Raw genomic sequence first — 72,089 nt, 5'->3', positions numbered from 1 at the left:
ACAGAAACAGTGGCAGAAGAGCCCATTGCGGACGAATCTTTGTTTCTTATCAGCACTTTAGATCCGTGGTATGGAGATATAATTGTCTATCACCAAACCCAATCCTTTCGGCCTGAAGCTTCAAAGTCGGAACGCCGAAAAATTCGATTCCAGTCCCAACAGTACAAAATTATTGGAGATACTCTTTATCGTTGTGGGGCGGACTTGGTTTTTCGTCGTTGCTTAACTCATGAAGAGGCAGAAAGGGTTATGAATGACTGTCATTCTGGAGCGTGTGGTGGTCATATGTCTGGGTATGCCACAGCTCAGAAGGTGTTGCGTGCTGGCTACTTCTGGCCGTCCATGTTTAAAGATTGTATCATTGCGGTCCAAAAATGCTACAACTGTCAAGTGTTTGATCGCAAGATGCGCGCACCACCTGCTCCTCTCCACCCTATAATTGCCGTTGGTCCTTTTGCTAAGTGGGGTATCGATTTTATTACATGTAACCCTCACTCGGCTGGGGGGCATGCGTATATCATCCTTGCGGTTGATTATTTTACTAAGTGGGCCGAGGCGATGCCTACATTCGAGGCAGATGGCAAGACAACAACAATTTTCGTATTCAATCACATTATTGCTAGGTTTGGTGTCCCACAAGCGATAATCACTGACCATGGGCGCCATTTTCGAAACATTATGATGACAGAACTTACAAGCCAGCTTGGTTTACGCCATGATAGTTCTACTCCTTATTATCCTCAAGCAAATGGTTTGGTTGAATCCATCAACAAAGTTCTAGTTATCATGATCTGACGAATCATTGGTATTCATCGGTCGAATTGGCATAACATGTTATTTTCAGCACTTTGGGCGTACCGAACCTCAGTGAAAACATCAACAGGGTTCACTCCTTTCCAACTAGTTTATGGTTTGGAAGCAGTGTTGCCCATTGAATGCGAAATCCCATCACTTCAAATGGCTATCGAATTACTTCCAGCTACTTCCGAAGAGGAGAAGCGTCTATTATACTTAGCTAAATTAGATGAGACTCGACGTGACGCTGCATTGGCAATTGAGACTCACGCAAAAAGGATGAAATCTCAGTATGATCGCAACGTGACCCCTCGTAATTTTTCGGAAGGAGACCTAGTGCTATTATATGATCAAGCTAACGATAAATTAGGTGCTGGAAAATTCGTTCCTATGTGGCATGGGCCCTACATTGTCAAGCGAAAGCTAGCAAAAGGGGCCTATGAGCTGGTAGATTTTGATGGGGACTCTTTGGGTAAGCCCAGAAATGGACTTTACCTAAAGAGGTATTATGCTTAAATGGTGGGTATGGAGATTCAGTTAGGTTAGTTAGGTTAATTTTTCTTTCTAGCTGGTATGTTTGCTTAGTTTAGACAGTGTGCTTGGTTTAGACAAGTGTGCTTAGTTTAGAGAGTGTGTTTTTCGTCGTTATTCTGGCTTATCTTGGTTTTACTCTTGATATTGCAGATGTCGACGCCTCTCCAAACGTACATTGGATTTGCTGATGGTGCTTGTCATAGTACACGAAATATCTCTTCCGCAGCTTGGGTTATCTATTCGCCCTCTGACGAGTTAGTTTCTATGCATGGGGTGAGCCTCGGTCAAACAACAAACAACATTGCAGAATACAGTGCAGTCATTGAATTATTATCTGAATCTATTTCATTTGGGATTCGGAGTTTGATAGTGAGGTTAGATTCTGAACTCGTTGTATTACAGCTTAATAGAGTCTATGCCATTAGAAATCCAATGTTATTAAGATTGTTTTTGAGGGTGCGTCTCTTGGAACGTGAATTTGATTACATTGAATATCAACATATTCCAAGGTCTTTAAATACATTAGCAGATGCAATGGCGTCTCGAATGTTAAATAGACATTTGTAACGATCATAAATGTAAATTTATAAACATTTCATCACACATGTTTAACAAAATAAGCTGGTAATAATGATATATATAGATAGGAGTGTGTCAAAAAATATACATCGTCTTTGATCATAGGTTGAAAAACACCTTATGATCGGCAAAAATGATAAGTACAAAAACCAAAATGTCACATGTGTCTACAAATGACCATCCAATCACTGGTGGTGCTCTCTATACAACACCACTGCACGGGCTACTCTACACAAAAACCTCCTAAAAGGTCCTGGGACTACGACTACGTAGCGCTGAAGTCTGATAGGAATATCATCTATAGTAGTCTCTGGTATACCCGCCGTCAGACGCTCTAGATCCTGCTCCAACTCAGCTAGTGTCTCTGTAGCCGCGTCCTGTGGGGCCGGTGCCGGTTCAGTTGGATGTCTTCTCTCAAAAGCCCGGAGATTGGCTGGACGCCGTGGGCCTACATCTGCATTTTGAAAATTTTTGTTGTCAGTTTTGAGACGATATATAAAAAACAAAAAAAATAGATAATTTAAAAACTTGTGAAAAATGAAGTACCTCTGTCGTCCCATTGTTCTCCCTGTGGAAGAACCATGTCCGGATCATTGCGAAAATCCATTCCGGCATAAGGAAAATCCTGAATCACAAAGACCTAGCTCTCCAACCAGTGAAAGTAACCCGCAGGAAATCGGACAACTCCCGCTCCCTCATCAGGATGCCGGGCCATTACCGAAACCCACCGCATCAACTTAGGCTCCCGAGGAGGCCCAGCTGGAACAGTAAGATGCTGGGGGATCAGCATTGGAACTCTCTCTAGGGAAAATCTCACAACTAAAGGCCCATATCCAAAGGTCTTCAATTGTCCGTTCTTTGCCCTAGTCAGTTGGCCCTTCATATTGGCCAACACAAAATCGCACCAGTTGAAAATGGTGCCTCGAAAGCAATCTATAGCCATCCGCATTTGGGAACCAGTGGCTATGTGCAAAGCAGCAGCACCGCAAAGTCTGGTAACTGTAAAGGCAATTACCATAAGTTCAGGTCGGGATATGTATTTGATTTCTATCCCCTTCTCCTGGTTTTGATTGTTGCACCACTCTAGCCAGAGACTAGCAAGGGATTGGCCACCCGGCCTAGTCCCGAATAGAGACAGTTGCTCGCCCCTGTTAGGCAAGCCAGTGAAAAAATATATGTCGGAGGGCTCTATCTCGAGCTGGTGTTCTCCGATGTAGAAACATTGATCCTGAATGTTCCACCTTTCAACCAGCCACTCTAAGAATGGCACCTGGGCCCTCATGCCAGGTATGCCCCAGTACTTGTAGAGACCACATGCCTTTAAAGCATCAATGGAAGGTTGATGACCTATTACGGCCAAATCGACATCTTCGTGTTCTCTTTCGCGCCAATCTAGCATGGTGGGTAATCTACACACCAAAAAACATTGATTAGAATTCATTAAATCAAATTTTGATGGTTAGGTTTTGAGTTTGGGTTTTGAAAATCCGCTTTGCGTGGAGTACGCACCCCGCGTTCAGAAAACAGAGCGTGGGTACGCAGCTATTCTGAAGGTGGGCTGCGTACTCCGACCATTTTCCCATATACGAAAATGTCGGGGTACGTAGGTCACCCATGGGGCACCTGTGTACCCCGAAAAGCGGACCCTAAAACCCCAAACCCTCCAAAAAATCAAACTGAAACTTAAAATGGAATTCTAAATGGATGAAATTGAAGAGGAGGATGTTGTGAAATACCTGAAAGAGATGGCACTCGATTCCGACGGTCGGATTCTCCGCAAAGTCCACGGGAAGTTTCTTGTCAAAAGCCCTTTTCTCACCCTCAACAGTAAAATGGTAAAAATGACATGGTAAAAAGTCTTTTTATAGGTTTTTTGGATAAATGAATGCTAAGTTTGTTTATTTTTCACCATGAAAGGATATTTTTCAATGTATTTTTGCCCATCTTAAACAAGTATGAGTAATGTGTTGTTTTTGTGCAGAACAAAAGGACTTTAGGGTAAAATCATCATTTTTCACGAACCAAGACATCAGAGTCATCTTTTAAGCCCTTTTCTCAATCCTAAAACATGAAAAGATTGCCGAGCGTTTCTTTTACACTCGTTAAAATGGAATTAAAAGACGGTCCTTTTACAGCCCTTTTCTGACCGTAAAAACATGAAAAGATTGCCAGATTTTTGTCGTTTCAAATTCGATATTGGAAATAAAACGACATGCCTCTGATCGCTTTTTACTTTTCAGGTCAAAGGAATTAATCATGAAAGTACTCCTTGGTCGCAAGATCAAGCGATTCTCTCAAGTATTATTTTATACTTTTTCGGGCTTGAGAGACACAAATTTACGAAAAAGTTCACCTTGGAGTCTCCTTTAGTTTTTTCAGACTCTCTAAAATTGAAAAACGCCGAGTTTCTCCTATACTGGACTCGTTAAAATTTCACAGTAAAGGACCTGTTCGATTACAAACAGGAACAGACCACTCCTTCTTAGGGTCCGAATCTAAACTAAGTTGGACTCATCCGAAGGATGAGCTTATAATCAAGCATATGTTATCCTCCTCAAGCTTGTAAAAAATAAAGAGGTACTTGCCAGAAATGGTGGGGGAAAAGAGAGAAGAATGAACCTATTTGTTATCCTTTGTTACAGAAGAACCTTATCACCGCTCTTGAACACGACACTTTTCATTCACCTGGGTTGGGAAATCCTTTGCCTTAAAGCTGATAAAACCACTTTGAAAATCTTCAACTGTTTCTGGGTATTAACTTTGGGTCAATCGTCGCCAAGCCATCTGTCGTGTCGTTATGTGTTCAAGAGGTCTCTGCAAATAAACCATTCATATGCAAAATACTTGTCATCCATTTTGACCATCCCTGAGTCAGTCCTTACAGCAACATTTCTTCAACTTGAACAATGATTTCGTGTTGTGGGCTTGCCTGCAACGGGTCGCTTTCTATCGACATCAGCACATTATCTAGAAAGATGACTTAGAAATCGTCAGTACCTTGAAGTCTGCATGCATCAATGGCAGGTTTCTCGCCTTTGACGACAATTTACATCATTGACTTTCGATCAAAGGATTCCGTGACGTGTTCGACATCAACCCATTCATTCACATTTCATGGATTGTACTGGGTACTTTGAGAACCATTGACATCACTGATGGTCTCTCTCACACTTGTTAACAGTTTACATCATCGACTAGTAATCAAGTGGTTTATACCATGTTCGACATCAACTCATTTATTCGCATGGATAGAATCGTACCAATTCAGGAAGTAGAGATGAAGACCCTGGATCTAGTTTCCACCATCCAGGCTGCGAGGAGTTTTGTATTCATTATATAGTAGACTAACCATAAACAGATGGTTGCGTCCATACTGTGTCTACAAAATTCTATGATTGTGATGTACCGCAAAATCATTCTTGTATCAGAGCAGTAGTTAGATTGTTAGTTAAAGTTTTCAATCTGAGTATGGGAATGCCTACCTCAGCGATGATATCATATTATATATGTATTTTGTGTTGAATATTTGTAGGTTCAGACCGGGCCCTCTGCAAGATACTCCTTGAAATGATAAAGTACTTCACCCTTCCTAGATCATATAAAACCCTAATCTACTACAGGCTTCGCACTTTAGGGGGCAATCTGTTACACCAAAAAATGTCACCATGACTATTTGCAGTTAGTATGGCTCCATCCACTGTCATACTATCCTCCTTGGCAAGTCTCATGCCTCTGCTCTTCATGTCAAACTCCAAGAAAGAGAGAAAGTCATTAAAAATCTATATATCTCTGGGTACGCAGTTTCTCTTAGCCTTACCTGCGTGTACGCAACCCAAGTTCACAATACCTGCATACTTGTACGCTCTGTATGTAAAAGGGTGGGTGCGTACCCCTGTAAAGGTCAAAATGCATGAGTTTCATCTTAAAAAAGTTACTTGTGGTCATTTCTAGAGTCTTCTAGAAGCTTGTTTGACGTGTATGAAGCGCCTCCAGATGGTTCATGTATCCCTACCAAAGAGGAACTTATCCCATCAAGAGGGGAGCTATCCCATCCAAAGAGGGGCTTATCCCATTGATGGTGGACCTGAATAACTTCCTCTAGAACACTATAAATACAGGAATTGGGCCAAAGGGAGGGGAGGTTAAAAGCTGAACATTCCTAAGGGTAGATGCTGCTGGAATTAGGACTTCCTTGTAGAAGCTTGTGAGGAGAGATTACCATCTTTGCTTGTTTCATTTGGAAGTGGGTGAGCTGATCAGAGTAAAGGAGAACTCTTGTGGACCCTGGGAGGGACTTGCACGACACCAAGGCTCAGGTTGTAATGGTTCCTTTTGTTACCTTTTAATACAAATAAGTCCATTCTTCTCAACAATTTGTTATTTATGAGTTGTTTCATATACACCTTGGTCTATATGTTAAATATGTTTTATTGTATGTGATATTCAGGTGCTATTTAATCGTTTGATTGTTAGTGAATGCAGGTTTCGAAGAGAAGGAGGAGCTCATCCGGATCAACGAAGCTGGACTACTACAACAGCGTTGGGTTACAGGTAGGATCTAAACACTTGATTTTTCATATTGTAAATGCATATCTAGAAAAGGATTGCTCTTATTTGTCTTGTTTGTCACTAGAAAGTCTTAGGCTTCTAGGGAGGTCGGTTGTGTCCGCACTAACGACTCTTTCCGCATGACAATATGTGGAAGGCAGGCAGATCATGGATGGCATTATTCTCACTCACGAAATCATTCACTCCTTAAAGCAGTCCAAAAAGGCAGGTATGCTCCTAAAAATCGATCTTTCAAAAGATTTTGATAGTTTAAGCTGGAAGTATATTCAAAAAATGCTTCTTGCCTTTGGCTTCGCCCCCCCATGGGTTAGATGGGTAATGAGTCTTATCACCTCCACCTTCTTTTCAATTCTAGTCAATGGTATCCCATCCACCCCCTTTCACCCATCCAGAGGTATCCGACAAGGTGACCCACTCTCACCCTTTCTTTTTGTTATTATGGCGGAAGGTCTTGGGCGTTACATCAAAGATGCCCTTCATTCCCAGCAATTATAAGGCCTTTCCTTTCCCAACACCCCTGCTTTCACCCATCAACAATTCGTGGATGACAATATGTTATTTGGTCATCCCTCGGTTTAGGAAGCCCTTAAATTAAAGACCATTTTATCTAATTTTTTGGATGCCTTTGGCACTTGCATTAACAAAGCTAAATCCCAATTTTTTTTCTTTCACACCCTAACCTTAACTCAGTCCTCCATTGCTAGAATCTTAGGCTTCTCGATTGCGGCTCTCCCCTGCAAATACTTGGGTGCTCCAATGATAGCCTCTACCTTAAAACACTCATCCTGGAAGTTGCTCTTAGAAAAACTGGAAGCCCATATCTCTTCTTGGACATCGAGAACTCTCAACATGGCAAGCCATCTAGTCTTAATCAAAGAAGCGTTACAATCCATGCCGCTTTACCTCTTTTCAATACTGGCAGCACCCAAATGGGTTCTCAAAGCAATAAAAAATCTTCAACGAGCTTTTTTATGGGGAAATACAAAGAAAAAGAGAAAATGGGCTTTGGTCAAGTAGGACACAGTTTGCCTCCCGAAAAATTCTGGAGGCACTGGATTACGTGATCCTCAACACAACAACGCGGTCATGGGAGCACGCATCTAGTGGAAATGGATCTTGGACCCGCATACTCCTTGGGCGATCCTCTGGATAGCAAAATATGCCAATAATAGACCAGTAGATGATCTAATTCAGCTCAAAGATGTTGGCCCAGGTTCCCTAATCTGGAATGCAACTAAACAACATAAAGATCTAATTCAACAACACAGCTTCTGGGAAATCAGGAATGGAGATAATGCAAGGTTTTGGGAGGATTCATGGCAGCAAAGACCCAAATTGAAGGACCTAATCACTCCCCACTAGCTACAGGATTGGGTAGAACAACCGATGATCAAGGTAAATCAACTTTGGAAGCCCACTCACACCCAAGGTTACAGGCAATGGATAAGCTTGAATCACATTCTTAGGTAAGGCACGCAAATCATCAAAGATAGTCTGGAAACAGAACTCTCAAACAGGAAAATACGTTACTCAGATAAGAAATATATCATCAGATGGGGTTATGAAACACGAGGAACCTTCACGTCACAAGAAGCTTATCATATAATTCTAAGGAACCTTACAGTCAAGGACCAGCTCTGGAACAAAGTTTGGGATCCCCCAATTTGGCCAAAAATATCCACCTTCCTCTGGATGCTTTACCAAAAAAAATCCTTACTTGGGACAATCTTCGGAAATGAGGCTTTCACGGACCTTCCATGTGCCCAAACTGTAAACAGGAGGAAGAAACCACTTAGCATCTTCTAAATTCATGTCCGTTGGCAAACAGACTTTAGGACAAAGTCAGCTTCAGATGTCCAGAGATGGATGAAGTAAGGAGGATTCCACCAACACTATATGCACTTTGGCAACCTGTCCTTACAAAAGTAAACTATTAAATGCATTATGGAAACTCATACCGGGTTTTCTCATGTGGACTATCTGGAAAGAGAGAAATTGTCGCATCTTCAAGGACCATTCCTCTCCTATAGAATTTCTATGGAATAGCATATGTCAAAACCTTCGAGAAACCTTGCTACTCCAATCATGGCTTGACGATGATTTCCCGTCCACTCCTTGGGAACAAAATATATGGGTAAATTGGAACCTCCAGTGGCACCACAAGTAGGATCACCAAGGTAAAACTCCTCCTCTAGGAGCGACACCTAACAGATGGACTCCCCCTCCACCACACATGGTTCAACTCAACTTTGATAGAGCATCTAAAGGTAACCTGGGTAAAGCAGGATTTGGGGGAATCTTCAGAAATCACAAGGGCAATGTTCTCCAAACTTTTATGGGTTCAATTGGTTGGGATACAAATAATTCGAATGAATTAGAAGGGTTATGGTAAGGAATTCTCCTTGCTCAAAGCCATGGTCTCTTCCCACTTATAATTGAAGGGGACTCTCAGATTCTTATCAACATGGTAAATCAGATATTACAGGGAACCCCATCTCACAAAGTCGGTAGCAGTTGGAGATTGGCGGAATGGTTGGAGCAGATTGAACAATGGCTATTAACTCACAGAGCAGTTACCATTAAGCACATTCGTCAGAATGGTAACAAAGTAGCAGATTTCTTAGCTAACATTGGAATTGATAGTGGAAAGACTCTTCATGTAGGAACACTTAACACTATAGCTACCACTCCACAACTACAGGATTACAATGATCTAGTGCAAAAGGAAAGGGCAAATGAGGAAGAAACGCACCTGGATGCAGGTGTCGCTACTGCTAATTAATGTGATTAGATGGCTGGCCGACGGACAGGAAAGCCATATGGATCCCAACTTCGTCCCCGCGCTAACCTTAAGGGAAGTTATAACACATTGTAGAAGGCAATAAATGATCCTGTAAGCCGAGATACATCCATCTCCCTCATACCCATGGCTCCTGCAGATCGATAGGCAATTCTTTTGTTGCTTCAAGGTATTTACCCTCTACAAACTGCTGAACCTTGCATGCGCACCATGACTGGCAATCGATGTTGGATTCTTCCTTGCCTGGATCTTGGCAATGGCTTTCATTTCTCTCACTCCAGACACTGCATTTTAGACCAAGCCTAGACCTCTCCTGCTCACTCTTCGCGTCGAAATTATTCCAATTTCTCTACTGCCAACATAACTCATAATTCTGCTATGGCTCACATTAGGCATAGAATGCACAATAGGCATGGCGAAACCCATGGAGGCTTCATTTGCACACTGGTTTCGACCAGCTCCGCCACCAATTCTCCTGACTCCTCCACAGATACGCTCAATCCTCTCAGCCACTACCCAAATACCAGAAGTGGCAGGGGTTGTGCTAGAAATCAAGTCGTTGAAGGGAGAGACGTAGCAGTCCGCACTGCGGATTTCCCTCTTCCGCCTTACCCTGCTCCTCACAACACCCAGTTCTATTTCAGAAGCACCTTAAATTGCCCTATAATCATTGCAACTATAGCAATTCCCTTTGCAAAAGAATCTGAGCCGCAATCTCCTCCGTTTGGACTCAAGGGCAAGTAGAGCATGGAGGCTTCAGGCAGCCGAGGAATAAGCATTCCTGGCAACAGGCCACAAAATGAAGGTAGAGCGACTCCGCATGGCAAGGATATAGCTGGCGGTCCTTCAACTGAGAGCGGTAAGCATAGTGGCATGAAGGCTTCGTGCAACAAACCGAATGAAACTTCTGAAATGCAGATGGGCATAGGTGGCACTGAGGAGGCTCCACCAACTCAGGGATGTGGCGTGTCTGACGCAGATGATGACTGGTATCAATTTGCGTGTAGAATCGAGGAGGGACTAGCCCTAGAGGACCCTCCGAATTGACACATGGCAACCTGTTAATGCTATTTTCTGCCAGGTGGATATGTGGATATGTGTTGTTTCTAGTGATGTTTTTATGCGTGGCAAACTGTTAGTGCTGTTTTTTTATTCTATACATGCATCTTTCATTTTTTATTCAATCTCTTTGGAAAAACAATGTTTACCCAATAGTGGTTCTCTTTCTAGTGCAATGGGCTGGTTTCCCCTATGTTGGGGTAGTCTTTATGGTTCAATGGACTAGTTTCCCCTATGTTGGGGTAGTCCAAAACAAACAGATTTTTGGTGTTGATTGATGCTCAACAACTTTGAAATCAAGCCTCTCTATAACTTTTTTGTACCATATCAATAGAACAATATTACTTAGAAAAATAAATAAATAAATAAATAAATTATTAAAAAATTTAACCAATTTTCAATAATAATTTATTAATTCCATTAAATCAATATTATTAAAAAATAACCCCCTTTACTTATCCCAAGTGATTTAAATAATTAATTAAATAAGTTAATTTAATAACCAAAGAATAATATATAAATAAAATAAAATGGAATAACATTCTTGTCCCTAGTAATTTAAATGATTATGTAAACTAAAAAGGGAATTAAATAAATTAATTTAATAACCAAAGAAAAATTTTCTAAACCCCCCCTTTACTTATCCCTAGTGATTTAAATAAATAAATTAAAAAGGAATTAAATATATTAATAACCAAAGAATAACATATAAATAAAATAAAATGGAATTACATTCTAATATATAATATATAAAATTATTTATTAGGAAGAAAATTAGTTACTATAATTATAATATTATTTTTTATTACCTTTTGACTTTTTAACATTTTAATATTATCTAGCCGTTTTTTTTATATAGTCGTTGATGGTCAACCTAGTCAACCTAGCCGTTAGGAAGATCTGCTCTCCCTATTTAATTTGCAGCCATGATCTGACTCCTCAACTTGTCCTGACGATGCACCACACTAGTTGGTTCAAAACGCGTCGACAAAGGCTTTCTACATGTGATTTACACCAAAACTCTTCTTATAATTGTCATGGATCACAGAAGCCTCAATTCAACAATAGATCATTTTTGTTCTTGGTTATGTGCTATGTTGTTTTCTTGTGGTGTTCCAGGTTGATTGCTCATTAAAGAAAAAGAAATGGAAGCTGGAGCAATGCAACGGAACGTCATTAAGCACTAGTTTGAGGTAGGCCTCCAACGATGACTATTTAAGGGAACCAATTGTTGTTTTGCCTTTGCTGTGACTAGACCCACTCTAGGGCTAGGGGGGTTGCCTCTGTCCACAAAGGGAACAATTCCTACTTCACAAGTTGGCGACTCCGCTGGGGACGCCTTTGTATGTTTTTCTCTTGTTTGCTTTTGTTTGGTTTTGATTTAGTGTCTCTTGATTTTTGGGGTTAAACCACTAGTTTTTTGCGTTACCTGGGTCAATCTGGGAAGTCCCCTTATTGTCTAGAGAATAGACTGGTGTTTGTTTGGGAGTTTTCCTTCGTTTTCCACTGTTTTTAAGTTCATCACAAGAAAAATCTTGACAGTCGCGACGATGTCGCCCTGTCTCTATTTTGTAAACACGTGCGTCGTTGAATCCTGTCGTATAGTCGCAACGATTCCTGGAATCGGCACGTCGTGGAAAATATGTGTACTCTCCCAATGACATCGCTTTGTTGCTGTGACTATTGGCTGATCGTCACTAGTCGCTGGTTTTATACCTGCGACAATTCCTGTGTAAGTTGTTTTTTCAAGTTCACCTCCTGAATTCACTGGTCTTGTTTACCCCTGTTGTTTTTCTCTTGCCCATGAGCTTGTCTTAATTGCTTTTGGTTAAAGGTATTGTCTCTTTGGTTTCATTGAGTGAATCTTGTGTTTTTGGCCTTGTGACCTAGCTCTTTCAAGTTTTTGAATCATTTGTCCGGGTTGCTTGTCTATCCAAGGTTCATCCGCAACCGTCTTATTGATTTGCTTGAGGCTTTTTCATTGCTTGTTTCTTGCTGGTTGATTTTTAGTGTCAATTAATGAACCAATTTTCGATGTTGATTCGATTTTTTGCTACCAAGCATAAATTACCATTGTTTGGATCAATCAGTTCACACTTGCTAGTTTGTCTCCCTAAATTTAAAATGATCAAAATCAAAAGATTGCATTCATTTAGTATACGAAAGTGAAAGTACATTTGCATTTCAAATTGTCATGTTTGAGAAATTGGAAAGCAAACTTTAAATCTCTCATTAGTAGTATCGATGCACTGTAGGATTGGTGTGGTAATGCATTGTGTTTCTTAGCGCTTGCATTTGCTCGTCTTGGCTTTTTCTTAGTTTGGGAATGAACTCTCTACCTTTCTATAAGTAGGTGTTCATCGAAATAAAAAGAGCTTTACTCATTTTAGTTGCATCCTAGGTTTTTGATATACATACAGTAGGGCGTAGAAATTGAAACCTAATTCAAGATTAAATCTAAAATGAACTAAATGAACTTAACAACACATTAGAACTTAACGCACATTATTTAGAGGTCTAGGCTAGAGACGTGCTCCGACATCGTTAAACCTAGTTGCTATTGCTTTTGATTAAGGTTGGGTGATTCGTCTTTCTGCGACTCAATAGTTTCCTAGCATGGACTTGTGCTCCCCGTACCATCGAGTATATATCAGGAAACCCCTCTAGGTTATCATCCTATATCCATAGGAAGCTATGTCTTCTGCCTTGCAAACTGTAACACACCGAACACAACATTCAGGAAAGTCCTTGGTTTTCATTTGATCAACAAGGTGTATATGCAGTTTTACAGGTTGTTTGGTAAACCTTTTGCCTAGTTCTCCAAAGTAGTCACTTTCATTCCTTTTCAGACTCCTTAAAAGAAAAGTTCCATCTGAGCACTTGTCCTTTTAGGCTCATTAAATATTCGAAGGCGACTAGAGTCATCTTTTGTCCTTTTCTCGACTCTTTAAAAATGAAAAGGTCAATTTCTGTTCCTGTGTCATAAAATTTATTCGGCCACGTTCACATTTACCATGTTAAATCTTGATTGCGTTTCAGTTTGCATAGGTTTGTTCGCCTTACTCATTTATTTTTTCCCTAGAGCTTTTGAGTTAAATCATCCTAGCGGAATCACCAATCCCATCTCTCATACCAAGTGACCAACACTCTCCATCTTTTGTCGCTTTTGAGGTACTGATTTTTAGTGATACTCTTATGTTATTCCAAGTATCCAACTGCTTAACTCTCGCGCTTCAGAAGATGATTTTTACGATATTCATTGGAACCCCATTTGGGAGCCTCCGGAAGAAGATTTCCCCATTACTCCTTCTGGTGTTTCGGTCCTGATGTCTTCCTCTAACATGGATGAGATGAACCCTGTCTCTGGTGAAGAGACCTTTATGGCAAGTGGTGAAATCCCTATACCTACGGAAACTTCACCCTTCCACGTCACCACTCTTGGTATCACATTGCCTTTACGCTACAATGCTTTGGCTGATATCATGAGTTCTAGATCTCCCCTTATGAGTTCCATGTGGTCTTGTACCATCACTCTGACCTCAGAACCTTTTACACCCCAGATTCACAATGTGACTGTCACATCTCTCCCGACTATTCCAACTGCTCTGTTGTGTGTGGAACATGATTGTTCAGAGGTCTTTGTTTCAGCCAGATGTATACCCTAGGAAGTTTTGTACACCCATCCATGCGGGGGGGTGCAGGGGGGATTTGTCCCCCCCGCGGGGGTCCGGGGGGGCTGATCCCCCCTGACTAGGGGGTCCGGGGGCCAGTAGTCCCCCGGTGGGGGCTCGAGGGCAGTGCCCCCGAAGCCAAAAATAAATGTAAAATTGCCTTGTAAAAGTATAGTAATTTCTAGTCAATCTGAGTCGTTCATTAGGCAGATGATCTGATGGTAGAACTTATGTTTAGTTTAGGTTTTTTATTTTTGCCCTAGAAGGCAACCCCTCTCTTTGTATGAGGGCATTGTATTTGAGGCTGTGAAATCGATGTGTATTCGATGAGCAAGAAACGGAGAGGTGAGACTGTGAGAGAAAACAGAGGATATTACAACGGATCTGCTGTAGGATGTGTCTCTTCATTTTGTTGGATAATAGAAAGGAAGGACTGGCTATTCGAGGTGGACGTAGCCCAAACTAGGTGAACCACGTATATATGTGTCTCTCTTGTTTTATGCATTCTCTGTGTTTATATTTATGCAATATTTTATGTGTTCTATTGCTCCATAATATATAATTTTCTAACAGGCTCCCGTTGTTAGTGTCTTCACTGCATCTTCGGTCGTGACCACTATTACTAGACCCTCAGTGGATCCTCCTGATGGTGGTCCATCGACATCGACATCTAGAGTTGTTAATCCCACCCCTAGTGCCCCACCTTCTTCTAGTTCCATTCCAGTAGGGGGTCATATGATCATCATTTGCAAGCTCTTCAGAATCTGGATGCGCAGAATCCATTTCATTATTATGATTCTTGAGGGGCCCATATTTATCACCCTGGATACATCCCATCTCAACCTGCGGTTGAGGTTTCGGTTCCGTTATCTGGTGCTTGGGGCCCGACCAGTTATCACGGTGGCCAAGCATAGCCTTCAACCTTCTAAGGTCCACCCTATCAAGGTCAATGGTCTTATGGGCAGCCGTCTTACGGGCAACCTTATCCAAGGAAACTTGTCGGCCCACAAGGACAAACCTTACAGGGAAAACCTTCGGCCTTCAGCGGTTCCACTTTCACTTACTCCGGGCAACCTTCTAGTCAACCAGGACAACCTTACATCCAACAAGGCCAACCTGGTGCCCAGCAAGGTCACCCTTCTGGACAAGTAGGTCAGCCTCAAATATAGCAAGGCCAACCCACTGTCTAGCCTGGTCAACCTTCTAGACAAGTTGGTCCGCCTCAAATCCAGCAAGGCCAACCAATTGTTCAGCCTGCTCACCCATCTGGTCAGTCAGGTCAGCCTTTAGTTCTGCAAGGTCAGCCCATTACCCAGCAAGCTCAACCTTCTAGGAAAATGGGTCAACCTCAACCTCAACCAGGCCAACCTTCTAGCTAGATGGGTCAGCCTCAGTTTCCGCAAGGACGTCCTTCTGGACCCACTCAACCGAGAGCTCAAACGCTCGTTGCTTCTCAAGCTCCACTTGGTTTTCAAACCCCGTCTGGGCTCTAGACCTAATTCGGTCTCCAAACTCAAGTTGTTTTTCAAACCCAACCTGCTTATCAAATGCATCATGGACCCCAGGCATAGTTTGGAGCCCAACCACCATACAGTTTCCAGCAGCCCCAAGGGCAACCTCAAATTTCCCCATACCAAAATTATCAACAGCCACAGGTTAACCCTTATCAGAATTTTCAGCAACCATACGTTGCTCCTGTTGGTCAGGTTGGTAATCAGTGGACTGCTGGTGGTCAAAACCAAGGTCAACCATCTAGTTACAATTATAATCCCTATGGACAAAACCCTTACGAACAAAACCCTTATGGGCCAAATCCGTCCAGGAAAAATCAATGGGGGCAACCGGGAACTGGATGGAACTCTAATGTTGTTTCTTACCCATGGCCTCAGATGTCCTTCAACCCTCAATTACCTTTCTTGGTGACATTGGAACTGCCGAATGTGTCCAAACTGACAAATGATCCCATTCTTCATAATCCGTATTGGCCACCGGTTCCAACTAAGATTCCCAGTGATTGTCCCAAATTCGACAGTAAGTCTGGAGAAGATCCCCAAGCTCATGTCATGACCTATCACCTATGGTGTTCATCGAATTCATGGCTTGATGATTCAATACGGCTCCGTCTGTTCCAACAGACTCTCACTGGCGCTACTGCAAAATGGTATATTGAGTTAGCTCGCAGAACTTTTCAAGACTTTAACTCGCTTGCTATGGCATTTTTAACTCATTTTCAGTTGTCGATTCGATATGAAACCGGCACACATCTCCTGACATCCTTGAAATAGGACATGGCCATGCATATCTCTGATCATATCCATGAGTGGAGGTAGCGTCATTGTTTAATTAAGTTTTGGATCCCCGATCAGCTTCTAACTAACTGGTTTACAACCTCATTTGTCGGTTCGATAGCCTGGGACATTGCTATGGGGGCATGTGTAACTGAAGAGCAAGCTATCGCGCGTGCTCAGTATCTTGACTTGGTTTACTCCCAGTCCAGTACACTATATGATTATTTTCTTGATGCTCTGCGACCCAGAACTTCCAAAGCTTCGTCAATGCCATCAGTTGACGGTGTCATCGGTTCAGTTAATGCATCCTCAAAAAATCTTCAGTGAATCCTGCGAAACAAAAGTCTACTGCTCCAAATGAAAATTCTTCTTAGGCTTTGTTGAAAAGTGCACAATGAGAAATGCTTGTTGAGAATGCAACAAGATGATGGAGCTTAGTGAAAAGAGTCGCCTTCACTAAGAGGGCCCGCAGGCAAATTATGGCGCAAGTTCTATTTTTGGATCCTAGCAGGGATGATCACAGCAGGAGTGACCACAGCAAGGATGATCATAGCAGGAGTGACCACAGCAGGAGTGATCATAGTAGGAGTGATCACAGCAGGAGTGATCACAGTATGAGTGATCAAAGTCTATTTTTAGACTGGTTGTAAAAAATAGAAAAGTCAAATATTATTGTCTCATAATAATATTTAGACTATAAACTTTATCTTATCCTCTTGGAGCACTTCAGTTTGAGCTACAGATGTGGTACATGTAGCTGTAAGAAGGAAATACGCTTTCTTTGTGGGTTAGTTGAGCTATTGCATGCAGGACATCAGTTAGAACTCATGTGGTTGAGTTCTGTGGAGTTGGATGAGCAATTAATGGACTTGTGTTCAGTTTGACTTAGTTGAACTAGTTGTATTTAGTCTAACTGGCCAATAGACTAAGTGATGAGCTGTGTGAATTAGTTATTAATTAATTCACTAATTATTAACTCACAATGCAACTGAAGAATACATCAGTTAACTCAGTGCATGTACAGTTCAGTGGAGACAGGTGTTAGAGGTTGAGATTGCTATCAGTTGTGACTATAGTTGTGCATGAGATTTTGCACAATCAAAGGACTGAGTATGCCCATGAGAATTGCATATGCCCAATGATATAGCCTGTGCTCACGTGATTTCCAGTGTGAGTGATTCTACAAGGTAAATAGAACTTGGAACGAGTTTGGATTCATTCATTCTCTTGCAGGATTGTGCAGTGGAGGCAGGCAAGCAGCAAAGAAGATTTGGAGATCAGATCTAAGTTGTATTGTGTGTAACAAGTGGAGATAGTACTTAGTACTTGTGAGGAGTATTGTACTATGTATTTTTACATGTTCTCAATCATTAATATACAGATAGTGTGGTTTTCAGCTGTAAGCTTTCCCCAGGTTACATACTGTGTTAATGTGTGCATGCGATTGATGTTTCATTGTTATTGATGCTGCTAAATTGATGATCAACGTAGAGGAGATTATGTATTATGCATGTATTCTGCAATAGTGTATAATCAGGATAATATCTGTTGAATAAGTGTCATATTATTCAAAATTTCTACATGGTATCGGAGTGAGCTGATTTGTAGAAGAATTTCTACATGATATCAGTGCTGTATTGATCATCAGATCTATTATTCAGAAAGTGTTTACATTTTATTTCTTTAGGAAAAGTCTGTGATCGAGCCAGGTAGCCTCTGGATTCATCCTTCTTTTGGAAGGTGAGATATCCGGTGAATGCCCATACAGTCGATCTCTGTATGAGAAATACTTTGTTCTCACGAATTTTAGATCAGAAGTGGTTGATTTTTTGAGCTGGTGGAATTCGAATTTGCAGCAGTGTTTTCTTGGTGTCAAATTTGAAATGTCTTTCAACAGATTGCAATTGGAGTATGCCCTTGAGGGCAGCTCAAACTATATTGCATGGAAGGACAGGATGGAGGCGGTGTTAGATGATAATGGGTTGAAGGAGTTCATAGATGTGGATGTCCCAAAACCTATTGATGCTGCTCAAGTTGGGGATTGGCAAAAGAAGACAGCAAAGTGTCGAAGGATTCTGTTGGAGGGTGTGAGGGATCACATTGTGTCCAGCCTCCATGGAAAGGCTTCTCCATATTTGATGTGGAAAACGTTGATAGAATTATTCCAAAGCAAGAGCAACCAGAGGAAGTTGGCACTCAAGGATAAACTCAGAAACATTAGGTGTGAGAATGGAGACAGTATGCCCCAGTATCTCACGAAGTTCACCCAATGCCGGGATGAGCTGGGAAGTGTGGGGGTAACTATTGAGGATGAGGATATGGTGAGTCTAGAACTCCTTGGCCTTCCTAAGAGTTGGCATAGCTACCAGGACTCGGTGAATGGAAGGGAGAAATTGCCAGGATGGGAGAGACTTTGGTCGGATCTTGTGCAAGAGGAGATTAGACGGCACACCAGAGACAGTTCTTCATCTATGCATGACGAGGAGAATTGTGCATTAGAGAGTAAGGCGAAGAAGGGGAAGGGGAAGGTTTCTCTTTCCGAACCCAGTTCTTCCAATGATGGGAAGAAGGTTGACAAGTCGAATGTGGGATGCTTTCGTTGTCATGAGTTGGACCATTATGCTACTAATTGCCTAAAGAATAAGTCCAAGAAGGGATCCGGGGAAGGATCTGAAGGTGAGGCACTTGCTTCACAGTTTGAGTTGGATTTCACACTCTTCACATGCATGGTTTCATCAATGATGGGAAGTGGTTGGTTTCTTGACAGTGGAGCTTCTTTCCACATGACCGGTGACAAAAGTTTGTTCACTACTTTGGAGGAGAAAGATCTCCAGATACTCATAGCGATGGGTAATGATGAGAAGTATAGTGTCTCAGGTGTAGGCACGGTTATTTTTCAGAGGGAGCATGGAGATCGCCTTACCTTGACCGATGTCAAGTATGTACCAGGACTGAAGAGAAACTTGGTGTTGATCACAATGATGGAAGACAGAGGCTATGATGTAGTCTTCAATGAGGGAAAGGTTTTCCTTAGACACATCATCACTAGACATGTGAAGCAGATTGGTTCACGAATCAAGAACCTGTATGCTCTTGAGGTTCAAGATGCATGCAAAGCCTTGAGTAGCAAGGGAACTGATGGAGACTTGGTGGTTGAGAGGGAGCGTATATTACCTCTCAACATGCAGAGCCAGAAGAAGTCTCAGACGATTGTGGAGGAGCCACGATTAATGCAGTAGCTTCAAGAGGTTGTGGAGTAGCCACAACTAGAGAAGTTGAGTGGAGATCGAGTAGAGGCATCTACTCATCCAGAGACCTCCAGTAGGGGGAAACTTTGAGCCAGGTGGGTTGAGGGATCACATGCAGCCATACCTCCAGGTAGGAGGTGGGGTGATGTGGATTGATCGTCGCAAGGAGGATGGGCAGGATCCTTGAGGTACCCAACCTCTTGGATGAGACCTTGCTACGAGAGCCCTGATGTGCAGTAGCAGGAATTGATTGATTGGGTAGAGACAGATGCGGATGGAGTGGCAGAGAGAGCGACAGTGCAGGGAATCCCAGGACAGTGCATAGCTAGTAGGCTGCAGCAATGCGAGAGGCACAAGTGTTTTTCATAGTGTTAGGTGGCACAGAGAGGTGTGCAATGGTGCGAGATGCATGGAGATGTTGCAGTAGCGCAGATGTTAGAGAGGGAGCACTTGTCAGTAGTAGGTAGAGCTTCAACATCATAGGGTGTTTCTAGCCCAACAAGGAGGTCAGTTGGGAGGTGCAATGCGGATGCAATGCTGGGAGATAGAACCAGCAGCAGCATGGATGCAGTCAGAGATCAAAGTGACAGAGGCTAGAGCAGTCAGATACTGAAGAGCACAGAGATGCAGAGTCTTCATTCGACATAGGCAATAGCAGTCAGAGACTTTGATGACAGAGCAAGTGGACCGGCTAGATGTGTTGCATGGAGAACATTCCAGAGTTACAGGAACAAGTTTGAGAGGAAGCCTTTCTTGTTGAGAGGGAGTGTTGAAAAGTGTGCAACAAGAAATGCTTGTTGAGAATGCAACAAGATGATGGAGCTTAGTGAAAAGAGTCGCCTTCACTAAGTGGGCCCGCAGGCAAATTATGGCGCAAATTCTATTTTTGGATCCCAGCAGGGATGATCACAGCAGGAGTGACCACAGCAGGGATGATCACAACAGGAGTGACCACAGTAGGAGTGATCACAGCAGGAGTGATCACAACAGGAGTGATCACAGCAGGAGTGATCAAAGTCTATTTTTAGGCTGGCTGTCAAAAATAGAAAAGTCAAATATTATTGTCTCATAATAATATTTAGACTATAAACTTTATCTTATCCTCCTGGAGCACTTCAGTTTGAGCTATAGATGTGGCACATGCAGCTGTAAGAAGGAAATACACTTTCTTTGTGGGTCAGTTGAGCTATTGCATGCAGGACATCAATTAGAACTCATGTGGTTGAGTTTTGTGGAGTTGGATGAGCAGTTAATGGAGTTGTGTTCAGTTTGACTTAGTTGAACTAGTTGTATTTAGTCTAACTGGCCAATAGACTAAGTGATGAGTTGTGTGAATTAGTTATTAATTAATTCACTAATTATTAACTCATAATGCAATTGAAGAATACATCAGTTAACTCAGTGCATGTACAGTTCAGTGGAGACAGGTGTTAGAGGTTGAGATTGCTATCAGTTGTGACTATAGTTTTGCATGAGATTTTGCACAATCAAAGGATTGAGTATGCCCATGAGAATTGCATATGCCCAGTGATATAGCCTGTGCTCACATTATTTCCAGTGTGAGTGATTCTCCAAGGTAAATAGAACTTGGAACGAGTTTGGATTCATTCATTCTCTTGCATGACTGTGCAGTGGAGGCAGGCAAGCAGCGGAGGAGATTTGGAGATCAAATCTAAGTTGTATTGTGTGTAACAAGTGGAGATAGTACTGAGCACTTGTGAGGAGTATTGCACTATGTATTTTTACATGTTCTCAATCATTAATATACAGATAGTGTGGGGTTTTCAGCTGTAAGCTTTCCCCGAGTTACATATTGTATTAATGTGTGCATGTGATTGATGTTTCATTGTTATTAATGCTGCTAAATTGATGATCAACGTAGAGGAGCTTATGTATTATGCATGTATTCCGTAATAGTGTATAATCAGGATGATCTCTATTGAATAAGTGTCATATTATTCAAAATTTCTACACACTTCACCCAATCCTGGTAAGACTTCCGAAGTTAACGCTGTCTAGTCCACCGCAATGGATAAAACTTCGAAAGGTAAGAAGAAGGGAAAAGGGAAGAACAAAGCGGATCAACCAAAGCAAGATCCCCCTAAGCCTCCGGCCGAGGAAGGTGCCAAACGCAAGCCTAAGTATCCTTGTCTCATTTGCGATGAGGATCACTATACTAAAGACTGCCCTAGGCAGTCTGAGGTTAGTCGTTTGCTAAAAGGCACCCCTAGGACTCTTGTTGTGCTCAAAGAGCCTTTTCCCTCGCAACAGACTCAAATGGTGGCTGATCCATCTCAATCCTCTTCCACCTTCAGCTCTCAAGTCTTTATGGCTGGGACAATTCCCATCCATATTAGTACACGGTCAAAAGAATATCCTTCGCCCGTCGGGAAGGAGACTGAAGTTCCCTCTAGTATTCCTTCGTCTAGTACTGGTCCACTCCACATTGAGCGACCTAGTACCGAGTCAGTCATTCGACCTCCTCCCAAATGAGTGCTCCGAAAGTCTTCCTACAAACCTAATTCTCATGTTGCGTAGCACTATAGCATCATTGAGGACTTATCCCAAGCCCCTTTCGCTATGTCTACATTAGAAGTCCTCCAGAGCTGTCCCTCTCAGAGGAAGTCTTTGCTATCAGCCATTGGTGGTGTTAGAGTCGGTCTGGTCAGTCCTCCGTCAGAGATCGAGACTCTTTTTGCATTTCATTTTTAGGTGTCTCGCTCGATTCACTTAGTTGCATTCCGTTAGGAGCATGCCATAAATCTGATGGAAGGTCTTTGTCAGTCATTCCCCTCATGTCTTGTACCTGTTGGCTTAGGTATTTTTGTCAATATTTATTAAAGTCCATGACAGTCAATGTTTGATCTTTTAATGGACAAAGATTCATGTCAATCTTAGGTCTAAGGTTTCACAAATTGAGCCGTTAAAGTGTCCAAATGCCGCAGGCCAGAGGGAGGTTCTACACATATTTTCTATTTCGTGAATTTCATCGTCATATTGATGGATTATGACTGTTCTTCAAAACTCTGTTTTGAAGAAAAGTCAACATTTTGTCCTTCGTAATAATTTTCAAAAGTTTTTCAGTTGATTTCTTCAGGCGCAGCCCTGGTCTCCTTTGCCAAATTCCATGTTAGCTATCCCTGCAAAAAATTTCCAAGAATTTCATCATTTTAGTCAAAAAAATCAAAAAGGAAATTTAAAAACAGAGTCGTATTAAAATGGAAAAAGTGTCGATGCCAAAACATTACAAAGATGGGTCTTGGAGAGTCAAAAATCAAATCCATGTCTTTATAAAGATATTTTCATGAAGATCAATTTCATTTGCATGGCAAGACCAAGGAGAAAGCCACTCAAAACAAATTGGTTGAGTTAGTGTGCGATTTGGGTGAAGTTGGAGGAAACTTAGCCGGCGCGGCGCATAGAACACATGGCGCGGCACACTGGGGCGGCGCGGCGCACTGGGAGAAGTTGTCTAGTGTAATTTTGAACAGGCACAGTGCACTAGGATGGCACAGTGCATTGGGTAAGCTGCGCGGTGCACTCAGCTATTTGGCCCAAAAATTTCCAGAACGGCCTCCAAACACCCAAAACATGCAAATTTTTCTTGAATTCAAGTAGGTTGAGTTCCTCCTTCACTGTTCATCATTCAAGTTTATGGTGTATGTTATGGTTGATGTGTTGAGCTTCCAAATAAACAATCAAACCCTATCATTTTGAATTCTTCACATGTAAGCTGCTGCCTAGGGTTTCAAAACTTGTTTGCCACCAAGGTTACTCTTTTCCATTATTTCTTTTGTCCTTAATTCCCTTTGTTCCTTGACTCCATTGTTCCCCATCCCCTAAAATTACTAAACCCCTATCCCAAATTCCCTTTCCCAAACTTTTAAATGTGAAAACCCTAAACCCTATTCCCACACCTAAATCCTAAAACCCCTCCCATATTTCCCAAACAAATCTCTCCCAATAATTCCTAATCCCTTGATATTATTTCCCCTTCCTAACAGTCCTTGTTTCATTTGTTTTCCCCTTTGGTGGCAGAGTTTGCACACATCACTAAAAGAGCAGTCTAAACAATTTTCATACACTAGCATCTTTTTCTCCAAGGCAGTTTGAAAAACAGTAGTCATGGCATCTGAGCATTCATCGGATTATGAAATGGAAACCCAAAGTGATTCTCCCATGGAGGAACATGTGCCCCGGAGGCCTCATAGAGGAGGTAGGCATATTAAAGAAGAACCGGTCACCCTCACTGAATTACAGGCTTGCCCTCTTGCCATGTTTTGTTTTCAGCATCAGTCATGCTATGAGTTTTGTCAAAAGGTGGCTAATGTTCAATTTCATCATGAGTTGGCTCATCTATTTGTGTTGCATTTACATGGAGATCAAGCTACCTTAGCTGGTGTCACCTTCACACTTACACCAAAATCTGTCTCACTAGCAACCGGCATACCAAACATTGGGCAGCCATGGACCAAGAGGAAAAGATTGACCGGCAGCATTATGAGCCATACATTAAAATCAGTTTCTTGAGGCAGCTCAAGAGAGTGTTTCCATTCCGATATTTGAAAGATGAATATGCTCCACTAATGAAATTGATCATGAAGTATTCCAGCTATGAGGGACGGTTCTCTCGTCTATATGCTTATCACATAAGGTTGCTCAAGCATTTCACGGTATGGATGATGAACATTCTATATTTCATTTGCCGGAATATAGAGAGGATGACCACACTTGTGCAACATAATACCCCTTAGCAGCAACTTCACAGTGTTTATCATTTTTCTCTAATTAAGATTTTGGTGGTTCATCAGCTTGGAGTACAGGGCATCACTTGGGATGATTTCATCTCTCATGACTTCTTAAGAGCTTCACAAGAATTATCAGAGGTCAAGCATGAGATAGGTGGTCCTTCTCATCAGTATGAGTGCCATGAGACCGCTAGTGTGCCGTAGTCATCACATATCAGAGGGGCACCAAACATTTGTTTGCAGCAGCAAAGCGAGTGTTATCTCCACCCAGGGTGGAAGGGGCCTCGCTTCCTCCATCATCATCATAGGTACAGGACAAAGGCAAGAGGCCAATGTAGGATGAGGGGCTTTCATGTGAGCCTTGAGGTGAAAGAGAGACCAAATTCATTCTCATTCATGATGATGATACAGATACGGACCCACAAAGTGCCAAACTTAGGGAGATCATCCAGGAGCAGCAAACAGAGATCCAAGCATTATCCCTTGACTTGGAGAGAGCTAAGTGGACTATGAAATACTTGGAGCAGAGGAACAAATAGCTGGAAGATTAGCAAGCTATCATGGAGTTACAAAACATCCACGAGAATCGCCAAGCTGCACAAAGGAGAAGGGTTGAGCTCACTTCATTGGAGCAAGAGATTTATGATGATCGGGAGTCTAATCTCGAGAGATTCAACATTCACTTAGAGAGACTATTGGAAAAGGCTGATAAGAAAGATGCATTGCTGAGACACATGGCTTTTCACTACATGGCACAGAACAAGGTCTGCAAGGCACGAATCAGGAATTTAAAGGCAAAATTGAGGAAGGTAATAAGGAAGAAAAAGAGGAAAAGGGAGCTTGATCATCTTCAGATATTGGCCAAAGCCTCTTTAGCCCAGCATGACACTTAATGAAGAAGCTCCAGCCCAAATTTCAAGAAATTTGGGGCATTTTTGACATTTTGACAAATTTTGGCATAAAAAACAGGGTTTTTCTCCCTATGCGCCGCGCCACGTGGCGCGCGCTTTTGCTAGGGAGCTCAAAATTGCAAAAAGTTTACATCATTGGATTTGACATGAAAAATCATGACTTCTGGTGCATAGCCAAGAAGTTTTAGCAAGTTTTGAGTCCTCAAGAGGCCAAAAACACTTCAAAAAATGACCTCACTGCCCCTATTTTGACACACAGGAAGCAGTCTTGGGAGATTGAAGTTTTGGAGGGTCAAATGACATCCAAATTTAGAAATTCCACTTGGGTTAGAAAGTAGAAAGGTAGGGATTTCCAACAAGCACACTTGGGCTCAATTTTGACTTCGGAAAGTGCCTCAAAATCAGCTCCAAAGTGGCGTGACGCATAGATAATCAGGCGTGGCGCATAGAGGATTTTTGCCTATTTTTCACTGTTCATCGTAGAAATTCGGCCAGTTTGACTAGTTTTTATTCTTGATGTAATTTTTGATCTATATCGATGTAATTGGATAAACATGATGTAATTTTGGCACTTATTTACTTGTTCTAGAGGATTCATTCACTAAAAAGTGAAAATTTAATGAATGAATCAGTTTCTGTAGAAATTTTGAATAATAAACACATATTCAACAGAGATTATCCCGATTATACACTATTGCGGAATACATGCATAATACATAACCTCCTCTACGTTGATCATCAATTTAGCAGCATTAAAATCAATGAAACATCAATCACATGCACACATTAACACAGTATGTAACCCGGGGAAAGCTTACAGCTAAAAACCCCACACTATCTATATATTAATGATTGAGAACATGTAACATTACATAGTACAATACTCCTCACAAGTATCCAGCACTATCTCCACCTGTTACACACAATACAGCTTAGATATGATCTCCAAATCTCCCCCGTTGCTTTGCTTGCCTCCACTGCACAATCCTACAAGAGAATGAATTGATGAATGGCTGATCCAAACTCCTATTTACCTTGTGAAAATCACTCACACTAGAAATCACATGAGCACAAGCTATTCTACTGGGCATATGTTGTGCAATTATCATGGGCATACTCAATACATTGCTTGTGCAAGACCTCATGCACAACTATAGTCACAACTGATAGCAATCTCAACCTCTAACACCTGCCTCCACTGAACTGTACATGCATTGAGTTAACTGATGTATTCTTTAGTTGCATTATGAGTTAATAATTAGTGAATTAATTAATAACTAATTCACACAACTCATCACTTATTCTATTGGCTAGTTAGACTAAATACAACTAGTTCAACTAAGTCAAACTGAACACAACTCCATCAACTCCACATCCAACTCCACCAAACTCAACCACATGAGTTCTAACTGATGTCCTTCATGCAATAGCTCAACTGACCCACAAAGAAAGTGTATTTCCTTCTGACATCTACATGTGCCACATCTGCAGCTCACCAAGAGGATAAGATAAAGTTTATAGTCTAAATATTATTATGAGACAATAATATTTGACTTTTCTATTTTTGACTAGCAGTCTAAAAATAGACTCTGATCACTCCTGCTGTGATCCAAAAATAGAAGTCCATCTATTTTTCCCAACATGACCAATCATCCATAAACACCAAACTGCAACTCATAGACCATGATCCATATGTCTAAAAATAGACATAGTCTAAAAATAGACTTTGCGCCAAAACTTGCCTGCGGGACCACTTAGTGAAGGCGACTCCTTTCCACTAAGCTCCATCATCTTGTTGCATTCTCAACAAGCATTTCTTGTTGTACACTTTTCAACACTCCCTCTCAACAAGAAAGGCTTCCTCTCAAACCCGATCCTGTAACTCTAGAATGTTCTGCATGCAACACATGTGCCCGGTCCACTTTGCTCCAACAACACTTGGAACAAAAACACTCCCAACTGACCACTATGTTGGGCTAGGAACATACTCTCATGCTGAAGCTCTACTTGCTGCTGACAAGTGATCCCTCTCTGACATCTGTGCTACTACAACATCTCCATGCATCTCGCACCATTGCACACCTCTCTGTGCCACCTAGCACTGTGCAAAACACTTGTGCCTCTCACATTGCTGCAGCCTGCATGTTATGCGCTATCCTGGGATTCCCTGCACTATCGCTCTCTCTACCGCTCCATCTGCATCTGTCTCTACCTAATCATTCAATTCCTACTACTACACATTAGGGCTCCCGTAGCAAGGTCTCATCCAAGAGGTTGGGTACCTCAAGGATCCTGCCCCTCCTCCTTGGAACGATCACTCTATAGCACCCCACCTCCTACCTGGAGGTATGGATGCATGTGATCCCTCAGCCCGCCTGGCTCGGAGTTTCCCCCTACTGGACGTCTCTGCATGAGTAGATGCCTCTACTTGATCTGCACTCAGCTTCACTTGTTGTGGCTGCTCCAGAACCTCCTGAAGCTGCTGCACCAATTGTGGCTCCTCCACAATCGTCTCAGACTTCTTCTGACTCTACATGTTGAGAGGTAATATACACTCCCTCTCAACCACCAAGTCTCCATCAGTTGCCTTGCTACTCAAGGCTTTTCATGCATCTTGAACCTCAAGAGCATACAGGTTCTTGACCCGTGAACCAATCTGCTTCACCTATCTAGTGATGATGTGTCTAAGGAAAACCTTTCCCTTACTGAAGACTACATTGTAGCCTCCAGCATCGCGATTGACACCAAGTTTCTCTTCAGTCCTAGTACATACTTGACATCGGTCAAGGTAAGGCAAGCTCCATGTTGCCTCTGAAAAATAACTGTGCCTACACCTGAGACACTATACTTCTCATCATTACACATCGCTATGAGTATCTGGAGATCTTTCTCCTCCAAAGTACTGAACAAACTTTTGTCACCGGTCATGTGGAAAGAAGCTCCACTGTCAAGAAACCAACCACTTCCCCCCATGGATGAAACCATGCATGCGAAGAGTGTGAAATCCAACTCAAACTGTGAAGCAAGTGCCTCACCTTCAGATCCTTCCCCGGATCCCTTCTTGGACTTCTTCTTTGGGCAATTAGTAGCATAATGGCCCAACTCATGACAACGAAAGCATTGCACCTTTGACTTGTCAAACTTCTTCCCATCATTGGAAGAATTGGATTCAGAAAGAGAAACCTTCCCCTTCCCCTTATTTTCCTTACTCGCTAAGGCACATTTCTCCTCATCATGCATAGATGAAGAACTGTCTCTGGTGCGCCGTCTAATCTCCTCTTGGAAAAGATCTGACCAAAGTCTCTCCCATCCTGGCAATTTCTCCCTTCCATTCACCAAGTCCTGGTAGCTATGCCAACTCTTAGGAAGGCCAAGGAGTGCTAGACTCACCATATCCTCATCCTCAATAGTTACCCCCACACTTCCCAGCTCATCTCGGCATTGGGTGAACTTCGTGAGATACTGGGGCATACTGTCTCCATTCTCACACCTAATGTTTCTAAGTTTATCCTTGAGCGCCAACTTCCTTTGGTCGCTCTTGCTTTGGAATAATTTTATCAACGTTTTCCACATCAAATATGGAGAAGCCTTTCCATGGAGGCTGGACACAATGTGATCCCTCACGCCCTCCAACAGAATCCTTCAACACTTTGCTGTCTTCTTTTGCCAATCCCTGACTTCAGCAGCATCAGTAGGTTTTGGGACATCCGCATCTATGAACTCCTTCAACTCAATATCATCTAACACCACCTCCATCCTATCCTTCCAAGAAATATAGTTCGAGCTGCCCTCAAGGGCATACTCCAATCAAAATCCGTTGAAAGACATTTCAACTTTGACACCAAGAAAACACTGCTGCAAATTTGAATTCCACCAGCTCAAAAAACTCAACCGCTTCTGATCTAAAAATTCGTGAGAACAAAGTATTTCTTGTACAGAGATCGACTGTATGGGCTTTTACTGGATATCTCAACTTCCAAAGGAAGGATGAATCCAGAAGCTACCTGGCCCGATTACAGAATCTGCCTGAAGAAATAAAATGTAAACACTTTCTGAATAATAGATCTGATGATCAACTCTGATACTTGTAGAAATTTTTCTACAAATAAACTAGCTCTGATACCATGTAGAAATTTTGAATAATAAACACATATTCAATAGCGATTATCCTGATTATACACTATTGTGGAATACATGCATAATACATAACCTCCTCTACGCTAATCATCAATTTAGCAGCAATAAAATCAATGAAACATCAATCGCATGCACACATTAACACAGTATGTAACCTAGGGAAAGATTACAGCTGAAGACCCCACACTATCTGTATATTAATGATTGAGAACATGTAACATTACATAGTACAATACTCCTCATAAGTATCCAGCACTATCTCCACCTGTTACACATAATACAACTCAAATCTGATCTCCAAATCTCCCCCGTTGCTTTGCTTGCCTCCACTGCACAATCCTACAAGAGAATGAATTGATGAATGGCTGATCCAAACTCCTATTTACCTTGTTAAAATCACTCACACTGGAAATCATGTGAGCACAGGCTATTCTATTGGGCATATGTTGTGCAATTATCATGGGCATACTCAATACATTGCTTGTGCAAGACCTCATGCACAACTATAGTCACAACTAATAGCAATCTCAACCTCTAACACCTATCTCCACTGAACTGTACATGCACTGAGTTAACTGATGTATTCTTTAGTTGCATTATGAGTTAATAATTAGTGAATTAATTAATATCTAATTCACACAACTCATGACTTAGTCTATTGGCCAGTTAGACTAAATACAACTAGTTCAACTAAGTCAAACTGAACACAACTCCATCAACTCCACATCCAACTCCACCAAACTCAACCACATGAGTTTTAACTGATGTCCTGCATGCAATAGCTCAACTGACCTAAAAAGAAAGCGTATTTCTTTCTGACATCTGCATGTGCCACATCTGTAGCTCAAACTGAAGTGCTCCAAGAGGATAAGATAAAGTTTATAGTCTAAATATTATTATGAGACAATAATATTTGACTTTTCTATTTTTGACTAGCAGTCTAAAAATAGACTTTGATCACTCCTACTATGATCCAAAAATAGAAGTCCATCTATTTTTCCCAACATGACCAATCATCCATAAACACCAAACTGCAACTCATAGACCATGATCCATATGTCTAAAAATAGACATAGTCTAAAAATAGACTTTGCGCCAAAACTTGCCTACAGGACCACTTAGTGAAGGCGACTCCTTTCCACTAAGCTCCATCATCTTGTTGCATTCTCAACAAGCATTTCTTGTTGCACACTTTTCAACAATTTCCTACCTTATAGAGGCAAGTTGTTTTGATTGCCTAGATTTTAGTGCTTTGTTTAGAATTGGTTGAAACAACTCCTAGAATGATGAGCTCGACCCCTAGAGGCAAGGGAATGGGTTGGGCTAGTCTATATCATGTAATTCCTAAGTCATTTTCAGGGTTGGACACTAGGGATTGCTTTGGATATCATTGTACATTCTATCTCTGCATTTTTGGCTAAGGAAAGACCAGGGTTTTGCAACACTATTTGGGATCCATGTGGCTTTATGTTTTGATGGTGTTCTTATCTAAGTAATTGTAAGTTCATTAGTGTTATGTGTATCATTTTCCTATCTCTTCTTATGAATTTGAACAAATGAGTGATTAAGGTAGAATCCATTAAATGCTATGCTCTGCCTTTGAATTTGTTTAAATTTCCATGTTTTCATATGTTTAAGGAGAATTCTTGAGACTCTCTTTCTCTCCTTAGCTCCTCACCTGTCTGATCTATCTATTCACTCAATTTAAAGCATCAAAATGATTGCCTTCCTTGCCCCAATCAGAACTCTGCAGAAACTGTGCCTCATCCCCGAGCCCAATTTGCCTTTCCCTGTTTCCAGCACAAAACCCCCAAAAATTTAAATCAAATCCTTTGCACTTCATACCTAGCCTAAAATTAGTTTGTTTTTCAGTCATCTCCAGCCCCACTGGTTATCTTTTGCTGAGATTTACCTAAAGAGAACCCTCTCCTGTCCTCGTAGGGCTAGCTACGAGGCTGAGTGTGGTTTGATGTGGACCTAGAACCTTGTCTTTTCAGCCTGAGGCAAATCTAGGCTCTAACAGGTGGCATTGACCTGACCGACTTAGATTTGATCACTTTTGATCTTGATAATCATGTACTGAGACTAACTCACCAGATTGCCTTCCTCATTCAAGTCATCATCAATTCTAAGAATATTCACCGCACGGTTATTGATGAAGGAACTTCCACCTGAATTATGTCTATTTCTTGTTGGAATTGGTTCTCCGACCCTGAGTCAGCCTCCCAATACCTTGGAAGCCTTCGATGGGAGAGATTCCCTTCCTTACGGTATCCTCCCGCGTTTGCCTATTACCTTGGAAGGAAAGAGAGTTGAAGTTGAGGTCAAAGTTGTCGATGCGAATTTAACTTACAACCTCCTCTTAGGACGAAGCTGGAAATATGCCATGCGAGTTGTGGCTTCATCTCTATTTCGTGTCCTTCGTTTTCCCCATCAAGGGAAAATTTCCACGGTAGACCAGTTGTCCTTGTTTGCTTCTTCCTCTTCTGATAGCAACGTGCCTTTTGTGGAGCATACCTCGGTTCCATATGAGAGTGTGGGTGCTAGAATTTTTAAAGATCTTGCCCTTATGGGTATTTTTTCACTCCCACCTCCCAACATTGCTCCCATTAATATGATCTTTTTCCATCCTGATCCTTGGATCCTTCCTCCTATTGATCAGGTAGGATCTTGGGGCGATATCATGCCATTGAGTCCTGCCGAGCTCAACTATGTCGAAATTGTTTCTGTATCGGCTTCATCTTCCAAACCTACTCCTTCGAGCAGGGCTCTTGACACGTATATACAACACCCTTGGCTTGGAGATAACACTTCTTCAGATCCCTTACAAGAAATCTTTCTTTCCGATGAAGCGATCATCGAGACTATGTCTTTTGAGGAACCTTCTTCGTTTGATCATCACCATTGTTCCTCGTTTCTCCCTAGCCATGGGGCTATGATTACTTGTCTTGAGTAGTTTGCTTCCTGTGTCCCCTCCCAACCCCTTCAAACACCTATTCAAATTCATCAAGTTTTCTCTGAAGGCAATATGGGGAACATTATGCAAATCATACCTATCGACATCTTTGTTAAACCAGGGGTTGTCAAGCATATTCATATCAGAGTAACCTATACTCCAGAGGATATTCAACTTTATACCAATCTTTTTAGAGAATTTCATGATGTTTTTGCTTGGTCATACGAAGAGATGCTTGGCATTGATCCTAGCATCGTGGTGCATGAAATACCTACATATCTAGGTGCTAAACTTGTTCGACAATGTTTACGCCCCGTGCACCCCCGAAAGGCTGCCGCTATTAAAGTAGAAGTTGAAAAACTTCTTAAAGCTGGGTTTATTTACCCTATAACGCTCACTGATTGGGTTTCTAATATTGTCCCTGTGACCAAGAAGCAGGGCACTATTAGGGTTTGTGTTGATTATAACAACATTAATCGTGCCTGTCCCAAAGATAATTACCCTATGCCTTTCATTGACTAGGTCATTGATGATTACGCTAGAAGTGAGATTTATTCGTTTATGGACGGCTTTTCTGGTTACAACCAAATCAATATATCACCTACGGATCAACACAAAACCACCTTTATCTGCCTGTGGGGTACCTTCGCCTATAAGAAGCTCCCTTTCGGTCTCAAAAATTCCAATGCTACCTTCCAATGTGCAATGCCTTATGCGTTCCATGATATTCGTCACATTGTGTAGCCTTATTTGGATGACCTTCCAACTCATTCAGCAAAGCGCCATGACCATCCAAATCACCTTCGCGAAATTTTTCTTCGCTGTCGACACTAGCGTATCCATCTTAATTTGCATAAATGTGTCTTCTACGTTGAATTCGGTAGAATTCTTGGGTTTGTCGTCTCCAAAGAGGGCATCCGCCTGGATCCCCTCAAGGTTGAAGCCATTTTGAATCTTCCTCCTCCTACTTCTTTGCAACAATTGCAGAGTTTGCAGGGTAAAGAAAAAATTTTACACCATTTTATTCTAAACTATGCTGAAGTTGCCAAAGGCTATTCATGATTATTGAAGTGGGATACCTTGTTTGTCTGGGATGTTGCTGCACAAGAGTCATTCGAGAAATCCAAGGTGCTCCTTGTTTCTGCTTAGTTGTTACGTCTGCCTAATTATCACCGCGACTATACTCTTTATCTATCCACCGCTGATAGCACCATCGGCATAGTTCTAGTTCAAGACGATGATGATGGTACCGAGCATGTTGTCTATTATCTCAGTCACAATCTACTTGACACAGAAACTCAATATGCATATGTTGAGAAGTTGGCATTGGCAGTCGTTCATGCCATCCAACGTTTCCACCATTATATACTATTGCACACAACGACAGTGATTTCTGACTGCAACCCAATGACATACATCTTGTCATGTCAGTTGTTGGGGGTCAAATACTTGAAATGGATTGTCATCCTTCAAGAGTTTTACTTGGAGTTTACTACGGCCAAGTCTAAGAAATCCCTTGTTTTCACCGAATTACTTTGCTCACTACCATCCGCTACCACACCCTCTCGATTAAAGGACCATATTCCGGACGAGTCTTTGTTCTTGATCAACACCCTCAATCCCTAGTATAGGGATATTATTGTCTACCTTCGAACGTCTTCCTTTCGTCTTGATTTGTCCAAGGATGTTGGGCGATGTATTTGCCATCATTCTCAGCCTTATCGCAATATCGGGGACACCCTGTATCATCTCGGCGTTGACTTTGTTCTCTGCCATTGTCTAACGTTTGAGGAAGTAGAACGAGTTCTGAATGACTGCCACTCTGGCGCATGTGGTGGTCATATGTCCGGGTATGATACTGCTCAAAAGATCCTCCGCGCTGGTTATTTTTGGCCATCTATTTTTAAGGATTGCATTCTCATCATCTGTTCTTGTCACGCATGCCAAATCTACAAACGGAAGAGGCATGTGCCTCCCTCTCCATTACACCCTATCATTACCATCGACCCTTTTGCCAAATGGGGCATTGATTATATGACCTGTAACCTTCATTTGGCCGAGGGCATGCCTATATCATCGTTGCCATAGATTATTTCATGAAATGGGCTGAGGCGATGCCTACATTATCTAATGACAGTAAGATAGTGGTGTTATCGGGAAAACTAGTGTCTATTCAGAGCTGCTAGTCCCACTAAGATGGGTAGCTATCTTAGAAACAAACAATTTAAAGTAACTTGTGTTTTCCTTTATGAGAGATAGATGAGAGAGAAGTAGAGAGTACCAACCTTAGTCTTTTGCCTGGCTCCTTACTTGTTTCCTCTCTCCTTTGATAGAGCTTCACCACTCCTTTCTCACTTGTCTCGCTTCAAAGAACACCTATAGAATCAAAGCATCAAAATACCATCAAAGCATAGAGATCTATAACCATAAATAATGCAGAATCAGATGTACATTAACCATACAAATTCATACACAAATACAAGATTTAGAAATATACAAGTATATGGAGGAAAATTCAAATAGCTTTATTGATAGAAGTAGTAGAATAGAGGATTACAACCCAACTGTCTGATCTAGCATCATCCTCCCAGCATGAAAGCCCTCTTCACCTCATAAAAAGCAAGATCACCCAACAATACAATGTCTCAAAGAGAAACCAACAACACTTCCTTACAATTTACAAAATTCCTGCCTCTGGATCTCTAGGATGAGGGATATATATATATATATATATATATATATATATATATATATATATATATATATATATATATATATATATATATATATATATATATATATATATCTGATCTAGCATCATCCTCCCAGCATGAAAGGCCTCTTCACCTCATAAAAAACAAGATCACCCAACAATACAATGTCTCAAAGAGAAACCAACAACACTTCCTTACAATTTACAAAATTCCTGCCTCTGGATCTCTAGGATGAGGGATCCATATATATATATATATATATATATATATATAAATATATATATAATATAATATATATATATATATATATATATATATATATATATATATATATATATATATATATATATATATATATATATATATATATATATATATATATATATATATATATATATATATTTACAGGGGGGTGAGTCAGCTTATGGGATTTTGATTAGTGTCATTTCACTGATAGTTCTTGGTTCCACTTGGAGATTTCATGATCTCTTACTCATCCCTGGGCGAATTCAGAGAGGCAAGTGTCATATGAGTAGTTTCTAGAAGATTATTTGAGTTTCCACCTAGCAAACTGCCTCTGCCGTTTGTCTGCTCTCTCTCATTGCACCCTATAGAAGGGATTTTCAGTATGCATCACACCCTTTGTGTGTAGCAGGGAGATGCATCACACCCTTAGCTTGGAGTAGTTTGTATGGTCTAGTTTTGACCAGTTCTAAGCAGTTTTTCAGGGAGAACTTCTGGGAAATGATGTAATCAGTTGACCAAACAACACTTTTAGGGGTTTGAGAGACCTTGGTTTATTTACATATGTGATTGGGGTTGCGGTGCCCAAATATGTCTATAACAGTTGCCCCTAAAGCATGAGGTCGTAAATCTTCTGATGTCAGGTGAAATGCTTTATCATGAGGATCCGAGGTTTTTCAAACTGGAAGGTGACCTGTAATAAGATACAATACAATACATTATCTTCATAATATTTTCATGATCTATCTGAGGCGGGCATTACCATGCTTGGATTTATAAATTCATTTTCATGTACATAGGATATACAATTGTCTGTGTGGCAGACTGATGATTTTGGTAGAGCCATCATCCCTTAGCTTGGATGATTATCTGTGCAGCTATGATGTACATATGATGTTTTTATTTTCCTGAATATATCGTAGCTCGGATGGATGAAACTAGATCCAGGGTCTTTAAACTCGTTCAATCTTTGCCCGAAGTACAAGTCAATCCATGTGAAAAGATGTTCTGATGTCGAACATGGAAATACATCACTAGATTACCAGCCAATGATGTAAGCTGTTAACAGGTGCGAGAGGAATCACTGATAATGACGATGACCCTCAAGGTACTGTAGTACAATTCACGTGGTGTGAATACATGAGTCGATGTCAAACACCACGCAAAATATTTCGGTCAAAGGCCATTGATGTAAACCTGTCGCCAAAAGTGAGAAACTTGCCATTGAGGCATGCAAGCTTCAAAGTACTGAAAGGGTTGTTCCTAAGTCAACTTCTTGGATAATGAGCTGATGTTGACAAGAGGTGACCCGTCGTAGGAGGGCTTTAATGAATCCCACATCTACAACACAGAACGGAGCAAATGATTTTGTGGAGGTGAAAACGATTTGATGATACAAGGTTCAGGGTGGTGGTCATGAAAGAATGGAGCATTAAGGTATTGTAGCGGATGAGGCGTTAGCTAGGTTGGTGAATTCTCTGAGTGACTTCTATTGAACATATTAGTGACACTGGAATGGATTGGTAGTGTTAACCCCAAAATGGATGGTACAGAGGACCAATGGTGATATGACCGGTGAACGGAATAACCCGACCCGACTCAATCATGGTGATGGAGTGAAAGTGTCATGTTCAAGAGCGACCTGCTACCAATGAAGTTCTTCAAGTTTTCTTCCCTTTTTCCCCAGTCATTTCTGACCAGTACCTCTTTATTTTATCAAGCTTGAGGATGATAACATATGCTTGTTCTATAATTTTCCCTTCGGGCAAACCTGTTGCTATGTTTTAGCGAGCCTAGAGACAGTGAAACTCGCTCTTGTCTGCGTGGACAATTTTGTCACTATTGTTTTAATGAGTTTAATGACAAATTTAACTCAGTCCTTTTCAGTTTTAGAGAGTCTAAAAAGAGATGGAAAGGAAACTCCGGTAGTCCTCTTTTGTAGTATAATCCCTTAAGTCCGAAAAAGTATAAAATAATATGAAAGGGATGACTTTTCGATAGTTTTAATGAGTCGAACATGAAAAGCGCTCGATATTTTTGTGTAATGATCCCTCAGGTCCAAAAATATTAAAATATAAAGGAGGGATGGCATTTCCAATCACTTTAACGAGCTGGAGAGGCCAATTGCTCGGCAATCTTTTCATATTTTACGAGTCTAAAAAGAGCTTAAAGGAGACTCGTTTTTTGAGGAACGAGTGATGTTTTTGGATAGCAACTGGTTCTAGGTAAGGTTTGGAACTTTTCAATCATGGTAGTGTAAAGAAGGTGGCTAATATAATCACTCACCGCAGCTGTTCCTCAAAAGGGTAAACAATCAAATGGAGGCATATGATCGGCTAAAAAGGAGTGGAGGTGATGGTAAGAACACGACCAAGGTTCAAAAGCTGATAGCTATGCAATCACAAAGGTTATTTATCAAAGGTGGGTTCATTTTTTAATGAGCTTGAACTCTAGAGGAACATATGCTCATTGCTAGGTTTATTTTTCAATGAGCTTGAACTTCGTGTAAACCTACTTGTGCCAGTCGTATTATCAGGATGTCTCTCATTAGTAGGTTCATTTTTTAGGGAGTTTACCCCATGCAAAACTTTGCTCCAGAGCCTTTTGTATGCAATATAGAAATGACCAACTATTGTCCTAAGGGTTAAAGAATTACTAAGGTTAGGTAGGATAGTTTCTCGGTGGGAAACATCTCCTTTACTTTGTTGTTTTTGTTGGTCCCGGCAAAGGTGAATGGTGGATCAGACCAATCATCTAACTTAAGCAGTTGAAGTTAGTAAAAACTACAGGGTTAGAGTTATGCTGGTCACTTTTCACTTGCATAAAAAAGGTTTGCATGCCCCCAGGTATAAAGAGAAGTAGAGTTTCGAGGTTACCATATGGAAGTTCTTGCATTAAAGCAAGATTCTTCCATCTGCGTAGCAGACAAAAACGCTCCCTTGACTCTGTCCATCAAAATAAACAAAGGTGAATGGTGTGAGCTGTTATGCTCTTAACCTGCAAAATGATACCCAAATATAGAATATGTGAAGAAAAGATACCTAGAACACAGAATAGCAATGATTTTATTATTCAGAGAGTATTGTTCACTTGCCTCTTCGAGGGGGCAACCTCTAATAGAGTAGAGCTCGACTACAAAATAAGACATGATGCTCCTCGTAGGGAGTCTCTATCCTTTATATATGACTCATACATGCAATACCACGGGCCAATACCGTGGGTTTTATTAATACCATCTATCTAATACTACGGCCCATTTGCAACTAACTGTGGTTCCGTCATTAATTGCGGATTAACCACTTACAATTATTAATATGGTGTTTATTGACTCTTGACTATGACGTGATCCCATTGCATAAATAAGGGGGTTAGGGTGGGACCCTAACATGCCCTCCCCCTTAAGACTAGCCTTCTCCTCAAGACTGAAGCTGCGGAAACTGCTGAAGAATAGTGGTTGGTTCCCAAGTTGCATCTTCTGGAGAGGTGTCTTTCCATTTGACGAGGACTTCCTTAATCATGCGGTCGTGCAGTTGCTTGTCTCGTGTGTCTAGGACCTGTTCGGGTTGAAGCCAGATGGACCCTTCTTCGTCCAATTCAGGTAGACTGGTCTGAATTCTGCAATTGTTCCCAATCACTTTCTTGAGGCATGAGACATGGAAAACTGGATGGATTTTTGCAGTAGGTGGCAAGGCCAACTTGTAGGCCACTTCTCCAATGCGCTAAAGTACTTGATATGGTCCGTAGAATTTGGGAGAGAGTTTCTGACACCCTTTGTCTTTGAGTGATGTTTGCTTATATGGTTGGAGCCGTAAAAAGACCTGATCCCCTTCTTGAAATTGGCACTCTGAGCGATGCTGGTCTACCTGTTGCTTCATGCGGTTCTGAGCTTGATGAAGATTCTCTCGAAGATGGGCGAGCATGGTTGCGCGGTGTTGTAGGAGTTGATCCACTGCTTGTACTTTTGAGCATCCCTTGAGATACGAAGTAGGTGAAGGTGGGAGTTGACCATATACTGCTTCATAGGGAGTCATTTTGGTGGTGGCATGATAGTTGGTGTTATACCACCATTCAGCCAGAGGTAGCCACTGTACCCAAAGGTGTTGCTTTTCTGAAGTGAAACACCTAAGGTAGGTTTCTAGACATTTGTTGACGGCTTCGGTTTGACCATCTGTTTGCGGATGATAGGAAGTACTGAGTTTTAGTTGAGTACCTTGTAGTCTGAAGAGTTCCTGCCAAAAATTACTGGTGAAGATTGGGTCGCGGTTGGACACAATAGAAGTGGGCATGCCATGCAATTTGAAGATCTGATCCATGAAAGATTGAGCAACCAAAGTTGGTGTAAATGGGTGGGGTAGGGCGCAGAAATGAGCATACTTTGACAATCGGTCCACAACCACCATGATGACTGACATGTTCCATGACTTTGGAAGACCTGTAATGAAATCCATAGAAACCTCCGTCTAAATTGATGCCAGAATGGGCAATGGTTGTAATGTGTCTGGTGTGTTGATGGTTTCCCCTTTGTGGCGTTGACAGACATCGCATTCTGCTACGAAAGTAAGGATGTCCTTTTTCATGCCTGTCCAAAAAAATGATCTTCTGGTGCGAGCATACGTCTTCTGAAAGCCCGAATGTCCTGCAATAGGAGATGAGTGCAATTCTGCCAAAATGCGACTTTTGAGGGTGGATGTTGGTGATATTATGACTCTGTCCTTGTAGCAAAGAATATCATCCTACCACGAGTAGCCCTTGGTGGAATTTGGATCTACCTGCAATTGAGAAATGAGTTGGGAGAGTCCGGGGTGTGAAAACCATTCCCTGCGAGCCTCTTCAATCCATTCTGGAATGGGGAGGGAAATTGATAACAGAGTACTTTCCTCCTCAAATTGGCGAGATAATGCATCTGCTACACTATTGTCTTTCCCTTTCTTGTAAATGATCTCATAATCATATCCCAGCATTTTGGCTAGCCATTTATTTTGTTGTGGGGAGGATAGGCATTGCTCCAAAAATATTTAGGACTGTGATGATCTGTGCGGATTTGGAAACGTCGCCCCAATAAGTAAGTTCGTCAGGTCTCGACTGCATGTAAGATGGCCATCATTTCCTTCTCGTAGGTAGATTGTCCCAAATTCCTCCCACTGAGTTGTTGGCTTGTGAAGGCCAACGGTTGCCCTTCTTGCATTAAGACCGCCCCAATACCTGTGCCCGAAGCATCACATTCAATGACAAAAGATTTGGTGAAGTCAGGTAGTGCTAAGACTGGAGTGGAACACATGGCATTTTTTAGAGCTTTAAAGGCCTGTTGTGCTTCCTCATTCCAGAAGAATGAATTTTTCTTTAAGAGTTGGGTGAGGGGCTTCGCTATGCGACCATAGTTTCGGGCAAATTTACGATAATAGCCTGTGAGACCCAAAAATCCTCTCAAGCTCTTCAAGGTCTTAGGTTGAGGCCATTCCTGCATTGCCTGGATCTTTTTGGGGTCCACATTGACACCTTCACGCCCCACAATGTGGCCCAAATACTCTACTTCTGCCATGCCAAATGAACACTTAGACATCTTGACAAATAATTTATGCTTGCGAAGCAGTTGCAAGAGTAGATCTACATGCTGAAGATGTGCGACCCAAGTGCAACTATAGATGAGGATGTCATCAAAAGACAAGGACAAATTTCCTGAGATATGGTTTGAGAATGTGGTTCATAAGGCTCTGAAAAGTAGAGGGGGCATTACAAAGACCAAATGGCATGACCAGGAATTCATAATGGCCTTCATGAGTTCGGAAAGCAGTCTTGGGGATGTCGACTTCCTTCATGTGAATTTGGTGGTAGCCTGAGCGAAGATCCAGCTTAGTGAAGAATTGAGCCCCATTGAGTTCATCCAGCAAATCATTAACCATCAGGATGGGAAATCTATCTTTGACTGTCAAGTTATTGAGGGCCCTGAAGTCGAGACACATCCGCCACTCCCCATCTTTCTTGAGCACCATGACCACTGGGGATGAATAAGGACTAATGCTGGGACGAATGACTCCTGCTTCCAAAAGTTCCTTGATGATTTTTTCTATTTCATTCTTTTGGGTGAACGGATATCTGTATGGGCGCACATTTGGGGGTTGGGCCCCTGGAATCAAGGTGATGCTATGATCATGTTCCCCTCGCGAGGGTGGAAGCTCATGAGGCTTGTCAAAGACCGGCAGATGGTTATTTAAAATCTGTTGCATCTCAGGATGAATTGGCAGAGGCTTGGTTTCGACTGCCTGGATGGCATTAAATTGAGCTACAACTCCATGATTGCCCTTTTTTAACAATTTTTCCATCCTATGCGAGCTGATGATAGAGGGGGCTCCCGCCTGGAGTCCATGGAGGGTATGTGTGTAGTTGTTCTGCTTAAAACTCATATATAACTCCTGGAAATCCATTGTGATTGGCCCAAGAGTACGGAGCCATTTAGCGCCGAGGACAATGTCGCAACCCCCCATGTGCATGGCAAACATGTGAGTTTTCAACTGATAATCCCCCATTTGAAGTTTGACATTTTCACAGCAGCCTTCACATTTCATTGTGCCTCCATCCGCAATTTGAACTTGGAAGTTAGAAACTGCTCGTACAAAACAATGCACTGCTTCTGCGACTTTTTGATGGATGAAATTATGTGTACTTCCACTATCAATCAAGACTACTACTAGGTGATGTTTAATAAAACCTCTAATTTTGAGAGTTTGAGGGGAAGAAATCCCTGCCAAAGCATGCAACGAAATAATTGGTTCATCAGAGACATTGTCCTTTTGGTTGTCTTCTTCTAGCGGCTCATGTTCCTCCAGTGGTGGATCTTCCTCTGTTGAGCTGTAGTCAGTGGCATCAATTTGAAAAAATTTGGGCTCCTTGCATTTATGACCTGGGGAGTATTTTTCATCACAGTAGTAACATAGGCCTTGCTTTCTTCTTTCGGCCATTTCTGCAGGTGACACCTTTTTGACCTTAAGTGTTTGAGTCGTGTTGTGAGCCTGTGGGGGGAAACCTTTAGCGGAGAAATTTGGGCGACTGTATTGGGCTGCTAATGCACGTTCCATGTTACGAGCGACCTTGCAAGCCTCCATCCATGTGGGAGGGTGGTGCAGTAGGACTTGGGCTTTGATAGCTTCTTTAAGACCGCTGATAAAACATTCCGTGTAGAACACATATTAGAGACCCCAAGTGCGGAAGGCTAAGGCTTCAAACACTGTAATATATTCATCCACTATACCAGTCTGTCGGAGCTTAGTAAGACGACCCAAAAAAGATGATTCCTAGTCAAAGCGGTCTTGAAGAGCTTTGGTGAATTTGGTCCAAGTCTTAAAAGGTCCAGTGCAATGTTGATGCCATTCCCACCATTGCCACCTTTCATTGTCCAAGTACATGCTCCCCAACATAAGCTGAGTCTCATCATCGAAGATGCGATTCAGTTTGAAATACTGCTCCATTTGTGCTATCCATGCCGACAGGTGAGAGCCATCAAATTTATGCATATCCAACTTGGGAGGTCACTGACTGGGTGGTGGGTGGGTGTGCCAGATGTGAGGAGAGTGGCTAGACTCACCCTCATTGTGTTCAGTGCCATTATACTCCTCGTGGGCTGGCTCCTTACCCTTCGGGACTATTTTCTCGACCATGTTACATAGTCCGGTAAGCTGAAGGTGGAGGTTGTGCATTGATTCTTCAAATTTGTCCATCCTTTCATTGGCCATCGCTTGAGCTCTAGTTTCTACCATACACCAACCGTGTTTTTTTTTTTTAAATTGGGACCGCCTAAAAAAATTTTCACTAAGAAGTGAATGGTACCACCATGCTCAGCTCGTCGTCCTAATTCTGATGGGCTAGATCACCAATAAGCACCTCGAAAGATCCCAGACTCTTTCTTCTTCTTCTTCTTCTTCTTTTTTTTTTTTTTTTTTTTTTTTTTTTCTGAAAACTCCTAATGGAGTTTTACTCCTTCCTTATCAATATTGCAGTGGCCAAATCCTCAAAATGTCAATGCGGCCAAAAGTCCTGCGAAAATTATACCCAGGTATAGGAACCCTTCACAACGACTCCGATCTGAGGGATCTGAGAGATCTGAATGGCGGATCTGATGGCGGAACAGACTGCTTCTGTGGATCTGATGGATCTAATAAATCAGAATGGTTGACCTGCGAACTCGAGACTGCGGGACTGATGTCTGCTGCTGCTGCACACCTTTGCACAGGCGGATCTGGAAGAGATGTTGTGTGATCCCCGATAGAAAAGGGAACTAAGGTCTTAAGGAGTGTCAGGTGCTACAGATCACAATATACATAAGGGTCTGGCAGTAGTACTTGGCCCAATGTTTCAGGGCTCTAACTAAGGAGGATCGACCATACCCTTAGCTGTACAACTCGACTACCCTATCGTACGGGCGAGTAATCTCCCCGAGTGCTGTTCTCGGTGTACTGTAGCCGCAAGACGGCCAACGGTTTATCTATGGCAAGTTTTCAAGGGAACCTAGGGGGCTTCCGATATACCCAGAGGGTACATGGAAGACAATCCGTGCGCGGTTTTTTCTAATGCGCTACTACTCGAAGGGGTACCCACATGGGTTACAAGGGAGTCCAACAGATCCCGTGGTTTAAAGACGCCGGAACACGTCTCTAGCCAAAAAAAAAAATTGCTAAGAAATGGAGATCCCACCAGCCCTGGAAAGTGCTCTGATACCACTTGTTATGCTCTTAACCTGCAAAATGATACCCAAATACAGAATATGCGAAGAAAAGATACCCAAAACACAGAATAACAATGATTTTATTATTCAGAGAGTATTGTTCACTTGCCTCTTCGAGGGGGCAACCTCCAATAGAGCAGAGCTCGACTACAAAATAAGACATGATGCTCCTCGTAGGGAGTCTCTATCCTTTATATATGACTCATACATGCAATACCACTGGCCAATACCATGGGTTTTATTAATACCATCTATCTAATACTACGGCCCATTTGCAACTAACTGTGGTTCCCTCATTAATTGCGGATTAACCACTTATAATTATTAATATGGGCTTTATTGACTCTTGACTATGACGTGATCCCATTACATAAATAAGGGGGTTAGGGTGGGACCCTAACATGAGCTTCCAATCACATAACCTTCAACGAAGGAATATTTTTCTAGACTGATCCCATTTTCCTAAACGGACGTGTGTGTCAGATTAGTCATATATCCTACAAGGAAACCTACCTTATATCTATGGTTTTTCCTGTCGAAGCAGACCAGGGCGCATGCCCCCTGGGTTTAGTCACATTCACCGAATCACTCGTGCTCATCAGGTGGATGGACTAAAGGTTGATGAGATATTCCTTGTGCAAAAAGACCATTTAGGGATGGCATTTGACTAGTAGCCATGTTTGAACCAGGGAATGAAAGTTGGTCTACGAGCTGGACCATTTTACCTTCAAATAGGAAACACATCAACTGAAAGAGTGAGGAAACAATAACTCCCATGCTGTAAATGTAGTCATGTCCAAGGAGTAGATTGTAATCTAGAGGCCTTGGACTACCATCACGTTTAGATGAATGATTTTCCTTCTCAAGGAAAGGATACTCACAGAAGCCCCTTCATCTATGATAGTACCAGCCATGATCATTCTGTAAGCTTGTACTATGATTCAAAATGGTACATTAGATGGTAGGCAGGGTCTCGCTAGTAGATTCCAAATAAGGAAACGACTAGATTTCTTGGAGGAGGGACTAAGTAAACGACCGAATGAATCTTTGACGAACTTCCTTCCTGTGGTAAAGGAATGGGTAGATTACCCCCATGTTCATCAGATTCTATGTTATCAAAAAGAATTTGAATGGTGTCTTTCTCATCCTCTTTGGTGACTGTATCATCTGAAGGTGGACCTTCTGAAGACAAGACTGGGTCGACTGCCGTCTCGACTTGTTGACTTTGGTCTGGTGTGGACTCAGAGGGTTTATCTTCAATGATTGATGCTTCGACCGACAACAGGGATGTGTCAATTGAATTTTCAACTAGTGATGGACTTGGAAAGAGTTTCTTGTATCCAAGAGGAAGTCGCTGCGGTGAAGCAAGACAGTTATCCAAGACTCTTTTAGCTTCATCTAGAAAACGAAAACGGTGGAGGGCATGATCACCTTCACACAACCTACAAGGAAATTTAGATCTTCCTTCTGTCCATTGAATTCATTTTCACTAGTTGACGACGTACTCTCAACATGATCAACAGAGGTTGAAGACACCGGATTGTGCAAGCGGGGAGACCAGTCCCTCAGGATCCATGGGATGCAGGGACAATGTCGATGATAGTGGTCTCCTTTGCAAATGACACATGGAGATTTAGGTTTGGATGGTGCAGTGTGTGGATTTTCACCAAACGATGCATCGTTGCCCCATTTTTCCGTTGGCTTCTTCTTCTTCTTCTCCTTCCCTTTCTTCTTCTTCTCAGTTACTTGGTTTTTATCGTTACTAGCTTCACCAAGCGAAGAGGAAGAAGGAGAGGGAGAAACAAACGAAGTATAAGGTGGGGGAGTGACTTTAGTATCATCTGGTTGCTAATTTTATTGTTGAGGATTTATGGTGTTTTGAACGACAGAGGTCGAGAAAAGCCATACTGGCAGGCCAATTGTTAGTCCTAGAAGGGACAATGTAGCCATGTGTGGAGCACCAACATCTCCCCAAGAAGAGAAAGGACTAGGATTTCCCCCAAGGGGAAGTCCTTGATTGGTGGACTCCATTTTCTCAACCTAAGACCAACAAGGGAACAGTGATGTTATTCCAATTAAAATAAATTTTATGACACTTTTACAAAACTTGCTTTTTTCAATTTTTAAGAGTTGAGAAAAAGCTAAAGATGACTCTAGTCGCCTTCGATTTTTAATGAGCCTAAAGCGACAAGTGCTCAGATGGACCTTTTCTTTTAAGGAGTTTGAAAAGGAATGAAAGTGACTACTTTGGAGATCTAGACAGATGGATTACCAAACCAATCAAAAAATTGTAGAATACTTTTTACGTACGGTAGTCAATCTTCCCAAATGTTGTGTTCAGTGCATTGCGATCGATAGGGCGGAAGACACGGCTTCCTAAGGATAAAGGATATAGCTTATTGTGGTCTCCAAATATATACTCGACGGTACGTGGGAGCACAAGTCCGTACTGGCACTTGTCGTATCAAAGAGGAGGAATCACCCAACCTACGATGAAAATGATAGTTACCAGGCTTTACGATGCCGGAATACATCTCTATCCTAGACTTCTAGATGTTGTGCGTTAGGTTCCAAAGTGCTTTTATGTTCATTGAGGTTTATTTTATAGTTGATATTCCTTAAGAAGTTCGCCTTTAAGGTTCACCGTGTGATGTAGATATATAATTCCTAAATATGCAATCTAAGATTATAAACAGTCGTTTATTTTCTTTTAGCAATGAAAATCCTAGCTACTAAGGAAAGAGAAATAAAATTCTTTCAACATAGAGAAGAGAGCACACACTAGATGCACTTTTCCTAAATCAATTTTCGCATGCAGTCTAAATGCAAATGCACATGCATGTATTTGTTTTTTTTAGTTCCCTTAATGTGAGAATGACAAAAATAAAACTAAGTCCAGATCTGAACTATTTTCTTTCAAAGCAACAGTACTAACAATTTTCTCTTTTCGAAACGAAAAGAAGACTAAGACGACACTTTCAATTTCAACTTGAAAACTGATTTTGACACTTCAAAGAATTGATGATTCAAATCAAATACAATAGCAAAAGTGTAATCGACTATCTAAAAGAGGAAAACTTTACGACACTCTTTTTCTTGACTGAAAACGATAGTTGCAACACTTTCAAATCAAAAGACGACAGTTCGATTAAGCTACCTTTTGCAAAGGAGAACTGTAAATGATGAAAAATACATAAAAAACATTCACAATTCTTTATCAATGGAGGTTTAATAATGCAAAGGAAGAAGGTTTCAACAGTGATATATTGATCATAGACAGTAAAACTACTGAATAAAGCTTAAGACAATGAAGAAAAAACCAAAATTTAGAGGCAAAAATAGTCTCACTCAATCATCACACCTGTAACACATGAAAATAGGGATGCATCTCACCTACAACACACGGGAGGTGCGATGCATCCAGGTTTCCAATGAGAGATAGTGCGATGGTCCAGGGATGAGACTGAGCTTGGTTTTCACTCAAAGTTTGCAGCTAAGTTCAGGTGTTTAGGCTGAGCTAATGATAGGCAGTAAACACAAATTATAGGGACTAATATAATGAGGTTATTTGAGCTACCACCAGGGCACTTAGGATGTTTGCAAGTCAGATGTTCAATTCATAAACCAACCCGGAGATTGACTGAAGCAGCGTTGATCTACGTTGTAGTTACATAGAAAAAGCAGTTCGAAGGCTAGCTGGCTTAACTTCAGGCTCTGTCTGTAGTTTATAAAGCAAACAATAATAACAAAACAAACAAAATATTCACTCCCCAGTGGATTTGCCATTTTGTTATCGGGAAAACTAGTGCCTATTCAGAGCTGCTAGTCCCACTAAGACGGGTAGCTATCTTAGAAATAAACAATTTAAAGTAACTTATGTTTTCCTTTATGAGAGATAGATGAGAGAGAAGTAGAGAGTACCAACCTCAGTCTTTCGCTTGGCTCCTTACTTGTTTCCTCTCTCCTTTGATAGAGCTTCACCACTTCTTTCTCACTTGTCCTGCTTAAAAAAACACCTATAGAATCAAAGCAACAAAATACAATCAAAGCATAGAGATATATAACCATAAACAATGTAGAATCAGATGTACATTTAACCATACACAAATACAAGATTCAGAAATATACAAGTATATGGAAGAAAACTCAAATAGATTTATTGATAGAAGTAGTAGAAGAGAGGATCACAACCCAATTGTCTGATCCAGCATCATCCTCCCATCATGAAAGCCCTCTTCACCTCATATAAAGCAAGATCACCCAACAATATAATGTCTCAAAGAGAAACCAATAGCACTTCCTTACAAATTATAAAATTCCTGCTTCTAGATCTCTAAGATGAGGGATCCATATATAGATATTTATAGGGGGGTGAGTCGGCTTCTGGGATTTTGATTAGTGTCATTTCACTGATAGTTCTTGGTTCCACTTGGAGATTTCATGATCTCTTCCTCATCCCTGGGTGAATTCAGAGAGGCAAGTGTCATATGAGTAGTTTCTAGAAGATTATTTGAGTTTCCACCTAGCAAACTACCTCTGCCATTTGTCTACTCTCACTCATCGCACCCTACAGAAGGGATTTTTGGTATGCATCGCACTCTTTGTGTGTAGTAGGTGATATGCATCGCACCCTTAGCTTTGAGCAGTCTATATGGTCCAGTTTTGAACAGTTCTGAGCAGTTTTTTAGGGAGAAATTCAGGGAAATGATGTAATCAGTTGACCTTGATCCTTTAGGGTATGAAACAACACTTTTAGGGGTTTGAGAGCCCTTGGTTTATTGACATATGTGATTGGGGTTGCAGTGCCCAAATATGTCTATAACAAGTGGCTCAATTTTTATTCAATCATGTAATTTCTCGATTCGGAGTCCCTCAAGCTATTGTCACTGATCACGGTTCTCATTTCCGTAATCATATGATGACTGAGTTAACAACCCAGCTGGGCTTGCATCATGATAGTTCAACATCATATTATCCTCAGGCCAATGGCCAAGTAGAAGTTGTCAAAAAGGTTTTGGTCACAATGCTTCAGCGCACCATTGGCATGCACAAGTCCAACTGGCATTTGATGTTGTTTTCTGCCTTATGGGCCTACCGAACTTCAGTGAAGGATGCCAGTGGATTCACCTCGTTCCAATTGGTTTACGGTCTAGAGGCTACCCTTCCGATTGAATGTGAGATCCCTTCTCTTAAATTAGCTATCAAATTTCTCCCGAACACTACTCCGGTAGAAGAACATCTTCTTTACCTAGAGTGGTTAGACAAAACCCATCGACTAGCCTCTTTAGTCATTGAAGCACAAAAGAAGAGAAAGAAAACTCACTTCGACTAAGCTGTCAACCCTCATTCTTTTGTTGAAGGAGACTTAGTCCTGCTCTATGATCAAGCGAATGATAAGCTAGGGGTAGGCAAATTTGAGCCTATGTGGCATGGGCCTCACATTGTGAAATGCGTTTTGCAAAAAGGGGCCTATGAGATGATTGATTATGAAGGGAATCCTCTAGATAAGCCCCGAAATGGGCTTCATATTAAGAAATATTATGCATGAATTTCGTGCATCTGCTATGTACATACATGTGTTTTAAGTGTGTGCTTGCATGTATGGCTTGGTGTGCAGGCGTAATTCCCACTTATTGTGTCTTTTTACTTCTTATGCAAATGTCTGGTGCACCTTACATTGGTTTCACTGATGGTGCCTGCCGTAGTACCCAGAAACTTCTCTCTGTGGCATGGGTGATCTATGATCCTGTTGAAGCCCCGAAAATCGGGTCGACAACAAGGGGGATACCCACCCGGTCCAGACCTTAGTTGGCAGCTCCTTATCCGTTTGGTATAGCGGGTCCGACTGGGGATAATGGGACCAGTTTCCCAATCTAAGGGTGTGTGTGTGTGCAGAGTTGGATGATGTTGATCTAAGAGTTCTAATCTAAGCTATTTTAATCTAATTCTATGATATTGTAATCTAATGAAAACAGCACATCTAATCTATGCTAACCTGGGATGTATTTCTTCTATTATGCGATCTAAAGAGATTTCAAAAAATAACTGGTAATAAAGATCATTCAGCTATCATAAGAATGGAAATCAATTAAGATGAACCACTTTGCATAAAAAGTTAGGCAAAATAGTTGTGAACAGCATATCGCATAATAAGTTATTCATATATCAAACATAAATAAATGACTCCATCGTACAAAAGTGCCAAATGGTAACTCACACATTCATGCAATAAAATATAAACAACTAAAAACTGTATATCACTTCAAGAATATAAGCAGAAATGATCAAGAGATAAAATTACCATTTATGGCAGGTCCTACTCATAAGCTTCAAGCAACAATGATTTATCTCTACTTGTTCTAATATCTACTAAGAGTACAGAAGTGCAACATCAGTAGCAAACATCAAATGCAAACATTAATAAATCTCGATCCATCCATTCATCAAAACCTCCTCTGAGGGTGCAGAAGTGCATGTTCTGAGGACAAGTTTTTGACAAATTTCTGGACCCTTCTCTAAATGCATGAGAAGGGTTAAAATACTACTTCCTAATTCTAATAATAGTTTATTTACAAAATTTAGGATGCGGTTTTCAAATGACCGTCCTTTTTCTAATCTAATTTTTAAGAAAAAACAACATTCTAAATAAAGTTACTTCTGAATCTGATCTTTAAAGCTGCATGCATTCATCATGGGTTTGAGGAGAGTCGGCTGGCTGACTTCTGCTTTGAGCTGGGCTGAGAAAACAGAATCTATGAGAGCTGGCACTACTTTCTCGGCCGCATTTATGATACATTTCACAGTCATCTGCTGACTATGCGGCTTCACCAAGTATGCCCAGTAACACTCCCAATTTAACCTGTCTAGTGCTTGGACCACTTTTTCCTTTTCTTGTGCCTTCTGTTTCCATTCTGCTTCTAGTCGTAGTTTATTTGGTAAATACCCTGGGGTGGTCTCTGCGATTAAGTTTGCTCTGTGCAAATTTTCATTTACACAGTCGACAAGAATGCTTGCTGTCGTGGCCGCTGTTTCTGTTGCTTGTTCCGCTTCCCTGATTTGATCGTCCCATTTGTTGAAGAGCAAGTCTTTATGACTCTCATTTATCTTGGGTGCGCCTGCTCTTTTTCCCTCATCTTCTTCCTTCCAAGCCAAGTACTCCGTCACTCGTTTGTCAATCTGATTATAGTCACTTCGCAATTCTACCACTTGATTGGTGATTTTATCACTCAATTCGCAATAATAACTCCACTGTGATATCTTTTGTCCCAACTCTTCCTGTTGTAGTAGTAGTTGTTCGTTCAAGGCAATAGACTCTGAAATAAACTCTGTAAGTTTGGGGTTGTCTCTGTGCATCTCCTATACATCCTGCAACTGTTTTCCCCTTTCATCCAATCTTCTTTGATAACTTATTTGCATTTGCTGGAAGTCTTCCTGCAACTTTTCAAGCTGTTTACGTACCTCATTATTGGCATTGGCTTGTTGCAATTGTAGTTGCAGTACCCGTATCTTCTTTTCTTGCTCTTTCAACAATTGTTGTACTTCTGACGCTTTGTCAATAGTCGCAGAGGCATACGCCCCTGCGATCTGAGACAGTTTGGTGAGATTTTCAGTTGGATTATTGACAGGATCTTTCCACAAGACGTCTAAATGCTCAACATCCTGAGAAAGTATGTTTTCTAACTTTCTCTTTTTTCTTTGTCTTCTTGCAACTGCTTTATGTTGGGGACTGTAAAATATGTCCAGTGGGGGAATTTCTTCTACATTCAGTAGAAGCTCAGAAGATGGAGCGATAGGAATATGCTCCATTTCTGTGACATTGCTGACTATGGCTGAGCACACTTCTTGTGCTACCTGTGTATTGCTCACAGGTGTTTTTTGGGCTTGTCCTTCAAGATTGATCAGTTCGTTGAAGGTTTCCCATTATTTATCTAATTCTGTTGTGATGGGTGGTGCTTCAATGATGAGAGGGGGGACATCTCTTAACGGGGAGGCGATAACTTGCTGCTGTGGAAATTCCATTGACTGAGCGGTGTCCTTAGCTGACTCTTCGCCTCTATCTTGGTCATTTTTGGATTTTTTAGAATGCTCAGGCATCTCTTGTCCAATCTTATATTTAGATCTGGAAGCGCTTGAATTCCCACTAAGGCTAATGCTTGGAGTAGGTTCTTTGGCAGGTAGTTGCAGCTTTTCTAGAGGAACAATGGCTACTCTTCTTTCCCTGTATACCATGAATCTTTGGAGGTCATCTAGAGACAATCGCGATTGAGCTTCCCGAAAAGTTTCCTGGAGTGAGCTTTTATTCTGAAATAAATCATCAAATAAATCCTTCTTTCCAACGAATACTTTTATCTTGACGTTTGTTGTGAAGTCTTGGGCAACTTCATTTGGGTCAAATGGCCTTGCCGGGAATTTAAATAATTGTAGACACGTCACATTCTCCACTTCGGTGAACGCGTGACCTACATCGAACAATTAAAAGGCCCCACAAGCTACAGGAAACTAGGGCCATATGGCCTTCTTTTTGTCTTTTAGGTCTTTGGTTAGGCCGCCTTCTGAACAAGTTTGATATGCAATTTCTCGAGCCAGCAGTTTGTCAGGAATATACAAAGGTAGGATATGAGGAGGGATGGTGCTTCCAAATACTCTAATATAGGTGAACCATTCGTCTCTGAACCATCTTGCGATGGGGATGATATCTATCTGTGCCTCAGGTGAGCACCTCGGGGGTTCTTTACCATACATCATTCTATACATGGGTAAGATAAGCCCGTGACAAATTTGGTAGAAATGTGGAATGAAATGAGAATCCCATAATATCTTATGATAAACATGGATAGGTAATGGGTCCTGAGTTGTCCATTTCCAACCCATAGAGGGAAATTTAGACACATAAAAAATAGAATCCATAACATATGCGGATAGGTAAAAAGGAGGATAGATCCTTTGAGACATGGATCTTTTAGACCGGTAATTGATAATAGCCGTGAATAGGTTATCAGAAAAGATCTTGGCCCAATCTATAATAACAAAATTTGTGGCAACATCAATCAATGGTAACCATTCAGACAAAAACTTATTGATATCTAGCATCCCAAATAATCTACAAAGCATAGTTGCAGCAAAACAATACGAAGAGGTGAGGGAACCAGTGCTGTACATACCATTTTTATCCTTTTTGAGTGGTTCATCTTTTCTGGACCAATCTTTAGTGGTCTCTGATAGGTTTGGGTTCTCCGCCACAATTTTTTTAATGAATTGTGCATTGTAAGTCACCTGCAGTTCAAGAAGATGATACATGAGCTTTAAGTCTTGTGCAGCGAATGACCCGATGAGTCCATGTCCTTGAATCTTGAACTGTTTGTCGTTCATTTTTGCATTGTCAAGTATCCACTTGATCATATCCATATATGGGAGAATTTTAGGCCTTGCTGCTATCCGATGAAGGAATGAGCACGCTAGTTCTTCTAAGGATGCTTCGGAAGAGCCTTGTGAATCTGCGACAGCGGTAACCTTCATTATTCTGGGGTTTTCTTCTTCAAGCAGTCTGTACATGATTTTCCACGTCGATATCCCTACGTCTTTGCTACAAGTTGTGTCTGTATATAAAGGTGCCATCTCCTTCACCTCAGAGCCCTGAGCCTTACTTTTCTTTCCCATTTCTTCCTGCGTATGGCTTGGTATCGCCCTTCGTTCTTCGTTCCTGCAGCTCACAAATGGAAATGATTTGATCAAGAAAGGTGATGGGAGAGTCTTAAATGCAGCAGATATATCAAATATGCCACCTTACGTGAAGTAATTCTTTGCAAAAGCACGCGTCTACATTTAATAGATGACAACTAATTCCTTTATTATCATTAAAAGCACATGATCTTGAGTCAGATTATGGTAAGTGGCTTTTCTTGAATAGCGCGCCCGAAAGATTCTCGATGGAGTGATTTTGGGATTTGGTTCGTAATCGTCGCAGGTCACGACATCGCATTATCGCACCATCGCGCTTTCGCACTGACTCACAAATATAACATCGCAGAGTTGATTTGGCTTAATATCGCAACCATCGCTTTATCGCGATATCGCAACATCGCAGATCGCAAAAGTTTTATGCTTGCCATATTTTGTTAACCCATTCCCTGCGATATGCGATCTTCCAATCGGGGTTATCGCAAATCGGAAAATCTTGAGGTCTTTCTCATTGGCATTACCTTATTGCGATGCGAAATATCGCTTAGTACGAGAATCTTGCACATACCAGGATTATACCCAAATGGAGGTGTTTTTCTGTCATTTTATGATGCGAATTTTTAGAGATTTTTCTTGTCATAAAATTAGGTTTTAAAGTATTCAAATGATCTTCCTAAGCCTATGATGGTAACCTTATTTTGAAGAAAGGAAACTCTTGCTTTTCCTAAATTTTAACTAAGGGTCCCCATTCATTTAGTTTTTTGGACAACACTTAAATGAAAAAGGGGGGGGGGTTGTTGCTGGCCACAACAGATCCTCACAGTGAATTAGTAGATCTTCAAGGTGTTTGTCTGGGTTGCACCACAAACAATGTCGCTGAATATAGCGGTGTCATTGAATTACTGACCGAGCCTGTTAACCTCGATATTCGTGCATTGCTTGTGAATCTGGATTTCCAACTTGTTGTCCACCAACTTAACGGGCATTATTACGTCGAGATCATCAGATTTTAAGGTTGTATTTACGTGTTAAATTATTGGAAAGAAATTTTGATTTTATCACATATCAACACATTCCAAGAAGATTAAACACAATAGCTGATGCATTATAAAATCATGCATTAGACAGACATTTACGCAACATGTAATCAAACATTGTATGAAAGCATTTAGACATAGTAATAAACCATAGATAGCATATAAATATATATATCATGTGGCACACCGAGGCGCTCAAAAAATAAGTGTGTATGTCAAAAAATAGAGTCTGTGTTCACAATACATCTGAGACACATGTCTCTCAAAAATAGCAAAAAGTAAAGCCTAGGTGTCTATAGTGGTGGGTTTTGCTCCCTATAGCAGACCACCGCATGTGCAACTCATCTCAAGAGCCTGTGTATCCTAGGTGTCACAGTGACCGTATGTCTCTAATACTCCACCAGGACCTCCTCGATCCCCCTGTAGTCCGGGATCCCATCAGTCAAGCCCTCAAGGTTACGGGCAATCTCCTCCTCTGCATTGTCGCCCGGGTGAACCAGAGCCAACTCTCTTTTGCCCTTCGGGTCCCTCTGTGCCTCAGGAGCTAGTCCCACGGGTCTCTTCAGTCCCACATCTACAAGTAACATAGAGACAACCATTAAGACATATACATGAGAAAATCCAAAAACATCATAAAAAAAAACAAAACACATAAATAGTGTGGTGTTTGACCAAGTGTTTTACCTCCCTCATCCCATTGCTCGCTGGGTGGGAGCAGCATGTTGGGGTCTCCTCAGAAATCTGTGCCTGCATATGGCCAATCCTTGACGATGACCTTCTGACGGTCCAGCCACTCTCGGAACAACACTCCCCATGATACTGGTCGACCACCACCCCCTCGTGGCATCACATGTGCCCATCGGGTGATGCGGGTCTCCCACAGTCTAGGCACATACAGGTCCATATCCTATAGCTGAAGGGATGGCACCTGCTCCAGCATGAGTAGAATCAGAATGGATCCGTACCCAAACTATTTAGTCTCCCCTCGTCGGCACTTAGTAAGATGCCTCTTCATGTTAATGGACACTGCTTCAGCCCAGTTACACATGGTCAAAGTGAGGCAATCAAGGGCCAACCAAAGATAATTCATTGTTGCCTCATGTTGTTCTTGAGCACCCGCTGCTCTCGTAACCATAAACAGTATTGAGTGAAGGGTCAAATCCCCCACTGTTAGGAATTGCATTTTCCTACTAGTGGATGATTTGTGCGCCCCTGGGCACACCTTCGCTATCAGCATATCAAGGGTCTCACCGGCAACCCGTGTACCCTCTAAGATCGGTCTCTTGCTGTGATGAGACAAACCAGTCAAAAAATATATGTCCGTCACATCAAATTCAATGTCCTTGCCACGGATGATGAACTTCCCCTCTGTCAGGTTCCATGAGTGGATCAGCAGCTCGAGCAAGTCAGGCTGTGCTCGAAGGTGTGGTGTAAGGAAAAATTTCAGCAATCCACAATCACATAGGGCTCTTCTGCACTCGAGGTTGTTAAATGCCTATTCATCGTTGTCATCGTGGGTTCTCTCTTGCCATACGAATGCCATTTTTCCCTGCATTGAAGGAAAAAATAATTAGGATCTTTTCCATAAGCTCAAATGCACAATTTATAAAAAAATTCAATATTTATGGCACTGTTGTGGCTATTTTTTGAACAGCAGCAATGGCTCGAGGTCAGAGTTCATTTTTCCTCGATCATCGTGAGAGTACATCTATCTCTAGCGATGATCCTGATGGTGGTGTGTGTTAGCATGCTCAGTCGTCGCTAACCCGAGGGGATCTTCCGCGACGACTGAGAGGCGGATTTGGAACAAAAATCCACCCAAAACCACCTATGAAACATGAAATTGACTGAAAAAACAATGGAAATGCAGTGCAAAAGATGGATTACTTACTTGGTAGGAGTCTTAGGTGAGATGATCGATCACTAATGCCAGAATCAAGCTCTGAACTTCGCACAGGTTTGCACTCAAAATCACCAAAGGTAAAAAACTCAAAGGGTAAATGTAAAAATGAATTACCATGGACCCCTTTTATAGTGATTTTTCCAAATTTTAAGGTTTTGCACTATAGGGTTTAGGGTTTTATCATTTATTTTAAGTTTTGTTTAAGGTTTTTGAGTTTTTTAACTTAATTTCCATATATATAATGCATTTGTATCAAATGGATCTTATGATATGGTTGTTTTGTGCAGAAATAGGGATGGCAGGTACATATAATGATCCATAGATGCTTGGTCCATTTTTTCTGAAAGTCCTCTTTAAGCCCTTTTCCGACTTACAAAAGATGAAAAGGTTGCCAAGTTTCCCTTTTAACTCATTAAACAGAATAAAAGGCGGTCCACTTTCAGCGCTTTTCTGATCGTGTAAACATGCAAATATTACCGGACTTTTGTCGTTTCGAGTACGATACTAGTTACAAAACAATGTGTCTTCGATCGTTTTTTTACTTTTTTGGATCGGGGCCACTAATTACGAAAATTACTCCTTGATCGTAATGGTCAAGTGGTTCTCTCAAGTATTATTTTATACTTTTTCGGGCTTGAGGGACACATATTTACGAAAAAGGATCCCCCTGGAGTTTTTTTTTTCCGTGTCTTTTTCAAACTCTCTAAACATGAAAAAGACTCCGAGTTTTCCCTATGTTAGACTTGTTAAACCCTGACGACATTGGACTCATCACCATGATGGGACTCGAGCTTCTCCTCCCTAAGGCTCGTTAAATTATTACTAGGTTGGATTTGTCCGAAGGCCGAACTTATATTACAAGCATATGCTATCCCCTTCAAGCTTTTTTTTTTTTAAATAATTGGGGTACTCGCCAACAATGGTGGGAGGAAATTTGGAAGTCATCATTGGTTATCTATGGCAGCTAGTCACTCTTGAACATCGACACTTCTATTTCTTGTCGGGTTGGGATATCCTCTTGTCGTCATTGGCCTTTCGGGGTTTTGGGTTGCCCTTTTTCCTCATCCCATCTGATCCATGTTGTTTCCATCAAACCTCTAATCCCTTGGTACCAAAATGCTGCCACATTCCAAAGTCGTGTCGCCGACATGTTCAAGAGTATAATCCTTCTGCAGTTCACACCCTTACCTCCTCCACTGATGCTCTGTTTCACCATCTACCACTTGTTCCTTATCTTGCGTCATTGATGGGGGACATTATGGCCCTCTTGCGACGGATTGTCTCCTGTCAACACCAGCTCATTATCCAGGAGATTGGTCTAGAGATCCCCTTTGGTACCTTGGAGCTTGCATGCCTCAATGGCAAGTTCTTCGCGCCTGACGATAGACTTTCATCATTGGTCTTCGATTGGGTGATTCCACAAGTGTTCAACTTCAGCTCATTTTTCACACTTAGTGGATTGTACTGGATAGTACCTTGAGAGTCATTGGCATTATTGGTGGTTTATCTCATGCTTGTTAATGGTTTTCATCATTGACCGGTAATCAAGCGACTTTCTATCATGCTCGACTTCAGCACATATGTTCGCATGCTAGAATTTGTACTAATATTAGTTAGAGTTTCAAGACCCCGAACTAAGATTACATATGTTCAGGCTACGTGGATTGGTTCGTGATTACATACATGACTCTTTGATTGGATGGCTGAGACCATATCTGAGTCTTCATGGATGGCTGCAACCATACCTTTATTATTATATTGGTCTTATCAACTGGGTGGCTGCATCCATACCACAAACCAAGTTTCATATTTCTTTTGAGTGGCTATGCCCATGCCTAGACTACATGTATTTCACTATCAGAGATATCAGTTGTACTCACACCTGTCAGTCCTTCAAGGTGGTGTTCCAGTTTGGTCATGGTTTCGTAAAGCATTTCACCCCTCCCACTCTCTCGGGATTCATGCTTTAGGGGGCATCTGTTACACAGTAATTTGTCACTATCCTCATCTCAGTCCCTTTGTTGTGTCATGTATCAAATAAACATGTTCATGTCTTCCCACTCATGTAAGAAGATTAAGAAAATTCTCTCTATTTCTGCAAGTTTACCCTTATTCCTTAAGTTTCTACCTCGTCACGAGTAAGCCATTAATATACACAATGATCCCATGTCCTAAACAGTCTCATCATGACACCATCACAGGTATAAACCTGTTTCCTGCGACAGTCAAATTTTAGGGCCCAATGCGAGTCTCTTAGCTATTTATCACGACAATTGGTCTGCATGCATTGCCTCCTCACAATGGCATCACGGAGACTCAGTTCACGGCTAGCTAGGATCCATATTGGGAAAATTTGTTCAAACAATCAGCCTTCTGGATGTCTCTATAGTTGGTTGTTGGGATAGTTTGGGTCGCCTTTCCTCCTTTGGGATGGTGGTTCCATATTTTATGAAACCTTCCTTGATAATAATCTCCCTCTCCCTCATTTGATGGAAACTCCTTCTCCTATAAAATCACTCACCATTGCTATGATCTACTAGTTTTTTTAGTTGGACAGTGCTACTAGTTATTTCGAGCTTTGTAGATAGCTCTGGTGTGAGTGTGACAAGTGTGGGATTGCTAATAGTTTGGTAGGAGGTTGTGGAGTGCCTTAAATTTGTATTAAAGCTTGTGAGTGAGAGAGAGATTTTGTCTATTTGGGAGACCCATTCTTGAGAGTGAATGCTTGAAGAAACATACTGGCTGGACCCTTCGAGAAGGCTTGCGACGTCAAGACTTGGTTGTAAGCTTTTCTCTTGATTCATTTTAATACAATCAATGATGATTTCCTATGTCTTGTGTACAATTTACTTGATAGCTTATGATTTCTTGACTTTATAAGTAAATAGATAATTGTTGTTCTTGGTTACATGCTCTATTTTTTTCTTGTGGTGTTTCAGGTTGATTTCTCATTAAGGAAAAAGAAACAGAAGTTGGAGCAGCACAACGGAACATCATCAACCACCGGTTTGAGGTAGGCCTCCAACAATGACTATTTAAGAGAATCAATTGTTGTTTTGTCTTTGTTGTGACTAGACCCACTCTAGGGCTAGAGGGGTTGCCTCTGTCCGCAGAGGGAACACTTTCCTACTTCACAGGCAATATTTAACATTATATGAGTTTTCATGGAAAACACAAATATCAACATCCTATTTTTGCTCATTTTGTATTCTTAACATTTCTACTTGTTCGCTTATATTGCTAACAATTTTTGTTTTAAAGTTATGAAGCAAATTTCAAAGTTTAGCTTGATTTACCAATCTTGATGCTGATTGACTTACTCTTTCCCTTCCTGTTTATATGTGTTTGCATGTTTCACAAATTTCTTCAAATGATAATTGGTATACATCATCTTTATTCATGATATCAAGAATATCAATCCAGTCATCTCTAATTTTTCTAAGTAAGAGGGCTTTTAGCGTGTCATATCCTTTTCCCTCTTAACATTGTACATGAACCTCTCTATTAAATCCTCAAGGATCTCATAGTCTTTTTTATTCATTCTAGATATTTCTTCTTTAATATCATGATCTTTATATTTTTCTTGAAATATCTTTTTCATGTCATTCCATGATTTTATTGAATTAGTCCCTAAACTCATGAACCATTTAAGATTTTCTATCCTTAAATGTTGCTGGAAACAATCTCAAGTTTTGAGTTTTTAATAAGTAACCATAAGATCTACAAACAATTTCAAATTCAAAGATAAAGGTTTCCGGAACCTCTGACTTTAGACCATGAAATTTTGGAAGAAAAGATGGAGGGATGTTCTTCATGTGCACACTACCATCAATATCTTGAATGGGAAATCCAAGAGGATCTTCCTCATTGTCCTCATCTCCATCCATTTATTCTACATTCTTTTCCATCTCTTCTTCTTCTACTTGCAAAATTCGATGGTGATGTGGCTCTTACTACACCATGTGATCAAGTGGGGGGTGGGTTGGTGTTGGAGAAATTTTGATTTTGTTTTTATGATTGAATGAAAAATATGATGCAATGCACTTTTTTATTTTTGAAATTAAATATGCCCAATGCAAATATTTTCTTGTTTTTGAAAAAAGTAAAAAAAATGAATCAACTAGGGAAGAAAACAATACATACTTTGAAGAAGCCAGAATGATCAAACAAATTTTGAATGATTTTGCTATGGCTGCTTGCACAGAGGTAAGCCTCAACAAATCAAAAGCTTCTTTCTTTAGCACTGACATTGCTATTCAACGTAATATCACCAGAATTCTTGGGTTTCATAGGGACCAGCTACCTTCAAAGTATCTAGGCATACCTCTCACAACCTCTCAGCAAGGAAGTGTGGGAGCCAATTGTAAATAAACTGCAGGACAAGATCCGAAAATGGACATGCAGGTCTTTAAATTTGGCAGGGCACCTTGTGCTCACATGAGTTGTACTGCAGGCCATTCCCATATTTATGTTCTCAACCCTTCCTGCTTTTAAAGGAGTCAAGCAGTAGATCAGGAGCATACAAAGGGAATTTATATGGCGCAAAGGAGAGGTAAAAAAGAAATGGGATTTAGTAGCATGGGAAAAGATCTGTAAATCCAAGAGCCATTGTGGCTTGGGGCTTCATGATCTGGAAATTATCAACAAGGTCTCAAGAGCCAAAATTTGGTGGAGATGGATCAAGGAATCAAAAACTCCTTGGGCTAAGCTATGGAAGGAAAAATATGCAAAGAATTTTCAGGATAAAGATCACATCAGAATGTCCAGGCACATAAAGGGCTCCCACATTTGGAACCTTGCATGGGACAATAAAAGTATTGTTCAGGAACATAGTTTCTAGGAAATTTGAGCTGGGAACCTAGCACGATTTTGGGAGGATAACTGGCAGCAGGAACCCAACTTGTACAAGGATGAATTAGCAGCGCTCAAGAATGACACAAATAACAAAGGTCTACTTATGGCAAAAGACTTCTAGGACCAGGAAAGGAACAATGGAAAATGGAGAACTTGGAAGCATCTAGGCCACAATGAAGAGAGTCCTATGAGGGCCTAGGTAGACTCTCTTACCTAGGATATAGAGCATAGGAGAATTCTGGTATCCTCCTTTCTTGACCAACTAAGATGGGGAAAGAAAAACGAAGGAAAATTTAACATCAAAGAAGCTAAACAGGTAGTAATAGGATTTAACTATCTTAATCCTAATCATGTTTGGAAGAATCTTTGGCAGAGCCGCCACTAGATGAAAATAAAACTATTTATTTGGCTAGTTCATCATAGAAAAATCTTAACTTGGGAGAATCTCCTAAAAAAGGATTCATTGGACCTTCCAAATGCTACCTTTGTGACTCACAAGAGGAGACGATGAATCACCTTCTTAACCTCTGCTCGTTCACCTCCATCGTGTGGGAATGGGTGGCCTCAATCTTTAAGAAAATTGATAGGGATAGACTTAGCATCTCCAATACTTCGAAGAATTGGAGGAAAAACTTCTCAAGGAATGAAATTATTAATAGAGCCTGGACCCTGGTTCCAGGCTTTGTCATCTGGAATGTCTAGAAAGAGAACAATAGTCGAATCTTCAAGAACAAAGCAAGAAAGCCACAACACATAATTGACCAAATTATAAGGCAGCTCAAAGACACAGTCAGCAGCATATTGAGGACACTTCCTAAGGACCCTCCTCTAACCCAAGATGCGAGTACTCTTCTACATTTGGGTCTTCAATCCATAAGTCCACAGGGCATTATCAAGGGAGTGAGCCAAATAAATTCAGATATAAACATTTGGAAGCCTCCTCCATATGGTTTCTTAAAGGTCAATATAGATGGAGCATCTAAGGGCAACCTAGGGTTAGCTGGTTTTGGGGGTGTTATAAGAGATGAACAGGGTCAAATTAAGAAAATCTTTCATGGCCACTTGGGAAAGGCAACTAATAACATGGTGGAACTCATGGCCCTAGAGCAATGCTTGGAAATATTGGTGGATTCAGATTCTCATAATGTCATCATTGAAGCAGATTCAGAACTGATTATCAGAGTAGCCAAGAAAATATGTAATGGTACATCACCAGATAAAGTGTCGAAACACTGGAGGCTCTTGCAAATATTTCACCGTATCTACTCCCACCTGTAAATCCTAAAAACTGTAAGCTTTGTCCATGTGAAAAGAAAAGCTAACATGGTAGCAGATCGTTTGGCGAATGAAGGTGTGATTAAAAAGGAAAGGGACACCGGGTACGTCTAGGAGATGATACCCCCAAGCAAACTATTAGAGGATTGTTTAGGTCAAGCTGCCAAAAATATGGAACAATGGGAAAGGTCAATATTAGAGGAGGAAAACGATGGAAGCAGGGGCGTAAGGATAGATTCTGGAAGTGTGGCAGGTTTGTCACAGTGATTCAATGGATCAATGGATACACAGTGATTCAGTGAAAAGCAGAGAAAATGGGGTTTAAGCATAAATCCATCATAAATCCATCCAAGGAGTGGGAAGCATTCGAAGCGTGGATCGACGTTCATCGCTCAGTGGTAAAGTGTGAAAATCCTTTAGCGAGGAAGTGGTTTCTTATACTACAAGTGGTATTTCGGAAGGGGCATAAGCAGGGAACTGGTATTCAGAGGATGGATTTCGATTCCACTCGACAAGCGACATGTAGCAGCGAGAAGGAAGAGGATACTGCTTTTCAAGTGAGTATTCCTCGAGATACATGTCCACCCGAAATATATGTAGACCATTGGATCCACGAAGGGATGATCAACGGTGGAGGGTCTGATGCACCGAGAATGCGGACCCGCCATTTTATTGTCGCGAATGTAATTATTTTGAACTCCAAACTTTTAGGTAGTGGGGTTGAGTGTCTTTTTTTTATTATTATTATTTTACCTGGGTTAGCCATATATATCGATTGTGGGGTTGGTTCCAAGTGTTAAAGGTTCAAGCCAATGCTACTTCAATTAGGTCATGTGGGCCATTTTTTGGTAAACGCAAGGAAGTTTGGTTTACCTTGTAAAATATGTAATGTAACTATTTCGGTTAATAGAAAAATCCACTCTTATTTGACCAAAAAAAAAAAAAATACATACTTTGACACCTCCTTGGCAATGGCACCAAAAAGTGATGAGCCTCGATATTGCAACAAGAATACTGCAACTCGCAAGGCTACCGAGTTTAATTATCAGCCCGGGGTTTGTATAAAATTAAGAGGTATTGGCACTATATGTGAAACATATAATGTGTCCCTCCTTTGCTATCATGATGTAATGGAGTGCATGTACTGAAGTAAAATCCTAAACTAATTGCAAAAATGAAATGCTCAAAATGGAAACCTCAACCTATTGCAAGAAAGAAAGTACAAGGAAAGAAACTTATTCTAATTGCATAAAGTAAATATCATGAACTAAATTTCAACCATTACATTTCAAAGAATTTATATCCATTAACAAATTTCATTGGATGTGGCAATCAATAAAATCCTCATTATATTATCCATTTCATAAATTTGTCCATTAGTCCAAATCACTAAAATGTTTTGCATGGGTAAAGAGGTAAGTACTAAGTAGTCTTTAGTCTTCCATAATCATTGATTTAGAGCCTAGGGGTCTTGACTCAACCCTAGGGGACAATAACCAAGCTTCTTGAGTGAATCTAGGAAAGTATATGCATGTTGGAAGGCTACTACATGGTTTCCTGTAGTACTACTACAGGAAACAACAAATTTGCTATAGGGAGTTATAATTCATCGAATAACCAACCAAATAAAATCCAAATTGGATGGGACAAATTTTTTTATTGAATAGGATGTCTTAGGTCTCCATTACAAGTGGAATCACTCAAAAATACCTCTGTTAACCCATGCTAAGAAATAGCAGAAAATTACTAGTCTAAAATCTAGAAATTCAAGAACTAATGAGCTAGTAAATATATAAAATGCCTAACCTAATCAAGTGAAAATTCAATGGGGTAATTTTTGTTATTAACTAGAATTTTTTGTTTGATATAATGCAAGTGGAATAAACTTTATTGAAGCTCATTAGCATGCTATAAAAATAGCAGAAATTTATTGTTATTTACCACAAAAGACTTACAGAAATCTAGATTTGGGAATAAGAAAACTAGTCCAAGTAGCTCAATGATTACTATGACCTTCCAAAGTTGTTACAAGGATGAAATTATGCTTTTTAGCTTGAAAAATAACTTACTTCAACCATTTAATCCAATCCGACAATGAGAAGTCATTAACACTAAATGCAGAAATAGAAAAAAACAAAAACAAGAGATGCATGTGAATAAGAAGTGAAAAGAAGAAAATTAAATGATATAAAAGGGCTCTGAAGCTCCTAGGTGTTGGCATTATGGCTAAAGTGTTGTCCTTGATGGCAACCCATTCAGGTGATAGATCACAGTACTTCCAGTCAGCAGCAGAGATTGATGATCAGTTATCAAATATTGAAGAAAATAAGGGGTACGCAGGTACACCTTACATAAGGTGCGTACACGCAGGTCAGTGTTACATAAAGTTCTTACATACCCGCAGTTATCCCGTTCAGGAGGTGCGTACCCCCAGTGCACACATTTCAAGGCAAAGAAATTCACATGTGGGGTTTTCTTATGTTTTACTCTTGTTATTTAGCCGACGGTATTGGGTTATTATGGTGTCGGCTCGTGGTATTGATCCATGTTTTAAGGAAGAGATTTCCTATATAAAGCAAAGGAGATCATTTGGCTTGAGCATGTTTTGGGTTGAATATCTTATGAGGGCTAGATCTGGTCTAGATCTAAATAAGGCGAATCTATTGATGGACTGAGATCTCTTCGGCGCATGTTCAGATCTGTAGATCTGACTGTCTAGGTTACTTCTGAAGTCTTGAAATCATCTATGCCCGAAGGTACGTAGGTACAGTGAAAGAAAAGTGCGTGCATACGCAGGAATGAAGCGTTTCAGGTGCGCCGGTACGCAGGCACAGAAGGGTTTCAGGTGCGCCGGTACGCAGGCACAGAAGGGTTTCAGGTGCGCCGGTACGCAGGCACAGAAGGGTTTCAGGTGCGCCGGTACGCAGGCACAGAAGGGTTGCAGGTGCGGAGGTCCGCAGGCAGTTCAATGGACTCAGAGCGAGGTATGCAGGCGAACAGTTGAGTAGGGTGCGTACTGTAAGCAGGCAAGCAGTTGAGCAGGGTGCGTACTGTAAGCAGGCAAGCAGTTGAGCAGGGTGCTTACTGTAAGCAGGCAAGCAGTTGAGCAGGGTGCTTACGTAAGCAGGCGAGCAGTTGAACAGGGTGCTTACTTCTCTTAAAATCTTTGTTTATCATTGCTGTGTTCTGGGTTTGGTCCTATTATTGTTGATCTGGTTACTACAGTTGATTGGGTAATTCTCTTATACTTGATGATCATTTGATGCTTATGGATCCAGTTTGAAAATTTATGAAAAGTGGTCCTTGTAAGAAAAGAAGTAGGGGGTTGTAGCTCCCTTCCAGGAGAGACTGGAAAATGAGAGAGAGTTGTAGCTCTCTGCAGGTTGCAGCCTGCGTACTGGTAAAGGACTGCACCAGTAAAAAACCATTGTAAAAGGAGTTTCTAATTTGAAAGAAGATAGAGACATATTGCAGCAGGTGGTTTTCACCCACATTGGGTTTCCACCTTACATCTTGTGTTCTTTGGTGTGACTATCTGTTTTCTTTGTTCATGCTCATTATTTTATGGTACTGACATGCAAAACTAATTCAAAGAACAAATAAGGAAGATTTATTAAAAGAATTAGATAATATTGATTCACCCCCCCTCTCAGTATTATTTCCAACAATTGGTATCAGAGCAGGTCCTTCAGAGAAGCTTGATCGCTTGAAGGTAGATCGTTCATCATGAGCAACTACGAGAGAGAAGCATCAATCAGGCCACCAGTTTTTGATGGGACAAACTTCAATTATTGGAAGGTAAGAGTTACTGCCTATCTTCAATCTCTTGGTACAGAAGTTTGGGACATCGTAGAGACAGGCTACGCTTTTCCTTCAGCTACTCCTACAGATGCAGCCGAGAAAAAGAAGTATGAAACAAATGCGAAAGCAGTCAGTACTCTATTAGGATGTATATCTCAATCAGAATTCATGAAGGTAATGCACTATAAATCCGCAAAAGAGATATGGGACAAAATTGTCACGAGCTATGAAGGAGATGAACAGGTAAAGCGTGCTAAACTTCAAACTCTCAGAATTCAGTATGAGATTCTCAAAATGTATAATGATGAAAGTGTGGCTAACTATTTTCTTCGGGTAGATGAGGTTGTTAATTGTATGAAAAATTTGGGTGAAGAAATAAAAGAGGCTATTGTGGTTGAAAAGGTTCTAAGATCATTGTCCCCCAAGTTTGAATCTAAAGTATCTGCAATAGAAGAAAAGGAAAATCTACGAATTCTTACTATGTCTCAGCTACATGGAATTCTAACTGCTTATGAAATGAGAAAGGGAGGTCCATCAGACAGAAGAGAAGCTGCTTTCAAGGCATCAGGCAAAGGAGATTATTATGAAGCAAGCCACGTCCCAGAAGAAGAGGAAGAAGAATCAAATTTTGTCAGAAATCTTCAAAGGGGTTCTGGAAGGTTCAGAGGTAAGTTACCTTTTAAATGCTTTGCTTGTGGAAAAGTAGGTCATTATGCTGCAAAATGTCCTTATAAGGATAAAGGAAAGGAACCTGCTAGATGGAACAAGAAACAGAATGCAAATAAGAAAAGCTACTACACTCATGAAGATAGTGATGGTCTATCAAACAGTGATGAAGATGAACAAGGTAATGAATATAAGTTGTTAATGGCATTTGAAGATGATGATTATATGGATGCTATAGATGTGGATAACCTTTATGATGAAATTACTAGACTCAAGAGATGTATAGAAGAAAAGAACATGATCATTGATACTCTACAATTTCAAATTGATGAAAAGGAAAAACATCTTGAAAAATTAGAAGGTGAAATTGTTGGTCTTAGAAAAGAGATTGAGAAAACAAAAGCTATTAATCTCAAGTTTGTCAAAGGATCTGAAACTTTGGATGAGATTATCAATGTGCAGCGGTCTCCACTAAACAAGACAGGTCTGGGCTATAATGGAGAAACTTCTCAAGCATCCACCTCAAAAAGTTATCTTGATGCAGCAAGAAGAAATGAGCAAAAGCACAATGAAGATCATCAGGTAAAGCAGGGACGAATTACAAACAGAAACTATCAAGGGCAATCCATCTTAAGGGTGAATAAAAGCTACAACCAGCCACAGGTAAAATCTTCTCAATTTGGTTCAAGAATAGATGACAATAGAAATTACAATCAATTGGCTGGTAGATTCGATAACCGCAGAAGTTTCTTCAATGGACAATGCTTTTCTTGCCATAACTTTGGTCACAAAGCAGCTCAATGTGTTGCATATAAAACAATCATGACTAGGGAAGCTCAAAAACAAAGAAGTATGACCGGGATTACAAAAAGGACCTATAACAACTTTTCGGTTCTTGAAAATGAAGTTGAATGTTCTATTTGCAATAACTTTGGTCATGAAGACTCTGAATGCAGGAGCAGGTTTCAGCAGAAAAAGGAACAAGCCTCAAGCACCAAAACATGGAGAATAAAGGAACCACAAACAGAAAGATGTGGGATAGCATTTTATGCAGAGGGACAGGAAAATCTATGGTACATTGACAGTGGATGTTCGAAGCATATGACAGGTGATAAAGAAAAACTTGAGTCATTTTCTGCTCTAGAAAAAGGAAAGAAAGTCTCTTTTGGAAATGATACTCCTGCAACTATAAAAGGAAAAGGCATTGCTCAGTTAAAAGAAAAGGTCAAGGCTGGAAATGTTTTGTATGTTGATGGATTGAAGCATAATCTTCTAAGTGTCAGCCAGATGTGTGATCAAAAAACCGAGGTTATATTCAGATCAAATGGATGTCTTGTTCGTGATCTTGATACAGGTAAAACAGTGATCAAAGGCAAAAGAACTCCAAATAATCTGTACATATTTGAAGAAGGACAACAACAATGCTATCTGAGCAAGGATGATGAGCACTGGTTATGGCATCGGAGGTTGGGACATCTAAGCTTTTCACAAATAAGGAAAGCATGCAAATATCAGGCAGTTCGCGATCTTCCAGATATCAAAATTCCTGACAACACCATATGCAAATCATGTCAGTTTGGAAAACAAACCAGAACTAACTTTCCAGAGAAAGAAGGTTCAGCTAGCATGCCTCTTGAGCTAGTACATACAGATACATGCGGTCCTTTTAGGAAAAGAACACCTCGAGGAGAAGAATACTTGATATTATTCATTGACGATTTCTCCAGGTTTGTCTGGTTAGGACTTATGAAGCACAAAGATGAAGCATTCGAAAAATTCAAATCCTTCAAAGCCTTGGTTGAAAATGAATCAGGTCACAAAATTAAGTGCCTCAGATCCGACAGAGGTGGGGAATTTACTTCAAATGAATTCTTCGATTTCTGTGAAGAACATGGGATAAGAAGAGAATTCTCTACAGCAAGAACCCCTCAACAAAATGGAGTTGTGGAAAGAATGAACAGAACAGTCCAACAAATGGCTCGTGCTATGCTTGATGAGTCAGGAACTCCCGCAACTTTCTAGGGTGAAGCTGCACATGCTGCGGTTGTTATTCTTAACAAAACAAATGTCCGGGTGAACAGCACTCAAACTCCTCATGAGCTCTGGAGTGGTAGGACTCCTTCGGTAAAGCACTTCAAAATCTTTGGGAGCAAATGCTATATCAAGAATACTGATGAGCAGCTTGGCAAACTTGAACCTAGAGCAGATGAAGGCATTCTTCTTGGTTACTCTCCACATAGCAAAGCATACAAATGCTACAATAAAAGACTTGGCAGAATTGTTGACAGCATTGATGTAGTGGTTGATGAGAAGGGATACATTCCTAGGCAAGTACATCATGAAGACATCGAAGAAGATGAAGGATACCCCCAACGACAGAATGATGAAGAAGAAGAACCTCAAGAAGAACCAGAGGAGCAAACAAGAATAGAAGAAAAGACTCCATCCAGATATGTTCAGAAGAATCATCCAGAATCTCAGATTATGGGGCAGAAAGAAGCAGGTGTACAAACAAGAAGAACAGTTGCAGAAACTTCAAGCTATTTGGCATTACTCTCCTCTACTGAACCACAAAATGTGAAAGAGGCATGCGAAGATGAATGTTGGGTGAAAGCAATGGATGAAGAACTTGAACAGATCGAAAAGAACAACACTTGGGAGCTGGTTCCTAGACCAAAAGATAAGAATGTTATCGGAACAAAATGGGTCTTCAAAAATAAATTGAATGAAAATGGAGAAGTAATTAGAAACAAAGCCAGACTTGTTTGTAAAGGGTATGCGCAGCAAGAAGGAATAGACTTTGAAGAAACCTTTGCTCCTGTTGCAAGACTTGAGGCCATCCGTATGTTCCTTGCTCTCTCAAGTTTTCAAAACTTCAAAGTATTTCAAATGGACGTGAAATCAGCCTTTCTGAATGGAGACTTGGAAGAAGAAGTGTACATTGAACAGCCAGATGGGTTCATTCTTGGAAATGATCCAAATCTTGTATGCAGATTGAAGAAGGCTCTCTATGGTCTCAAACAATCTCCAAGGGCTTGGTACTACCGTTTGGACAAATATCTTCATCAACAAGGCTTTTCAAAAGGATCAGCAGATAGCAATCTTTACATAAAAGTTGAAAATGACAAATTGCTAATACTTGTTGTGTATGTAGATGACATTATTTTTGGGAGCAATGAAGAAGCTATGAGTCAAAGCTTTGCCTTGGTCATGCAGAAAGAATTTGAAATGTCCTTGCTAGGAGAACTGACATATTTCCTTGGTTTGCAAATCCAACAAAAAGAAGGAGGAATCTTTTTATCTCAAACCAAGTATCTCAAACAGATTTTGAAGAAATATGGTATGGAAGATGCAAAACCAGTATGTACACCCATGGTCACAGGATGTAGCCTCAGTGCAAATGATGAATCTGCAGCAGTACATCAACCAACCTACAGATCTATGATTGGAAGTTTACTTTATTTGACAGGTACCCGACCCGACATCATGCATGCAGTTGGAATAGTTGGAAGATTTCAGGCAAATCCGAAGGAGACTCATCTTCAGGCAGTGAAGAGAATTTTCAAATATCTTCAAGGGACTCAAAATTATGGCTTATGGTATCCTAGAGATACAGATCTTACACTTCATGCTTATACAGATGCAGATTGGGCCGGAAGCGTGGATGACAGGAAAAGCACAAGTGGTGGTGCGTTCTTTATGGGTTCCAGACTGGTATCTTGGTTCAGCAAGAAACAGAGTTCGATTGCCTTGTCTACAGCTGAAGCGGAATATGTTGCTACTGCATCTTGTTGCACCCAACTCCTTTGGATGATGCAGACTTTGCAGGATTTTCAAATCACTTGTACACCACCAATCCCCATCTTATGTGATAACACAAGTGCAATCAGCATCTCAAAGAATCCTGTTATGCATTCAAAAACCAAGAACATACCAATCAAGTATCATTTTCTCCGGGAACAAGTGCTTGAACAGAAGGTCAAGTTGGAGTATGTTCCTTCTAAGGAACAAGTTGCTGATATTCTCACCAAACCATTGCCCAGGGACACTTTTGAATACCTCAGGCAAAAGCTGGGGGTTGTTGATGCATCATCTTATTGCTGAACCTCTTCTGATTGATGGTACAGGTTCAGGGGGAGCATATAATGCATTTTTGGCATTATGGAGGATGTGCAAAAGGAGATCTTGGAAGTAGCTGCAATATGTCTCTATCTCTTTCATGGTGGATTATGGTTCTTCATTGCAGATCTGGTTCATATTCAGGGGGAGCATGTTCTTAGGGGGAGCATAACCCTTTGCCCTTGATGTCAAAGGGGGAGAATGAAGCTGAAGTTTTGAGGTTGCCATCAAGTCCAAAGGGGGAGATTGTTGGCATTATGGCTAAAGTGTTTTCCTTGATGGCAACCCATTCAGGTGATAGATCACAGTACTTCAAGTCAGCAGCAGAGATTGATGATCAGTTATCAAATATTGAAGAAAATAAGGGGTACGCAGGTACACCTTACATAAGGTGCGTACACGCAGGTCAGTGTTACATAAAGTGCGTACATACCCGCAGTTATCCCGTTCAGGAGGTGCGTACCCCCAGTGCACACATTTCAAGGCAAAGAAATTCACATGTGGGGTTTTCTTATGTTTTACTCTTGGTATTTAGCCGACGGTATTGGGTTATTATGGTGTCGGCTCGTGGTATTGATCCATGTTTTAAGGAAGAGCTTTCCTATATAAAGCAAAGGAGATCATTTGGCTTGAGCATGTTTTGGGTTGAATATCTTATGAGGGCTAGATCTGGTCTAGATCTAAATAAGGCGAATCTATTGATGGACTGAGATCTCTTCGGCGCATGTTCAGATCTGTAGATCTGACTGTCTGGGTTACTTCTGAAGTCTTGAAATCATCTATGCCCA

This window comes from Pinus tabuliformis, chromosome 7 (assembly GCF_031772625.1).
Source record: "Pinus tabuliformis cultivar Carrire ecotype Pingquan chromosome 7, CPIR1, whole genome shotgun sequence".
Lineage (NCBI taxonomy): Eukaryota > Viridiplantae > Streptophyta > Pinopsida > Pinales > Pinaceae > Pinus > Pinus tabuliformis.
This window is presented reverse-complemented; position numbering follows the sequence as displayed.